The following is a 72,089-nucleotide window of genomic DNA, read 5'->3' on the forward strand; positions in this document are numbered from 1 at the left end:
CAGTAGCCTGCAACCTGGCATCACTGTGTGGATGCTAGATTAGAGTAAAAAGAGTGGTGTAAGAACAGCCTCATTTACTGTGCTCCACACTGTTGGATTTTTTTTTTTTTTTTATAAAAAGGAAGCATTGACAAAGCCATAAGATAAGAAGACCTTTCCTTTCATAGTATTTTCTAATTCCATTCCAGGAGGTTACTTCCTAACAAAGTCCCAAAACCTAGATATAGACCAAGTCCCATGAGATAGAGCATATGTTCACATGTATCCATAAATTAGGACACAATATATACCTGAAATCAAAAGTACACAATAGTCTATAGTGAGTCAGTATAAAGTTCATAATGAAAACAGTGTCTACTTAGACTTAGATACCCTCCTCACCTACTTCCTGTTACAGTTCTCTCACTCACTCCAAAGCTAACCTTATCAAACACAAGGACTGCAAAAACTGAATAAGGACAAGAGACTGGCATATCAGGCCACCCCATCAGCTGGGGCCCTATTCAGGGAGTCTTGAGATTCCCAAACAGACATGATGGGCATAGACCTTGAACAAATCCCTCTCTCCATTGTTACCAGTCATTTCTATCAGGAGCAACACAATAAACCCCTTTGTGGGCCCCCATAGGACCTTGCCCTCAACTTGGATCAACAATGGTAGAGTGTGTTCTATCCTGCAGAGGGAGGCTGGACAACATACTCTATGCTACACCTGAGGAAGATAGGTCAATATTGGGGCAGCTTGGAATGATCCTACTCATGACCACAGAATGTGAACTCAGATCTACAGGGATGCAGAGGTCACATAGGCTCCTAAGCTGAATATGGGCCCTAGATCACATCAAATCGAGGGTGTTTATAGTCAACAATATTTATACCACTTTCACACATTAAGGAGCTACTCTCGTCCCTAATCAAGGTTTCTGGTCCTTTTTCCAGCCATGACATCATCTGCCCAGACAATAACTTGCATATAAGATCTCAAGCTCAAGGGAAAAAAGAAAAAGAAAAAAAAAAAAAAACTAGTATAGCCACAGGCCCTTTGGAATATAACTAAAATATGCCTACTAACTACCTACAAAATAGAGGACCCCACCCCAACTCTTCATCTGCACTATTCCAGCCTTTAGGTCCATGATTGATCAACAATTTGTTTGGCTTTGTATGTTGACTCTCTTTTCAACCACCAGGTTCCAGATGCTAGCATGGTCCTGACCAGACTTCCCTAGACAGACAACCCCACTAATGTGTCCTGGAGCTCTGCTTCCCCAGAGCCCTTCCCCAGTATGGAAAGAAAGAGACAGGCTGGGAGTATGGATCAACCTGTCAACACCCATGTTCAGCAGGGAAGCAATTACAGAAGCCAGACCTTCAACCTTCTGCATCCCACAATGACCCTGGGTCCATACTCCCAGAGGGTTAAAGAATAGGAAAGCTATCAGGGGAGGGTATAGGAGACAGAGTTCTGGTGGTGGGAGTTGTGTGGAGTTGTACCCTTCTTATCCTATGGTTTAGTCAGTGTTTCCTTTTTATAAATAAAAAATTTAAAAAAAAAAATAGAATGTCTTGCAGAAAACTGAGAAAATTTACGTATGTGCTAACAACTGTATTTACTGTTTAAACCATTAATCTCCCCAATAAAAAATTTTAAAAGACAAAAAAAAAAAGAAGAAGAAGGGTACAACCCCAAGGGATGACCAACAGTTCACATCTCACTGGCCACAGTGATCGTCCAAGTTCATTAATATAGCATTCCTGTCTGTTAGAGATGTTGGGGTAAAGGTGGAAGAGATTCTGGTGAGCAAATCATTGACCTCAGATAAGACTTGACAGCAGGGATATTTGAGGGCCAACACCACAGCTTTAATACAGAATTTAGCTCAGAGGTCATCCCAGATATCCCTTTCTTATACTGAGTTCAGGGGCAAGGGTCAGGTTGCTGACAAGAATGGTCTTGGTATTGAAACAAACCAGTTAGACTTCATGCTTCAAGTTCCAGAAACCCCAACCACATTGAGTTACACAAGAAAGATGATGGATCTACTCAGGTCACAAATGTCACAAGGCAGTACAACTCTGTACCTGACATGATGGAGCTAAGAATCTTTTGGGATTCTCATGACCTATTTTCTCCTCCTCCTTGGCCTGGTTTCCCTAAGCAAGATGAGTTGCTGTAGCACTTTAAGGAATCATACTAAAGAGAAATGGACAATGTCTTTTTCCAGATGTCAAAAATGTGATTTGTGTGGTCTGTCTTAATGATGTGTATTCCCTGGTCCAGTGGAACTGGACTCGGTAAGTATAGGCCTGAGCCTTATAACTTTTATGTTTGTTGTGATGATAAAAATATTTTGTATTAAAGCACAATATTAGTTTCAGGTGTATAACAGAATAATTCAGTATTTTATACCTTATGAAATGATCACAATAGTAAGACTAGTTAACATCCATCACCATACAGAATAACAAATTTTTTTCTTATGAGGACTTTTAAATATGTGTTATAGTATTATTGTTAGCTGTATTCTCTGTGCTGTGTATAGCAGCCCTATGACATATAACTAGAGGCTTGTTCTCCTTTAAGCCAACTTGTCCCCCATCCTTTACCTCTAGTCAGTACCAGTAATTTCTCTGTATCTATGAGCTTGATTCCTTGCTCCAATTCTTTTGGATTCTGCAAGACAGTGAAATCATGTTGTTTTTTGCTATTCTCTGAGTTATTTCACTTAGCAAAATGTCTTAGTGTTCCATACATACTATCTCAAGTAGCAAAATTCCATTCCTTTTATGATTGAAAATTATTTCATTCTGCATATATCTCTACCTATCAATGAGTATTTTGTTTGCTGTTGGACTGTATAAGTTCTGTTTATAATTTGGATAGTATGTTCTAACAAATACATGCTTTGCAGATGTTTTCTTCTCTCCAGTAGGTTTCATTTTGTAGTGGTTTTCTTTGTTGTGAGAAGGTGTTTCAGTCTGACGTTGCTCCACTTGCTTAGTTTTTCTTTAGCTGCCTTTGCTTTTGGCATTAGATTCAGGAAATTATCACCAAGACTAGTGTTAAGGGACTTATTGTCCATGTTTTCTTCTAGGAAGTTTATGGTTTTATATTCAAATGTTTAGTTCATTACGAGTTAATTTTTGTGTTTGGTATAAGATAGAGGTCCAGTTTCACTTTTTTGTATATGACTTTCCAGTTTTTCTAAAACCATTTATGATAGAGACTGCCTTCCCCATTGTATATCCTTTACTCTTTTGTTGTAAATTAACTGACCACACAAGCCTGGGTTTATCCTGGGCTCCATTTTTATAAAAAAATTTTATTTATAAAAAGGGAATGTTGACAAAACCATAGGATAAGAGGAGTACAACTTCACACAATTCCCACCACCAGAACTCTGTATCCCATCCCCTCCCCTGATAGCTTTCCTATTCTTTAACTCTCTGGGAGTATGGACCCAAGGTCATTGTGGGATGCAGAAGGTGGAAGGTCTGGCTTCTGTAATTGCTTCCCCACTGAACATGGGTATTGACAGGTAGATCCATACTCCTATTCTGGGCTCCTTAATATTTTTCATTGAGCTAAATATGTCTGTTCTTATGGTGATGCCATACTGTTTTGATTCCTTTAGTTTTGTGATATCATTGATATCAGAGAGAATGGTGCCTCTTGCTTTATTCTTGTTGACTTGATTGGAAGACTGAGCAAACCACTTGGTGGGTATGTCTGGGAGAGTGCTTCTGTATGGTATTAACATTTAAATCAGTCTAGTGAGTAAATCAGGTTGACCTTTGTAATATGACTTTCCCAATAACAAACAGCTGAAAGCCTGGGTAGGGCAAGAAGACTGACCCCAATCTAAGAAAGAATTTTTCCTGACTGATTGCCTTTGGCCAGAAACATAAAATTTTTACTGCCTTCAGGTTTGAACTAAAAACCTGTATCTTTTTGGGCTTCAGACTTGCCAGCATTTGCACTGGAACTACATCACTGACTCTCCTGGTCCTCCAGCCCTCAGACTTGCAGTGGGAGTAATCCATCAGCTCCTCTTGGCTCTGGCTTACAGAGGATGGTACTTACCAGCATCCACAATTACATGTGCTAATTCCTCTACATACTTTCTTGACATAGGGCTAATATATTCTCTTTGAATGTTTCTACCTGTATATACCCTATCAGTTCTGTTTTTCTGAGAAATTGACTAATAAACTAATTCTTCAGGGAAGGATTTTTCATACTGTCAGAGGAACTAGATGCTCAGGAAAAGAATGCCTTAGTGTAGTTATATACTGCAGCTGACAGGATCATGCTTTTCTAGAAGGGAAATGTGCATCTCAGGAGACTCACAGGAACATTGTAAGAGAGATGCATTAAGACCAAAGGGCAAGAAGCCAGAGGTTGTCAGATGACTCAGTAGCTAGTTGGAGCTCAGCCTGCTGTGATGAACTTCAGCTTACAAAGCTAAATACTACTTTTTGTTACATAATATTGTATACTCCCCATAAATTCTATCTATTTTGGGTGACTATGCTTATTTGTCTTTATCTGATGTATTTTGCTTAGCAAAATGTCCTATTGTACACTGTTGGTGGGAATATGGGTGAGTAGATTGGCATACCCGCTGTGGAAAACAGGTTGAAGCCTCTTCAGAAATTAAAAATGAAACTATCAAAGTAGCCCATCTTTCTCTAAGACTTTGTAGTAACTATGGTGGTTATCCTATGTGGGGATGAAGGGTTTAAGAGGAGGCATAGGAACTTTGGTCATGGATGTGGTGTGGAACTATACCCCTATAATCCTATAGTCTTGTGAACCATTAAGTCACTAAAAAAAAAAGTTAACCAATAAATAAATAAATAAATAAGACATCATAAGTCTTTGTGTTATCATAGTCTTCTGAAGAAATTTGTGAAGCAGGTCAGTCATCTGTGATTTATAAATGAGGAGACTAAGGCTTGGAATTAAGTACCTTGCCCTATCTATATATTTAATCAGTGCTCTAAGGCTTACTTAGGCTAACAGACACAGAGAAATCTGAACTCTGTTCTAAATCAGTCATCTGTGACCTAAAGCTTGGGATTCCTGCACTGTGCATTCAAACAGGTCTTCCCAGCACTCTGTTCAGCCAGACTGAATTTTTACTGTTGCTGAAATTTCTCATTTAGTGAAGAGGAGGTTCTTGGCTTTCTCACCCACTTTGCTAACTTTCTGGAAGCCTATAAGCTCTGTTTTTATGTTGGCAAAGATTTTAGCATTGCAAAATTGTAAAGAATTTCCCAGTAAGGGAATTCTCTCCTTGTGTACTTTATAACAGCTGTCATGGCGTGCTCCAGGACCTAGAGGACATGAAAACATGAGGCTTTACAGCTGGTTTCCAGCATGTTATTGCTGGTTTGTTGGCATAATTATTATGTAACAAGGGCTTGCTGTATTAATAACTCATTCCATTGACCATATTCTTGTGTTTTCATGGAAAATAAAGGGGTTCATATATACAATAAAAGACATTAATTAAGAGTAATTTGAGAAGCTACAAAAGTGAACTTGCAAGTGTGTGGCAGGGGTGGGAGGTCATTCTATGTCACAGGGTAAATATTTTCTGAGAAGCCTAGGAAATGGCTTATAACTATCTCTAGAAAAACAAAACAAATTCTTCTAGAGCTCTTACCGCAAATTTATTTATTTATTTAACTTTTTCACTTTTTAATATTTATTCATTTATTCCCTTTTTGTGCCCTTGTTGTCGTCCTTGTTGGATAGGACAGAGAGAAATGGAGAGAGGAGGGGAAGACAGAGAAGGGGAGAGAAAGATAAACACCTGCAGACCTGCTTCACCACTTGTGAAGTGACTCCCCTGCAGGTGGGGAGCCAGGGGCTCGAACTGTGATCCTTACTCTAGTCCTTGGGCTTTGTGCCACCTGCACTTAGCCCGCTGCACTACCACCTGACTCCCTTGCAAATTTATTTTTAAAAATCCCCAAATCATTATCAAAGTAATTGTCTTTAATGAAATACCATTTGCAGAACTCTTCTGAACTGAAACTATCTTTAGAATCTTCATACCTGAACAGATGCAGTAAAGCCTTTGTGGAAAGAGAAATAGTAAACTAGGGATACACAAGGACCCCAGTACAGATGAGATATAGGTAAGCTGAGAGCTAGGCTTGTTGATCTCACATTTTGTGCTCATAGGAGTTGAGTATCAACCATTCTGCTATATAAAGGCTTCTATCTCACCCCTCCCCATCCCTTTAGATGAACTTCAAAACAGGGTTGTGTAGCTTTTCTGCCCCCTCTTCTGCACCTCCCACTCTTACCTAGATCAGAATGTCTTCCATTCTGCCTTCTATTTCCATGTTTTGATTAAAACTATGTCCCAACACCACTTGTAATATGTTGTCCATACTAAAAGCTATTCTTTCTCAATCTCTGCATCCTACCTGTGCCCAAATGTACAACACTCTGGAGAGCCTCTTCCACTGGCTTCAGTTTTCTGCTTGTTCTTCCAGTTGTGTACAGCTCCTCTTCAGAATCTGTTGTTGGATCCTTGTATCAGCTTTGTTAAGGGCTGCCTCCTTTTTAGTCCTTGGCAGTTTCATCTTATACTAACCCCAATGTATACATTACCCTTCAGTTCTTATGTCCAAAGCAGGTCATCTCCTGAATTTCAGATTTTAGAGTCCTTTAGTATTGCAGATTGAACCAGTGAACCCATTCATTTTTATCTCCTTAAGTTTAAAAATTGGAGATGTCAAGTTGTTCCATCCAAGACAGTGGTAGGAGCATTATTGTCATTTTTCTAGACAATGTTGTAACTAAATTTAAATGTGAAATAAGAGTATAATGATAGCAGGTTAAGGGGTGGACCATAATGGATACCTGCAAAGATTCTGGGGGCCCAAAATAATGCACCAAGTAGGGATAACCTGTCCTCCTGTACACATAGAAAATCTGTACCAAAATGTGGATGGTCTACACATAAACTATCCTTAAACTCCAGAGAACAGAGCTTTCATGGCAAGGGACAAATGTATGATGTTTAAATAAAGCAGAGACAGAGAGGTGCCCTTCCCAGGAAAGAAACAGAACATATTGCTAAAGTGCAAGGGCTTTACATTTTAGAAGACTGAAATAGGAGATGGGACATTGTGGGGTAAAAAACTTCTGGGAGTTGCTGGCAGGCACCATTGTTTTCTTAGTCTCACAACCTTGCCAGCAGATTAGATCCTATTCTCCATAGTAACAGGCTGTGGGGGCAAATCCCTGAGGAAAGCTCCAACCACCCCTAGTTAATAGTCACACTAGCTGGGGGTGGAAAGATATTATCAAAAATGCTTACTCCTGACACACAAAACAGTCCTGACCTCCTGTCAGTACACACCAATCTGCTAGCAAGCAAGTCACACTCTATATCTCCACACACCATCCAAAGCTGAAAGTAAGGAGGTTCCACTGCCTGCTATGCTCTCTTGCCATCCCATAACCTGCAGATGCAGAAGGTGGAGAGTCTGGCTTCTGTAATTGCTTCTCTCTGAACATGGGCATTGACAGATGGATCCATACTCCCAAGCCTGTTTCTGTCTTTCCCTAGGGGGGCAGTAAAGGTGGGGTTCCAGGACACAATGGTGAGGTTGTCTGCCCAGGGTCCCTGTCAACCATGAATTACACACTGGCTAAGGTCTTGGTCTCTTTTCATACCCATCCCTTCACAAGTTGCTTAGCTATAGTCTAGGTCTCCACAACCATAGTAATTTAAGGATTTTCAGTCACTTGTGAGCCTACCCCCTGACCTTGGCCAGGCCTGCTTGAATTAGACACACAAATGCCACCAGACATTGGTGATCTTAAAACTCAAATCACTACCCAGGCCTGATCAACACAGATGATATAGTTATTGCTGAGAACTCGAAGTTATAACCCCTGGCCCACCCAGACTTTCTCAATCTTGGCACATGGGTGCTGTCAGGAATTTGTAACACTGAAGCTTAAGTTGGCATCCTACCTCACCTGACCTCAGTGCCACAGCCTCTGCTGGGTATTTATGACTACAAACTCCTGGTCTCACCAAGTCTGCTCAAACTCAACACAGAGTCCTTCAACTCAGACCCTGCCTAGTGCTGTAGTCACAGGTGGGCATCCACAAGCAGGACCCATAAATCTTTCCCAGACCTACCTGAACATAGTATGCCAATGCCACCAGGTGCTAGCAAAGTGAATCTTCATCACCACACAAGTTCATTTGCACAAGGATCCCCAGTTCAGGCCACCATGGGGTAGTAGACACAATGAGAAGACAGACAAATCCAGATGCAGTAATGCTCAAGAAAAATACTTTAGACACAACTGACTATGTAAGTTACCTGAAGAGGATTTCCAAGTAAGAGTCTAATAATGTTCACTATAATAAGTAGATTAATGGATGAGAACTTTAACAAAGATAGAGGAAATTCCAAACAAAACTTATAAAACTAAAGAATATCGTAACTTAACTAAATATATATATATGATTCTTCTTCTTCTGGCCCCTCCATTAATATATATATTAATTATATATTATATATTAATTATATAATAATTAATATATAATAATATATATTAATGGAGGGGCCAGAAGAAGAAGAATGATAGAAGCAAAAGGTTGCCTCTAAAGGTGAGCTAAAGAAAAAATTAGAGGAAATTTGGGAAAAGAAAGAAAAAGAGAGAGTGAGGGAGGGTGGAAGGAAGGATGAAGGGAAGGAAGAGAAAGCCAACCAGGAGATAAATTAAGACAATATTAGAGATTTATAGGACAAAATCAAAAGAAAAACATTTGTATCATTGGAATTCCCAAAGGAGAAGAGGGAAGCAGTAGAGGTAATCACTGAGAATGTTGCTAAACTGAGAAAGGAGACAGACATCCAGATTCAAGTTCAATTGGTTCAAAAATATTAAAAAACAAACTCATACACAAGCAAAGACACATTTTTTTTTTGCTAAAATGACAAACTCAAAGGAGAATTTTGAAAGCCACAAAAGAAAAGCAGAGTAAGGGAGCCCCTATAATATTCCTAACCTGATGATGAATCCACCACTCCTGGCTGGATTTTTTAAATTAGGACAGAGAGAAGTTGAGAGGGGGGATATAAAGAGGGAGAGAGAAAGAGAAAGGGAAACACTTGCAGACTTCCTTCACTGCTCACTACCCCCTGCAAGGGCTCTAATCTGGTTCCTTGCACATGGTAACATGTGAACTCAAAAAGTCTATAATGTTCAGAAGAAATTGGCATGATATATTCAAGGTGTTAAAAGTAAGACTTCCAAGCAAGAATATTCTACCCAGCTAGTTTATTACTCAGGTGTGAGGAAGAGATACAGAAATGTTCAGACAAGCAACAGCTAATGAAATTCATTATCACCAAAACATCCTGTAAGTAATAGTAAAAGGATTTATATGAAAGAGAAAGACACCACCCCCTCAGAAAGCATCTAAGAAACTCAGAGAAGCAGCAATATAGTCTCTGATAACAGTAATTTCTAGACAGCAGTGAACTAAGAATAAGCCAAAAGATGCAGAGTTATGGGGTAGGTCAAATAACAAAATTCTGTCTACAGGTGATCAACTTGACTACAATAAGAAACATATTTGGTGTATTGCACCAATGTAAAGGACTCAGACTCTGGGTGGCAGGGTGGGGGCTTTCAGGTCCTATTGCATGATAGTGGAGGAGGACCTAGGTGTGAGGGGAGTGTGGTTACAGTGTTTTTCAGAAAACTAAGAAATTTTACACATGTACTAACAACTATATTTACTATTGACTATAAGTCATTAGCCCCCCAATAAATAAATAATGTTGGTAAATAATCATACAGGTTAACAATAAATAGCCTAAAAATGAAAGACAGCCATATTTATACCAGGTAGACATAAAGATTTGAAAAAGTCACAAGAGAGTAGTGTGAATATAATGATTAGGGGACATACTGATTAAGCAACTCATCAAGATTTTATTATACTCTATATATGGCGGGTATTAAAGCTGAACAAGGGCACACTGCCTGCTTTTGCAAGAAGGGAAAATATTCCTTTATTGCCATTCAGAGAAAATGGAGGCAGGAGCTGTACACCTTCCCATTTATTTATTCTAGATAATATTTATATAAGAAGAGAAACTAGAAATTGCTACCTTGTCTATTTCTTGAAAACCAGGAGGTAGGTTTTGATAAAAGCGACCTGGCCGTAACCTATCAAGTTCTCAGGTCTTCTGGAGTATGATGAGTTTTCCTTTCTTACGCTTTAAACTCTGTTAATTGCCTTGAAGGCAAAAGATAAACTGGTACAAGGGCAGGCAAGAGTCTTTAGGCCATCATTCATCTGGATCATGATGGGTTTTTCTTAATTTCTGCAAAACGGTTTCTCAAAGCAGAGTTAGTATATTGGGACTAACCCAAGCTACAAATTTCAGGTGTTAGGATTCCCTATCCCTTTGGGGCCATGTTTTAATCACTCCTTTTTTTTTTTTCTTTTAATCAGACTTTATCAATCTTGAGGATTTGAGTAGTTCTGGCTGCTTTCTGCTGACCAGAACTGATGTTCAGAATTTGAGAAACAAATAGCACTGGGGTAAGGTAGCACCATTTTTAGGATATGACACTTTGCTTTTAAGGATCCATTATTCCAAACAAACATTAGAGACATTTCTGTGGAGAAAAAAGAAAAAGATTAAAAATGGAAGAAAATTAAAAACAACAACAAAGGAAAGAAAAAAAGAAGAAGAAAAACTAGGAAAATTATTCAACTAGTAGAACAAGGCATGCCCTTCCATTCCAGTTCCTAGTTCAGGTCTCAGGACTGTGTGCACAGAGTGGTATAGTTCCACACTGTCACCACCACCAAATAGGTCTAATTCATATATACATATGTATTTCCTTTACATAAGAAGAGGAGTGATGGGTTATCTTAGGAGCTCTTCTAGGAGTGCCATATTTATTGTTTTCTTTTTTTTTTTTTCCCTCCAGGGTTATTGCTGGGCTCGCTGCCTGCACCATGAATCCACCGCTCCTGGAGGCCATTTTTCCCCCTTTTTGTTGCCCTTGTTGTTGTAGCTTCGCTGTGGTTATTATTATTGCCATTGTTGATGTTGTTCATTGGATAGGACAGAGAGAAATGGAGAGAGGAGGGGAAGACAGAGAGGGGGAGAGAAAGATAGACACCTGCAGGCCCGCTTCACCGCCTGTGAAGCGACTCCCCTGCAGGTGGGGAGCCAGGGGCTCTATTGTTTTAATCAGGTTTTATTATGTTCTTAGAATTTTGATTTGGGGGAAGTTTTGTCACACGTCTATAAAAACACAGAACATGTATTACTATGAAACAGTATTTAATTGCTCACTTAACCAGAACGCTGAAAGAATTAAAGAGAGATATGAAAACATTCATGGTTGCAAATAAAACTCTAGATTTTTTTCAAATCTAAACTACATTTGACTAGGACAATCAGAGATGTGACGGTAAAGAATTGACAAGTAACACATAAAGTTTTCCTAATAACAGTATCTTTGTGTTCTAGGCAGATCAAGATAAGTTACAATCTGTTATCAAAAAATTGACCATATTCGTAGGCATGACTTTATGGTGTCATAATAAAGAGTTAATATAAAGAATATCCTCTTAAGAAATTTCATTGATTCAGGCCTTCAAATAGTTCCTTATGATGTCAGTTGTTAAAGTGAATGAGAATGAGACAACAGACAAAACAAAATTTCAGAGCTCCTCTAAACCAATCAGGATCCTTCTGGTTGGAAGATAAATAGAAAACACCTAGATATACACCAGTATCTGTGAGAGAGAGCATATGTTCACACGTATCCGTAAACTACTGCAAAATATATGCCTGAAAGCAGTACACTAGAGTTTGCAGTGAGTACCACCCTAATACTTCCTCTCCACTATTCTAAGCTTTGGGTCCATGATTGTTCAACAATTTGTTTGGCTTTGTATGTTAACTCTCTTTTCAGCCACCAGGTACCAGATGTCATCAGGATGCCGGCCAGGCTTCCCTGGACTGAAGACCCCACCAATGTGTCCTGGAGCTCTGCTTTCCCAGAGACACACCCTACTAGGGAAAGAGAGAGGAAGACTGGAAGTATGGACCGACCAGTCAGCGCCCATGTTCAGAGGGGAAGCAATTGCAGAGGCCAGACCTACCTTCTGCAACCCTCAATGACCCTGGGTCCATGCTCCCAAAGAGATAGAGAATGGGAAAGCCATTAGGGGAGGGGGTGGGTTATGGAGATTGGGTGGTGGGAATTGTGTGGAGTTGTACCCCTCCTACCCTATGGTTTTGTTAATTAATCCTTTCTTAAATAACAAATAAATTTTAAAAATCACATTCAAAAATGCAAAACGTGTCTTCATGGTCAGTGATTTGTTTGTATACTGAACACAATGTTTGCTTCTTTTGTGTTAAAATGAAGTCGCATTAAATTGCAAAAAAAAAAAAAATGGGGGGAGGTGGCTTCAGAATGCAGCCTAAAATGTTTCCAGCTGTGACCATGGACTGTGAGTTCAGACTGACTAGGAATCAGAGGTGACACAGGCTTTTGTGCTAAATGCATAGGTCCTGGGCCAAATTGATGTAATATTTATATATTTTTTTTTCATGTTTGGAAGCCACTCTCTGCCCTAATCCAGCTCTCAAGTTCCTTTCTTTACTCTGAGGCCATCCTCCCAGATAATATTTCTGGTCCATTTTCATGTTAGCTATGAAGATCAAGTGAAGTCCTGGGAACCTAGGAACATACTTAAAATAGACATCCTAGCTTCTTTCCACCCAGGGTCCCTACTTGTTGGGTAGTTGCCATCTCCCCCTGGCTTCTGCTTAACCATATGCCTATATAGGGATTTTACTGATCCAAAGCTTTGGTCTATTTACATAAATCACTTTTACATAAAGCACTCCAGGGCATTGGTGGTTCTATGATAGGATTCTCTCCTGCTCCACCCCCTCCTTGTCACACACTGATCCCTTCCTTGTCACACTCTGATTTTCACCAGTCACTTTTCTCTCCACCCTCTCTGTATCACATCCTGTTTCCACCCTACTTGGAGAGTATAAAAACAGCTGCTCTTCTGATTAAAGACACTTGGAAATTGCTTTCCGGCTCCTAGAGTTCCAGAGTGTATCTCCTGCGGAAGTTGGTGCAGCACGAGTTCCTGATCCCTCTCCCACACAGCAGCCTAGATCAGCTCCAGTTGAGTTCTCTCCAACCCAGAGAGCACTAGCTCGGGAAGAAGTACCCTCAGGCTATCCCGGCATCTGGCGCCTGGAACAGGGACCTGTAAGCAGCAGATTTACAAGAAGACATCTTAGATAAGTACACACCTTTTGGGTATCTGCAATATTGTGTTAAGGCACTGTGATTTTTTTTCTTTCTTATTGTTTTCCGGAGATCTTTCCACCATGGAAAATCTTTTCCAAATCCTGCATTCTTTTTCCAGTATACAATTTTTATATATCTGGGACATTTTTCTCGGGGCTTCACCTTATATCCTGTTGATCATCATAGCAGCTTTTAAGGGATATATAGGTCAACCTCTCAAAAGGCTTAAGGACCTAGAGGCTGAGGTCAAAGAGATAAAGGGAGTAATCATAGAACTTAACCAGCACCTTAAAAACAAGAAGAAGCAAAGGCCTGTCGTGATCTTGACCCACCCTAATTCCTCTGCATCTTGCCCTGAGGTCCCTATTTTGGCATCTTGCCCTGAGGCCCCTATTTTGGCAGACACGTGTCCGAATTCTCCTTTGGACTCCACAGCCACTTCTTCGGCCACCCCCATTTTGACAGAAACGTGTCCGGAACCTCCTGCTGCCTCCACGGCTGCTTCTTCACCCCAACCTGTTTTGATAGACACATGTCCGAATTCTCCTGTAGCCTCCAAAACCACTTCTTCGGCCACTTGTCAAGAAGCTTCCACTTCGATGACTCCTCCTACCACTACACACTTATCAGAGCAAGTCCACACATTTCCGGTCAATGTTGCCCCCAATAGACAAAAACCTCAGGCCTGGTATCCATATTCCGCCACAGACCTGAAGGAACTACGCCAGGCTATCAAAGATGACGGTGTTCATGCCCCATGGACCAGGTCCATTTTACAAGGCCTGCTTCAGAACCTTAATACCCCTCAAGATTGGAGAGATGTGACTCGTGCTACGCTCCCAGGCCCCCTCTTCCTGCAATGGGAGGCATTCTTTCGTGATGAATGTTTACAACAATCGCGGAAAAATATTCAAAATCAGCCAGAGGGTAATTTTGATGCATTGTTTGGAACAGGCCAATTAGAAACAGGGATTCAACAGGCAGAAGCCAAGTTTCCAGCGGGGTATTTTGATCAAGTACGCCTGTGTGCATTAAAAGCATGGGAGCGATTAACACCACCCATGGGAGCAGCCTCAGCCCCCATTCTCTCCCTGCAACAAGAACCTGATGAATCCCTCGCTAAATTCATTGCCAGGGTCCAGTCGAGTTTGGAAAGGAAGATTTATAATCCTGACGCTCGTTTTCTCCTTCTGCGATCCATAGTCTGGGATGGAATGCTTCCGCATTTTCGACAGGCCTGTATCACTCTTAAAAACGAACACCCAGATACTTGGATTCTAGCTACACAGGATCTCAGATCAAGCTCTTTTCAAGGACCTATGTTACAGGCCTATGCAGCTACCTTACATAAGCAAAAAGGAGCTTGCTTTCAGTGCGGTCGCCAAGGGCATTGGCGTAACCAATGTCCAGAAAATAGACCGCGACCCCGCCTCCAGTCAGGGCGACCCCACCTCAAGTCAGGGCGACCCCACCTCCAATCAGGGCAACCCCGCCTCCAGACAGGGAATCAGAGACCACGAATGCCTTGTCCCAGTTGCCAGAAAGGATTTCACTGGAGGAGAGATTGTTGGTCAAGGTTCCATAGGAACGGCACGCCTCTGCCAAATGTAAACAGGGATTTAAACTAGGTATGGGGCTTCCCTTAGCCCCGCCCCCAAGAGGGAAGGAAGCAGGTCGCCCGCTTGGTGCTGTGCCCTTCTTCCACAAACAGAAGCCCAGCTTGGGACCCAATCCATCGCTACACCCACCACGCCAAGTAACAATAACAGAGGGTGAGCAGAAGGAGGAACCCGCGGTATGTGGGAACTTCCAGCATAGAAATAAACGGCTGGAGCAAGAGAACAGCTCGAATTCAGAGCCTGAGATTTTATGGACCACCCCTGTTTTAGAAAGGGGTCACCCAACTATGACAGTAAAGATTGGTAATATTCCTTTTAAATGTTTGATTGACATGGGAGCAGATAAGACAATATTAAGACAAGCAGAGGTTCCCCAGAGTTGGGAACTCCTCCTAGGACCACGCTTACATGGTGTTGGAGGATTGACTCAGGCATTCCGCACACGAGATTCCCTTGTGTGGGAAGATCCAGAAGGGACTACCGGACGCTTTCAGCCTTTAATAGCTGATATAAGCACCAATTTATTGGGAAGAGACTTGCTGGAATCTTTAGATGTAGTGATATCCTCAGACACCTCTGCAGGACACCACACTCACTCCTGTGAGACTGCTAGACCCAACCAGCACCCCCAATACTAACTGCCACTGTTCGTAACAGAACTCCCCGCTTAGATTGGCTTTCTAATGAGCCTGTCTGGGTGGAACAGTGGCCTTTGCCTAGGGAGAAGCTAGAAATTTTTTAAAAACTCGTCCAAGAGCAGTTATCTTTGGGACACATTCGTCATTCTCGGAGCCCATGGAATACTCCAGTCTTTGTAATTAAAAAGCGCTCAGGAAAATGGCGCCTCCTCCAAGATCTTCGTGCAGTTAATAAAACCATGCAAGTTTGGGGCTCCCCCCAAAGGGGTTTGCCTCTTGCTTCCGCAATTCCCACAGGAATTCCAATCATAGCTATTGATATACAGGATTGTTTTTTCTCTTTTCCCTTACACCCACAAGATTGTAAACGTTTTGCTTTCTCTGTTCCTTCTATTAATAATGCCAGCCCTGCCGATAGATTTGAATGGGTGGTACTGCCCCAGGGCATGGCTAATAGTCCTACTATTTGTCAAGAGGTTGTTAAATCTGCCCTTTTCCCATATATTCATAAGGGCCTTAAGGTTTTTCATTATATGGATGACGTGTTAATATGGGGAGAATTAGATACAGATCTCTCCGCCCTACGTGATTTTCTAATCCCTGCCTTAAAGAGAAGTGGACTTAATGTAGCTCCTGAGAAGATACAGCTAATCCCTCCAATATCTTTCTTAGGCTCAGAGATTTCCCTAACGCAGATTCGTCCTTTAAAACCTTGTGTTACTTTTCCTTCTAATCTCACTCTTGCTTCTTTACAAAGTTTTCTTGGAAATTTGAATTGGCTTAGGCAGTATCTTTATCTTCCTACGAGCTGCCTGCAACCACTGTTCGATCTGTTAAAAGGAAACAAACAGCCCTCCTCAAAGCGTATGTTAACCCCCGAAGCATCCTTGGCTCTGGAAAAAGTTAACCAGGCTCTCCAGGACATGCACCTCGTTCGATTCTCCCCCTCCTCTCCAGTAAATCTTCTAATCTTTAACTCCACCCCCACGGTAGTGGGGGCATTGTGGCAGAAACATGGCGTTCTCGAATGGCTTCATACGCCAGTAGGCGGAGCTCCAAGACTCCTTACCGAGATTGATGCCTTAGCATTTATGGTTCGCCAAGGAAGAAACAGATCGGTTCAGGTCTTAGGAAGGGAACCAGATTCAATCATTCTTCCCCTTTCTCTCACTGATACAGAATGGCTCATACGCCACCATTCTCGTTTTGCCATAAGTTTAATGGGTTTTCCAGGACAATTAGATAATCATTTTCCCTCTAATAATTTGATAGCTTCTTTACCTCTGTTGCCTCTACTAGTACCTAAACTTTTCTCTCGAGATCCCATCCCCTCTGCTCCTACAGTGTTCACTGATGGTGGAAAAAAGGGAGCTGCTGCCCTTATATATTATCCAGGCCAGCAATACCCCAAACCTCTCTTTACTGAACTTCCTGATAATTCCCCTCAGTACAAAGAACTTTATGCTGTTTTCCTTGCATTAAAAGCTGTACCAGAATCCTTCAACCTTTTTTCTGACAGTGTGTATACTGTTAACTTACTTCCATGGCTTGCTCGATCTTATGTAAGAATTGATGACAACCCACTTTCTCCTCTTTTAATTCAAATTGCCTCTATGCTCTGTTCTCGAACCCATCCACTGTATGTTCAGCACCTACGTTCCCACAGCCCTCTTCCTGGTCCCCTGTCCAAAGGGAATGCTGCAGCTGACCGCCTTGCCTCCACAGAAATTCTCCTAGCCTCTGTCTCTAATCCTGCTGACTTTCATTCCCTAACCCATGTTAATCTTAAAGGTCTTCGAGCTCGATTTCCTGATATTCCTCTGGCACAGTTAAAACGTATTCTTGCTACATGTTCCTCCTGTGCAGGTCTAATCAAAACACCTGCTATTCAGACTCTGGGGGTTAATCCTCAAGGTTTAAAAGCCAATGCTCTTTGGCAAATTGATGTTACCCACATACCTAACTTTGGCAAACAAAAATATGTGTTCGTCTCAATTGATACCTTCTCTAAGTTTGTGTGGGCTACAGCTCAGACTGGAGAAAACTCAAAAAAGCTTATAAGCCATATGCTCTCCTGTTTTGTTGTAATGGGCTTACCTCTTCAACTTAAAACGGATAATGGACCTACTTTTACCAGCAAACAATTTAAAGATTTTTGTTCCCTCTGGAACATTACTCATACTACAGGCATTCCGTATAATCCACAGGGACAAGGCATTGTTGAGAGGGCCCATCAAACTCTTAAGGCTAAATTAAATAAAGAAAAAGGGGAAATGTACCCCCCTAATATCCAGCTGGCAAAAGCCTTAACTACATTAAATCTCTTTAATATTTACAAAAACTCCGACCAACCTCCTATAATTCTTCATTGGCAAACACCACCCACCTTCCCAGCTATTAAAGTCAAATGGAAAGACCCACTTGATAAAATTTGGAAAGGACCTGACCCCCTGTTGACTATGGGGAGGGGTTTCGCATGTATTTTTCGACAAAATTACTCCAAGCCTGTTTGGGTTCCTGCCCGCCATGTCCGGCAATACCCACATGATGGCGCTGATATCCCTGAAGAACAAGAAACACTGCAAGAAGACTAGCTGCAAGAGGACTGGCTACAGGATGCACCCCAGGATCCATAATACAGCATGGCAGAATCAAAAAAAAAAATCTGATTCACAGAACTTCCCCCCCCCCCGAATGAATGTCTTATGCTATGACTGGCCAGTTGTGTTTTGTGAGTGAGTGAGTGAGTGAGTGAGTGAAAAAAAAAAAAAAATTGAGTGACCAAAATTTTTGTATGACCCATTGTGCTCAGAGTACTCTGAAAGTTAACTGACTTTATATCAAACGGCTGGACGCAGCCATGGTTTCTGGAGACGTCCAGAAACAGTCCAAAAATTGTTCATTCCCCCTTTTGATTTCTTTTTTAAGTCTTGATACCAATATGAAATGTTTAGTCTTAAACTGTGTGAGTAAAGATGGTTCAACTATGACAGTAGTTCTAAATTCACATTTGAAATGATATATCTTATTTACAAGTTTTTCTCCTCCTGTGTATTATAAACTATATGTTTAATATGCGTGTTTCAAGTTTGGTAAACATTAACTTGACAGTTAAATTGTAACTTCGAAGTTACATTTTTACGAGAAGAGGTAAAATCAATTCATTTAAGTAACTGAGTGTTTAAGGTAAAACTCTAAATATTCAATGTGACAATTCATCATCTCCTAAGTTAAAATACAGATTCTCTATACAGGACATTTTTGGAGGGCCCCCAAAAATGTCCTGTAAGCTATCTTGTGGAAATTAATCCACAACAAATTTGGCATCAATCTGATATTGTAAATGTACCAAAAAAAAAAATTGTCACTAAAATGTGTTAACTCTAGTAACCTGAGTTTGCTTAAAAACCCAAAGTAAAAATAGTCAAGAATCAATATATGTAACTTAAACTCGGTATGAAAACTTTGCTATATAAAGACTGCTACATGAGGTCACGTAAGATGACCTTTACACAAAATTATAAAGATACCTAAACCAGTTATAATCATTGAGTTATCAATTGTAGTAAACTTCTAATTTGTTACAAAGTTTTTTCATAAGTAATTGACTACAGCTATGACAAGCCTTCGCATAAAGAAGCATCTGCTCATATAGAATCCCCAGAAATCCATCTTGGACCCCTGACCTCTGACATCACCCACAATTACAGCCATCCCCAGAAACCCATGATGTGACCTGACACGATCTGGAGAACCTGATTCACAGACTCCAAAGGACAAGACTTTCCTACTGCCTTTCTCTCAACCATCGGTGTCTGCTCTTCCTGCTTCTGTTTCGCCCATCATGTTTTGGCGGTTCCAGGTCACTCTCTACAGAGAAGAAAAGTTCCGGTGGCCGTCCTCCTCCATCAAGATAGACGTGTGGCATTTATTTCCTGGCCGTTGACATTGGACTGATGCTTCTATAGAACTTGCTGGGCACTCCTTTTATACTGCTGGACTTCTAGAAGAATGACTGTAGCAGTTCATAGAACTTACCGCCAGCTGACTCGGGATTTTGCAATACCAGATCACCCCTCTAGCCCCTCGGCTTATCAGGCCCCCACTCCTCCACCCATCAGGCTCACTCTGTCTCTTGCTACTCTTACTTATCCCTCCCTGTCTTGTGCTAGTTCTTTTTGAAAACACACACTATCATTCTGCTTTCTTCCCAACAGGTTTCCATTTATCCCTACACTGCTATTCCCCTGACAGAGATGAAGCCTTTTACAGACATTGACCCAGTTATATATGGCCATTAAGTAAGAGGAAGATGTTGGGGAATTGTGAGGATATGGTTGAGCTTGGAAGGGCTTGAGCCTGAGGGGTGTGTCAATCCTGTTAGTCTCTCTCTCCATGGAGAGGTTGAGCAAGGAGGGACAGTAGAACCCCAAAAAAGGTGTGCCTCTTATCAGTCTCCCTGCCTCACAAAGTGCCCCGCACTCCTGATACTATGGCAAAAAGTTAAAAAGAAAGGGGGAGATGTTGGGTAGTTGCCATCTCCCCCTGGCTTCTGCTTAACCATATGCCTATATAGGGATTTTACTGATCCAAAGCTTTGGTCTATTTACATAAATCACTTTTACATAAAGCACTCCAGGGCATTGGTGGTTCTATGATAGGATTGTCTCCTGCTCCACCCCCTCCTTGTCACACACTGATCCCTTCCTTGTCACACTCTGATTTTCACCAGTCACTTTTCTCTCCACCCTCTCTATATCACATCCTGTTTCCACCCTACTTGGAGAGTATAAAAACAGCTGCTCTTCTGATTAAAGACACTTGGAAATTGCTTTCCGGCTCCTAGAGTTCCAGAGTGTATCTCCTGCGGAAGTTGGTGCAGCACGAGTTCCTGATCCCTCTCCCACACAGCAGCCTAGATCAGCTCCAGTTGAGTTCTCTCCAACCCAGAGAGCACTAGCTCGGGAAGAAGTACCCTCAGGCTATCCCGGCACCTACTCCTTTTTAGTCCCTGTTTATTAAAAATTTTGTCCTACTCTGTAACTTACTGCCTTTCAGTCACCAAGTTTCAAATGCTACTACAGTCCCATCCTGATTTCCACGGGCAGGTGACCTTGCCAGCATGTCCTGGACCCTCACCTCTCCAGAGCCTCTCCCTACCTCACTAGGGAAAGAGAAAAACAGACTAGGGGTACGGATCAACCTGCCAATGTCCATATCCAGTGGAGAAGCAATTACAGAGGCCAGAATTCCTCCCTTATGCACCCCAAAAATATTTGGTCCTCACTCATAGAAGAACAATGTTAAGGAAAGATAGCCTGAGGGCTCTGAGCCCCAGATCTACTGGGGCCTAAAATTTTTGTGACCAGGAATTTTTGCTTTTATCCTACCACTGAGAAAGAAGAGAATTTGAAAAATACCTGAGGAAGTCATGCCCTATTTCCCTTATCTTAGAGGGAAGACAACAAAGAAAGTGTGCCTGGAAGTTGTTATAGGTCTAGGTGTGACTTAGAAAGAAAATGAATGTGGGGCTTTATAGGTAAATAAAAATGAGCATCAGCCCACCTCCAAAAGAGAGGGAGAGAGAGAGAGAAGAAGAAGAAGGAGGAGGAGGAGGAGGAAGAGGAGGAGGAGGAGGAGAAAAGAAGAAGAAGAAGGAGGAGGAGGAGGAGAAGGAGAAGAAGAAGAAGAAGAAGAAGAAGAAGAAGAAGAAGAAGAAGAAGAAGAAGAAGAAGAAGAAGAAGAAGAAGAAGAAGAAGAAGAAGAAGAAGGGAGGAGGAGGAGGAGGAGGAAAACCTTGTGCATTGTTTAAATCAGCCCAGCCCTTGTGGAAAATACTGTGGAGTTACCTCATAAAAAAAAAATTTTGTTTTTTTTTTTTAAAAAGGATATTTTAAGAGACTATGTCTGTCCCATACTTTTTTGCCTTTGCTATTTTTGTAAACATTCCAGATCTACAAATTGAACTGTAATCCAGAAAATTCACTTTACCTGTCTTCTTTTTAGCAACAAGGGCACAGGTGACTAACATCCACAAATCAGGTTTGCTGGTGTGTTAGAAATCTGAGGCAGGAATTCTTTGTGGAGTTTACCATTTGTGGGGAGAGTGACAGTTAAGGGGATGATGCAAACAGACTGTCCTCACATATATGCCATTGGAGCCAATTATTGTCATATCTGTGCAAATGGTGTCATCTGGGGTTTGAGATGTCAGAAGCATGATTAGCTTATCATACCTCCTGGGCATCATGATTTGAGATCTCTTTCTTGGAGTTTGGCCTTGAACCTCACTCTGAACCCCACACAAAAGCCTCTCAATAAACTCCTTTGCTCATTTCTGTTGCTGGCAGCAAGAATCTTGGCAAACACATCAGGGCAGTATTGGAGGCAAAAAAATAAATAAATAAATAAAAATAATCTAACACAGAAGCTACATTATGGGTTCAACATACAGAGCCAGATGGTGAACTGAACACCTGGGTTGCAAATAGTGTGGACTCAAATACAACTAGAAACCTTGGAAGACATGCAGCTTCTCTGGCCCCAGTTCCCCTCAATCACTACACAGCTGATACCCTCCTCTTCTCTGCCTCATTGTCTACTGTACTTTATATTTGGTACTGGACAAAGTTGTGACAAAATACATGTAACTTTAAATCTAGTTTTTATCAAGAAAGAGAGAAAAAGAAAGAGAAAAGAAAGAGAAAGAAAGGAAGGAAGGAAGGAAGGAAGGAAGAAAGAAGTATTTATTTAGTGAGAGAATGATATAACCAGAACCTCACTTAGGCACATGTGGAGCAGAGTATTGAATGTTGGGACTTCATGCAAGTATCCAAGATACCAAAAATTACTTTCTTAATTTATACATGTATAGTTCAATAGTGTTCCGTACATTCATAGTGTTGTGCAGGCATCACTGTAATCCATCTCCAGAGCTGTTTAATCTCATAAAAATGAAACTCTGCCCCTATTCAAAAGCTCCCCATTGATCCTCCTCCTGGCTCCAGCCCTTGGCAGCCACCATCTTACTTACTGTTTCTACAAATTAGGCTGCACCTAATGTTAACTCCTTTAAAGTGAGACCAGGGACCAGGTGGTGGCACACTTGGTTGAGCACACATGTTACAGCACTCAGGACCCAGGTTCAAGCCCCTGGTCCCCATCTACAGAGGGAAAGCTTTGCAAGTGGTGAAGCAGTGCTGCAGGTGTCTCTCTTTCTCTCTCCCTCTCTATCTCCCCTACCCTTTGAATTTCTGGCTGTCTCTATCCAATAAATAAAGATAATAAAAAAATTAAAGTGAGACTACATAGCACTTGTCTTTCTGTGACTATTCTATTTCACCCAGCACAATGTCCTCCAAGCTCAGACCTGTTGTGGCAGTTCTTAGAATGTCCTTTTTTAAGGTCAATTAATATTCCTTTGTGTGCACTGTGTTTGTTTATCCATTGATCCAAAGGTGGACTTTTGAACTGCTTTGACCTTTCAGCTCTGGTAGCAAATGCTGCCATGAACACAAGTATATATACAATGTATACAATAAATACTTCCTTGTAACACTATATAAGTGGCACTATTTTAATATTTGTTAACGCCTTTAAACCTGCCTCCCTCCCCCCAATTTGGGAACTATATTATTCATGTTTTACCAAGGAGAAAACAAAAGGATTGCAAAGTCCTCGTAGGAATGAGAAAATTTGCTTTTTTTGACCACTCACTTATTACCATCCCTGTTTTAAATCCATACACATCTCTTATTACTCACTAAAATTTTAGTGGGTTTTTTGTTTGTTTGTTCACTATAAGTCTGTCCCTAAAGTGTAAGCTCCATGAAATAACAGGCCTTTGCTTAATATATATATGATAGAGACAGAGAAATTGAAAGTTGAGGAAGAAATAGCAAGAGTGAAAGATACCTGCAACACTGCTTCTCTGCTTATGAAGCTTCACCACTTCAGGTGGGGACTGGAGCCTTCAACCTGGCTCCTCAAACATTATAATGTGTATACTCAACCAGGTGCACCATAGCCCATCCCTATTTACTTTAAACTTTTAAGATATATTTTCTAACACTGCTGCCTAAAACATAGATTAGCAAAGTGTAGATGCTCAGCAAATAGTAACTGACTGAAACAATGAATGAAAGCATTCAAAAGATATGCCTGGACAACTTAGAATCTTGCAACGGTAAAATGGAAAATATACCCAGTGTTAATCAAGGGCAAATCTACTCATTCAACTAAGGGTTTAAATGAATTAAAGAGTTAAAAGGCATGGCTAAAATATTCTCTTATTTCTAACGACAACATGATATTCAGATACCTTCTAGATGTGTTTGTTGATTAGGAAAACTATAATACTGGCATTGTTTCTACTTTATGGAGTCGAAAAAGTTAGGAGAAGCATGCTTATCCAGCTTTGTGGAAGCTAGTCTTAGTTCACAGAAGCTTGAAGATTGTCTGTAATTTCAGCTGGAGTTCAAATGAGTGGAAATTTTTCATTTCACACCCCCCAAAAAAAAAAAAAACAGGAGCACCAAAGATAGCATGGATAGGAAGCTCTCTTCTCTCTGCCAGTTACAGGGTCTTTCCTTGTCTCTAAGTGTCACTGCATGAGAAGGCAATCTTCATTATTATTTTCCACCTTCATATCTCCCTCCATTGCTATTTCTTTCCCTGTAAAATAAAATTACATAGAGATAAAAGAATTTTCTAAGAAAAATTAAAGCAAACCAACAACAGTTTGTAACAAAGAAGAAATAAAGCCTAACACTAGAAAATAATGTGAAGACAACATAATTTTCTTCTTTCTTTTATTCTCTTTCTGTTTTCTCTTCCCCCCCCCCCCCATCTCTCTCCCACCAGGGTTATCATGGGGCTTAGTGCCTACAGGACTCCCAGTGGCCACTTTTTTTTGTAGAGAGACAGGGAAAAAGAGAGACAGACACCTGCATCACTGTTACATTGCTTGTGAAGCTCCCCACACCCCGCAGGTGGGGGCCAGGGGCTTAAACCCAGGTAGTTGTAATCATACACTTTTCTATATGACCATTTGTTCCTCTCAACATCCTTAAAAGGAGGGATGTTGAAAACTTCCTAATGGGCCTGGTATGATGACATGATTTGGAGGAAGGTAAAATGATTCACCTGAATGTGCACAGTCTAGTAAACCAACACTTCCTCAATGAAAATTAAAGATAAGATTTAAAACTGTCCAGGGGCCAGTTGGTGATGTACCTGGTTCAGAATACACATTACTATATACAAGAACCTGTGTTTGAGTCACTGCTCCCCACCAGCAGGAGGAAAGCATCATGAACAGTGAGTCAGGTTTGACGTGTCTCTTTTTCTCCCTCTCTGTCTCCCTTTTCCCTCCCAATTTCCCTCTGTCCTATCAAGTAAAATAGAAAGAAAAGAAATGACCACCAGGAGCAATGAATTCATAATGTCAGCACTGAGCCCCAGTGATAACCCTGGTGGCAATATAAATAAATAAATAAATACCATCCAAAACTAACCTAAACATTTTCTTTTTCTCTTCCATGTAAACATGATTTCCAACCTATAAAACGCAGACTGTGCACCCTTTAACTTTTGTTAACTTAACAGACAGAACCGATATAAAGTTTCTAGGTTCTTGTGGCTCCAGTTCCCCAAGGTGTGGGGTATGAATTGCAGAAGCTAAGGTCACAGATAATACATGTGGAATAGTGAGATGTAAGGGCATAGGAAGAGAAGAAAGTCCTTTGTTTATAAGAATACAAAAAAAAGAGTGTCCCACTTAGTAAAATGTTGCTGCTTCCTCCCCCAGAAAAGAAAGTATATGTGAACAGAGATATGCAGACAAGACTCCTCTAGCTAGCCCTCAGGGATTAGCTGGCCAGTGAGCTGAGGTGCATTTTGACACATGACCCCTGTTAACCTTGCTCTATGCTTGGAAGCCACCAGCCTTCCTTTAAGAAATATAGACTTCTGGAGTTGCACCAAAGTAAAAGACTCTGGGGTGGGTGGGTGGGGTCTTGAGCATGATGGCAGAGGACCTAGTGGGGGTTGTATTGTTATGTGGAAAACTGGGAAATGTTATGCATGTATAAACTATTGTATTTACGGTTGACTATAAAACAATAATCTCCCAGTAAAGAAATTAAAAAAAAAAAAAAAAAAGATACAGACTTCTCTTTCATGTGCAGTGAGGGGAACTTGAGGTCCTTGTCTAACCCCAGTTTAAACTATTCCTGTTTTGTTTAAGTACTGCTTTTGTTAGAATTTTCCCTCTTCCCAGCAGGGGCAGATAGCATAATGGTTATGCAAAGAAACTCTTGTGCCTGAGGCTCCAAAGTCCCAGATTCCATCCCCTGCCACCTGAAGCCAGAGCTGAGCAGTGCTCTGGTGAAAGAAAGAAAGAAAGAAAGAAAGAAAGAAAGAGAAAAAAGAAAAAAAAAACTAAAATAAGAATTTTCCCTCTTCAACAACTCTTGCTGCTGTTAAAATACTACCCCTGGGGAGTTGGGCAGTAGCGCAGCGGGTTAAGTACACATGGCGTAAAGTGCAAGGACTGGAATAAGGGGCCCTGGTGGACTCCCTGGCTCCCCACCTGCAGGGGAGTCGCTTCACAGGAAGTGAAGCAGGTCTGCAGGTGTCTGCCTTTCTCTCCCCCTCTTTGTCTTCCCCTCCTCTCTCCATTTTTCTCTGTCCTATCCAACAATGATCACATCAATAACAACAATAACTACAACAACGATAAAAAACAAGGGCAACAAAGGGAAAATAAATAAATAAATAAATAAATAAAATTTTTAAAAAGATACCAACCCTGGCTGATAAAGAGGAAGTGGAATAACATCTAGGATGAGCGTCACCTCATCACCATTGAGCTTAATACTAACAAGTGAATTTTTCCACATTATGGGAAGCATCCAGCCAATGAAGGGACAATGTCACAAATGTGCTTTAGAATACATAATGAGTTACATCAGACAAGAGACTAATTTCCAAAATATATAGTTTGCCAAACTCAACAACAAGAAAACAAATGACCTCATCCAAAAATGGGGATAAGATATGAAAAGAATATTTTCCAAAGAAGAGATTCGAAAGCATACCAAACAAAAACATACCAAAAAAAAGGCTCCGGGAGTCAGGCTGTAGTGCAGTGGGCTAAGCGCAGGTGGCGCAAAACACAAGGACCGGCATAAGGATCGCGGTTCGAACCCCGGCTCCCCACCTGCAGGGGAGTCGCTTCACAGGCGGTGAAGCAGGTCTGCAGGTGTCTATCTTTCTCTCCCCCTCTCTGTCTTCCCCTCCTCTCTCCGTTTCTCTCTGTCCTATCCAACAACGACGACAACAACAATAATAACCACAACAATAAAACAAGGGCAACAAAAGGGAATAAATAAATAAAATAAATATTTTATTTTATTAAATATAAATATTTTTTTATATTTTTTTATATTTTTTATATTTTTTATTTTTTATAAATAAAATAAAATAAATATTTTATTTTATTTATTTATTCCCTTTTGTTGCCCTTGTTGTTTTATTGTTGTGGTTATTATTGTTGTTGTCGTCGTTGTTGGATAGGACAGAGAGAAACGGAGAGAGGAGGGGAAGACAGAGAGGGGGAGAGAAAGATAGACACCTGCAGACCTGCTTCACCGCCTGTGAAGCGACTCCCCTGCAGGTGGGGAGCCAGGGCTTGAACCGTGATCCTTATACTGGTCCTTGTGCTTTGCGCCACCTGCGCTTAACCCGCTGCGCTACAGCCCGACTCCCTATAATAAATAAATAAATAAAGGCTCCAAGTCATCGGTTGTCAGAGAAATGCAAATAAAGACAACAGTGAGATACAACTTTACTCCTGTGAAAATGTCATACATCAGAAAAGGTAGCAGCAACAAATGCTGGAGAGGTTGTGGGAACAAAGGAACTCTCCTACACTGCTGTTGGGAATTTAAATTGTTCCAATCTCTGAGGAGTACAGTCTGAAGAACTCTCAGAAGGCTAGAAATGGACCTACCCTATGACCCTGCAATTCCTATGTTCATAGCACCACAATTTGTAATAGCCAAAACCTGGGAGACCAACAACAGATGAGTGGCTGAGCAAGCTGTGGTATATATACACAATGGAATACTACTCAGCTATTAAAAATAGTGATTTCACCATTTTCAGCTCATCTTGGATGCAGCTTGAAGAAATCATGTTAAGCAAAATAAGTCAGAAAGAAAAGGATGAATATGGGATGATCTCACTCATAGAAGTTGAAAAAACAAGATCAGAAAAGAAAACACTTAGCAGAACTTGGACTGGAGTTGATGTATTGCACCAAAATAAAAGACTCTGGGGTGGGGGTGGGGGTTCAGGTCCTGGAACATCATGGCAGAAGACCTAGCAGGGGTTGTATGTTATGCATGTACAAACTATTGTACTTACTCTTGACTAAAATTGGAAAGCAGGCCTATGGAATAAGTGGACTGTGGTGAAATTAATTAGGTATCAATGACTTATCAGAAATTGAAATGACAATGTGTGCTTGATCCTAATCACTTACCACCATCATGGGCCTCATTTTCAAAATGAATAAAATACTCTCAAGGCATGTTCTACCTCTATAAATCCAGAATGAGACAGGAGGGGTAAGCTAGGACCACCATGCACATTCCTAGTTGGGAATCTGATCCCAGTCAGACTGAGCTCTGGAATCCATTTGCTACGACAGGCCATGTGTCATTTCAGAAGGCAATTTCCTCCTCAGTCTGCAATTAGGCCTGGGATTTAGCCTGCAACCTTGATGTCACAGGGCATCCATTATCCTCACAGCACACTCTGCATCTTAACATCTTTTGGGTTCTGTAGAGTTCAGAGAGTCCAAAACTATTACTAACTATGCACTTTACTGTGTGTTTTTATGTGTTTTTTTTAACTGCTTCTTTAAATTAGTTGTGATTTCATTATTTAATTTACTTATGCATTCCCTCCAAGGATTAAAACAACTTTCATGAGGGCTCACAAACTAGATCCCAAAATGCCTCTTTTTTCCTTATATTTCAGAAACATACGCATAATTGCTCAAGAGTTCCTTTGGTCATTCCCAAGGTATTGCTAGTCCCCAGGAAACAAAGGAGAAAAGATTGTGTGTGGGAATCAATAGCTTTTGTTTTATTTACTCATTCAAGCATTAATGTTTTGCCTGTTTTATGCCAGATGCCTTGCCAAGTAATGTTGCTATAAACAATGGGTAAAAAACACAAGTTACTACTCTCACAAAACTTCATTTTTGTTTATGTCATTAGACTTACATCATGACTGTGCCCATTTGAAGTAGATACAAGTCACACAGGACACTATCATGTGTTTTGCTTTTGTTTGGGTACATAAAAGGATACATGAATCATACAAAGTTCAACAGTCCTCTCTCAACAACAAGGCCCTCTCTTGTTTTATTTTACTTTATTCCTTTTCTTCCATTGCATCCTCACTCCCATTAATTCTAACCACCACCACCTCCACCCGTAAGTAACTATTACCTTAATACATTTGGTATATAACTCTGGAATATGAGTGCATCTGAGGAAAATATATACTGTTGTTACACATATATATTTATCAGTATTCTTATGTATAAAGCTCATCCTTTTTTTTTAACTTTTGAACACTGACACATGTTGTCTGAGAGACCAGTTGGCACTGTTCACAGTCCCTCTAGTGTACTCCTCTGTGAGACTCAAAGCCTACTATAAGCTGAAGCTGCCATCTTTCTCACCCTTTCCACTGAGTCACATCCCAGGCAGCTCCCCCACTTTCCAATTCCACAAAGAAGGCTGCAGTAAATCAGTTTGGGCCTTGGTGCTAGTGTGTCCTGTAACCCTATTTCCAAGTCACAGGTCATACACACACACACACACACACACACACACACACACACATACACCCTGCCAATATCACTTATTGTTGCCATATTGCTTTCAGAGGATTCCACCATGTATACTCCCAGCAGCCAAAGGTTTTTGTAATTTTTCAAGTTAGTACCCAGAACAGAAGGGTTAATACTGGCCACTTACCTCTTACATGCTTGGCCATGTGCTAGTTGCTTTATGTGCAAGATCTAGAATGCTCACATATTTGTAAGGCATATGTCAGCATCTCTTTGATAAGTGAGAAGATGAGGATATCAGAAAGACCAGTACCTCACCCAGGGGTGCACAACAACCTACAGCCTGATGGGCACGAGTGCTGCATTTGGTGTGAGCTGAATATGCATCAACAAGCATTTGATCCATTATAGAAGCACAGCTCAATGTGAGGAACAGGGACATTCATCCAGAAAACAGTTGGCCATCCTTTGCAAAACTGATCTCCCACACTCAGGTACTAAGCCATTCTTACTCAGCTATATCTGAAATGAGCAAATAAGTCTCTGTGATTCTCACACTTCTACAACCACAAAAACAGAAACTCCTCTTACTGTGAAAGGGCTGTCTTTTCTGGACACCTATTTATAAGAATAAATATAAATATAAGAATAGGTAACCTACTTAAAATACTTATTCTTACATATAGAAGTGAAGGAGAAATAAAACTAAGTATTTCTATACAATTCTTTCTCAAGACATCAGAATTTAAATCTAGGTGTTTATAGTTGAAATTGCTCATGGTTTCTTAGATGAACCTAGAATCATAGCTCCCACTTAAGGGTGAAAACTCACTTTCTTAGGCTTCATGCCTATGCAATTCCACTGCTCCCAGTGAACTCTGTCTTTTTTCCTGTTAGAGGGTGAAAGAGAGGAAGAATGGTACCACAGCATTGCTCCTTCACTCATGAAGCTTCTTATTTGCATAGCACTCCCATGTGGTAGCTGGTGACTCAGGCCTGGATCCTCATTCAAGGTAAAGCCTTGTGCTCTTCTGGGTGAGCTGTCTCTGGTCTCTAAAAGTTCACTTCTTTAAACAATTTGGGGGATGCAAAGATGATAGAGTCTTTCTCTGAAGCCTCAGAGAGCTTATAATCTAACTGAGAGGAGGACATTAGTAAGTACATTGTAGGGTGGGAGTAGATAGCATATTGGTTATGAGTCTCATAAAGAGACTCTCATGCCTGAGGCTTCAAAGTCCCAGATTACATAAGCCAGAGCTGAGCAGTGCTCTGGTAAAAAAAAAAAAAAAAAAAAAGAAAGAAAGAAAGAAAGAAAAAGAAAAGTACATTGTACACAATAGCGAAACAGAATTCAATGCCCAACACATGTGACTTCATTTCCTGGCATGTAGCCCAGGTAGCAGCTCTGCCCCCACAGGTGGTATAAGAAAACTGGGTACCTAGAGTGGCCAGGAACATGACCTGAGAGTTGTACTTACATCAGAGAAAGAAAGAGAACCAGAGATAGAGAGAAAGAGAAAACAGTGAACTTATGGGTGGCTGGAGCACTGGTAGGTCTCCCTAAACACAGGAGCATCTCCCTCAAGTGTTGAGGAATAATGCTACAGTTGTCAGGAAGCTCGCTCTACAGCATTAGTCAGAGCAGGCTAAAACTCAGATATCCTCTCATTGATCTGGCTGGGGCTACTTGGGAAAGCATAGGGAGACACTTTCCAAACAGAAGACTGTAGTCACTGGCTTGAATTCAAGGCTCTGCTCAGTAGGGATTGTTAAACTGATTCTGCTGCTACTTAGAATGATCTGGTTTGAAATACCTCCTCACAGCTCTGAATAGACAGTCCTGCCCTAGAGGCACAAGTGCTCTCTGACTGGGGCCAGTGAGGCATTTTCAGGGGTTTCTGCAATTCACTCGTGCAGCCTCAGAGCATGGTACTGGTGTCAGAAAATAGAAGACTTGTCTGAATTTCAGTAAAGTGAGCTTTCTTGCAAAGAGACGGGAGTGGGGAGAGTGGGGAGTGAACTCCAGTCCTCTTCCTAATTGTCTCCAGTCTCTTAGCAACATCCAGGAGTGTGAGGAGAAAACAAGGAGTCAGTTCAGTTCCTAGGTGGGGTGTGGGCAGAAACACCCCCCAGCACCCGGGGACACTGAGAGGGGGCGTTCACTAGGTGGGAGGAGGAGCTGCTTTTGAGAGACAAAAAGGGAGGCACTGTCGCTTTTAATGATGGGGTGAGCATCCAGGGAAGGGAGCTGAATCCTTGCTACTTGCTTCTGAACCCGTGCCCCTCTTGTTCGCTACACTTTTTTTTTTTCCTCCAGGGTTATTGCTGGGCTAGTGCCTGCACCATGGGTTAGGGTTAGTGCCTGCACCATGAATCCACCGCTCCTGGAGGCCATTTTCCCCCCTTTTTGTTGCCCTTGCTGTTGTAGCCTCCTTGTGGTTATTTTTATTGCCATCGTTGATGTTGTTGGTTGTTGGATAGAACAGAGAGAAATGGAGAGAGGAGGGGAAGATAGAGAGGGGGAGAGAAAGATAGACACCTGCAGACGTGCTTCACCAAGCACCCAGGGCTTCAAACACAGCAAGGCACTCTCTACCAGGCAAGCTATCTCTGTATCCTGGTAGCTATTTTTCTGCTGACCACCCTGTGCCCATGCCCAGGCAGCACAACCAGTGCTTGCTCACCAGATTTCCAGAAAGCAAAGCTGGATGGGATCCTTGTCAGAGCCAGAGCTTGAATGTTAATTGAAAATCAAGCAGAATTGCAACAACCCTAATCCCAAAAGTTCAAGCCTGGGACAGTAGGCACCTAACTGGAAAACCTGTTAGAGAATGAGAAGGGTGTGTTTTGAAATCATGGAGCTGAGGGGAGAGTAGGCAGCACCAACCCCATCCCTATGTGCTTGCTTTTGGCTCAAGGGGAGGTGGTTCTATTGTGTGCATGGAGCCTGGTGGGTCTGAGACTGGCTTGGAGGGGGTGGGCAGGAAACAAAACCTGGAAGCCTTTTGGGTGAGGAAAGCTGAGAGAAGAAAAGGATGCCCAGGGACCCTGCATCTAAGGCCCTGGTTTGCACTAGCATGGCCCTTCAGGGTGCAGTGTACCTTGCCTGGCCTTGCAGCCCTGGCTAGAGGATCAGCTTCCTCATGGGGAGTTTCTCCTGGAGCTTTGCGGGGTGGGGGTGGGGGTGCTGGCCTCTAAGCCTTGAGATTCACCTAGTATCTTCACAAGGACAGCCAGTCTAGTGTGGGAGTAGCCATCTTCCTGTCCCCTTGCCCCTGCCACAGAAGTAGCATTGCATCTTGGCTAAGGTATTTTTGGTGGCCCTTTGCTGTCACCTAGCCCCAGAGTACTGTTCCAACTGCAGAGCTACTAAACCAGATTAGCTTCTTTGCCCCTCTGGTTTTCAGAGGGGCCTTGAAAGATTAAGAAAGAGAGGAACTTCAAGGAGAATTGCATTTTAAAAAGTGAAGAGAGACCAGAATAGACTCCGGGGTAGAGAAATATTAACTCCAAGGTGCAGAGCAGACACAGTTGGCAGTAAGAAGTGGTGAGAGAAGGTAACAAGCACAGGCCACATGCCAGAAAAACCATAATTGCCACCGTAAGTTGTTGTGGCTTTGTTACACAGACGAGGAGTAGGTGAATTGGACTTGGCCAATGCAGGATGCAAGTTATACCTGAATTTCAGATGAATAGCAAATAATGTTCAGTCTAAGTTTGTATGACCTGAATATTGCATAGATACATTTTCTTCTTTTAATGTGATGCCAAGAAATGAGGCCAAATCCCCTTGCTTGAAAATACCACTGAGTGATCTCCTCAACCCAATTTTTTAATTTCTTTTCATTTCTTTTCTCCTTTTTTAAATTTTATTTATTTTATTTTATTATTTTTTTATTTAAGAAAGGATTAATTAACAAAACCATAGGGTAGGAGGGGTACAATTCCACACAATTCCCACCACCCAATCTCCATATCCCACCCCCTCCCCTGATAGCTGTCCCATTCTCTATCCCTCTGGGAGCATGGACCCAGGGTCATTGTGGGTTGCAGAAGGTAGAAGGTCTGGCTTCTGTAATTGCTTCCCCGCTGAACATGGGCGTTGACTGGTCGGTCCATACTCCCAATTTGCCTCTCTCTTTCCCTAGTAGGGTAGGTCTCTGGGGAAGCGGAGCTCCAGGACACATTGGTGGGGTCTTCAGTCCAGGGAAGTCTGGCCGGCATCCTGATGGCATCTGGAACCTGGTGGCTGAAAAGAGAGTTAACATACAAAGCCAAACAAATTGTTGAGCAATCATGGACCCAAAGGTTGGAATAGTGGAGAGGAAGTGTTGGGGGGTCCCAATTTTCTATTCTCCATTTTTATAGAAAGAGGAGATGTATTGTAATTAAAAACTAAAAGATTTTGGAGGCACAGCTGCTTGGTGCAGATTTAAAACAATCAAGGTTTATTACATGGAGGTTATTAGGTATTGTAAAGAGGCAAACATCAGCTGATATTAGGTATCAGATATCAGCTACATGTGTACAAGTCCAGGGAGGAGTGGCCATGGCGGGCACTGTGAGCACACAGAAATGCAGGGAACCAGAAAAGAGAGAGAGAGAGAGAGAGAGAGAGAGAGAACTTCCACTAAGAACAGCTTAAATCATTCACGATGCACACACAATCTCTTGTGAGTTTGCATAAGTTCCTACTAACATCAGCCATATGCTAATTACTTCCCAAAATCTTATTCATGTGCTGTGTCACAACAGATATGCACCATAGAACTGCTTCACCATCCTTGGTGCACCCATGTGGTTTGAACCCAGGACCTCTAGCAGGGTAAAGTATATGCTTCACTGGGTGTGATATTTTCCAGTCCCAGAGTCATATTTAAAATTTTATTTGAATTTCAAATTGAATGAGCATCCAGTACTTCATTCCAGTGACTCTGACAAAGGGGTGACACACTCCATACAGTAGAGTCCTTTGTGTTATGTTTTGGAAAGAGTTATCCAAACTGCTGTGTCACAGCTGAATTAGAGGAGGAAGTCACCAGAGCCAGAGCTGTGAGGAAAGAAACTCTATCACCTTCCTCTTTGCACAACTCTCCTCTCAGGCCTTCACTTCTGTGCCAGATGTTGAGGAGAGGCAGGGATTCCCAGGTCAAGTAGTTCTCCAGAACCCACAGGGCAATAAACACTCTAACCAATTCTGTGGTCTGCTGGAAGGGAACATCACATCCCATGGGTGAAGGGCTCAACTCCACAAGACTCCTCCAGCTCACTGCAGGTGCCTGTCACAAGTCCAGCTTGCTCCTCACTAGTACCTCTGCTCTGTTCTGCCAGCTATCAACCATAGATTGCCACAACTTCCTCCTCAGAGTCAGTTTCCATGACTGGCTCACCAAATTCAGTATACAGTTTAACTTACTAGATCTCCTGTTAAATATAGAAGGATACAAGTCAAAACCATTCAGATGGAAGAGATGCAAAGGGCAGGATAATGGAGAGCACAGAGCTTCCATGTTCTCTTGGGATATGCCATCCTCCTGCCACCTCCACACGGTCACCAACTCCTTGAACCCTATGGTTGGAACTTTTCATGGAAGCTTTAGGGTGTAGGCTTGATTAAGTCTGTGAACACTGGATCAGCTTCCAGCCCCTCTCTGTTCTTCAGAGGTCAGGATCAGGGCTAATCACAGGGTTGGTTTCCCTACTAACAAGTTCCCATCAAAAATCCCACTTTCTGCCTTTTGACTAAGGTGCTTTTGTATTTAATGCAGTCTCATCAACTAAGTGGGATTTACATCTGCTGTTTTTTTTCTTCTAGTTGCTTTCTATTTCTCTAGTTCTTCATCACTGCCTTCTTTTATATTAAATACTCTCTAGCATGCCATTATAATTCTCTTCTTTTTCACTTTACTCCTAAAACATGTTTTATTTATTTGATAACGACAGATAAAATTGATAAGGAAGGGGGAGACTGAGAGGGAAAGAAAAAGAAAAACACCTGCAGCACTGTTTCTCTGCGGGTGGGCACCAGGGGCTCAAATGTTAGTCTTTATGCCTGGTAAAGTGTGACACTGCTAAGACTCCTTCACTTTACTTTCTAAAGACTCTTTCTTAGCATTTTCCATGGCAGTAACAATTGCCACTGTAAAACAATCTAATATGAATTAATAACAACTTAATATCTATAGTGCACAAAAATGTTTCTCCTTTTTAACTCTGTTCACCTCTCCTGCTTTTGTCATAATTATATCCCATCAATGTAATTTTCTAATTCTTGCCTTACGTAGTATAGTAGTTTTCTTTTAACTTGCATAGCAGAAGAAAATAGATATAAATGTGTATATTCTTTGTACCTACTGTCATCTTTACCAGTGCTCTATCTTTTTCTGGATGGAGGCAGGTCACTATCTAGAATACTCTTGTTTCAACCTGAATGACTTTTTTTTTTTTCCACATTTATGGTAGGGCAGGCCTGCTCAATGATGTGTTCTCTCAATTTTTTTTTTAGTTTGTCTGGGATTCTTCTATTTTTTTTTTAAAGATATTTTGGGTGACTGTAAAATTCTTGGCTAGTCTTTTTCTTCCAGCATTTTGGATAGGTTATTCCACTGTCTTCTGGTTTCTATGTTAAGAAGTGAGGTGTTGATTTATTTTACTTATTTATTTTGTTTTAAGGTTTCCTTCCTGTCTTTTGACAGTTTGAGTATGACATGCTATAAATATTTTTGAGTTTTATTTTTATACAAAATAAATGTATAAAATTTTTTTTTTAAAGTGGGTGGGAAAAGTACAGGTTGAAATGTCACAAAATTAACTGCTCTCATTGAGAATTAGTCAGATTCTCTCCATAAATATTCCCTTGGTTATTTCTTTTTTTTTTTTCTTTTTCTTTACCAGAGCACTGCTCAGCTCTGGCTTATGGTGGTGCTGGGGATTGAACCTAGGACCTCAGAACCTGAGGCATGAAAGTCTTTTGCATAACCACTATGCTGTCTCCCCAGCCCTATTTCAGTTTTTTGTCTAGTTTACAGTTCTAAAAAAAAAATTCTTTGACAATTTTGACAGTTTCTCTGATTTTATGGAGAAGTGGGGAGATTGCCTCTTGCCAAGGATTTTTTAAAAATAATTTTCTTTTATTTTTATTGGAGAGCTAATAATTTACAGTGCAGTTGTGACATGAGAACTATTTCTCATTCCTCTGTGAGAGTTCTCTGAAGAACAGTCACCCAACCCTACCCCCTCAACTTAGGTCCTTTTCCATCATCATGCACCAGGACCCCAAGGTCATCTTCACCCCCACCCTCCCTAGAAATAGGCTTTTAGAGACCCTTACTCCACTATTCTGGAAGGACTTTGCAATCATCACTTTCAAAAAAGGATTATTGAGGACTATTCCTCACTCATATGGGAGAAAGTGGTTGTGTGACATGTGTAGGTATCCAGGAAGTCCTCAGAGAATTCACTTTAGGAAAGGGGGGTACTTAGTACTCCAGGGATCAATAAAATTATCAGATGTTTTTTCCTCTGTTTTTACACTTTAAATAGACCTTTTATTGCTTTCTTGTTGTTGCATATAATTATGGAATAACTAAGTGATAAAAAAGGGGGGGAGAATGCTTTACATTTTGCAGGTAGATACATGAATGATAGACAGTCATGAAATGACATGGGATGCAATTAAGAGCAAGAGAACTTATAAATATATAAATACCAAAAAAAAACATGATTCAAAGGTAATTAGGAAGCCCAAATGAAGGATTTTTTTTAATGGACCATATATAGCATTCAATTAAAAAAAAAAAAAGGCTCAGGGGCTACAGAGTAGCAGCAACTGTGTTTCTCTCCTCTCCCAGGTCAACTAGGAATACCAAAGGAGACCACCTGAGACCTCAACAAGACAGGATTAGAACGACTTCAGGAGCCCACCAAATCACCTGTGAGTAAAAACACATGTGGATGGTAGACAGAGAAGAGCCTGAGGAGAGATTGAGCAGCTGGGAATAGCCTGTCAGTTTAGGTGGTACTGAGGTACCACCTCCAGTCTGCCTTACCAACAAAAAGACTGCTGAAAGGAGGAGATGACATCCCTAAGACTTGCCAAATGCAACTATGACTCTCCATTACTGCTGCCCTTGGAGGCTGGAGCAGCAGGGGGTAGGTCCTGTGCTGACATCAGGGGACAGAGCTGACCAGGAAACTCCGGAGAAGATCTACGCCTCAGTGGTCTATATAGTGGGAGCCTTTTCACATTGTTCTCCTGATTAGAGCCTACAGACTATAAACAGGACTTGTTTAGAAACTCACAGGGCCCAGCAGTGCTGCCTGGCTTGGCAGAGAAGTTGAATTGAACCTGAAGCTTTGGATCCTTGGAGTGTGAGAGTCTCTTTGCATAACCACTGTATTATCTCTCCCCCACCCTGCTTTATCTCTTGGTCAGAAGTGAGTGATCAAGCTAAGAAGCCAACTTATACTTTAAAAGCCCTCAGTCTTCCATAGCCTACAGGGAAAAAAAAAAAAAAAGAACAAAAGAAGATTTAACAGCCACTGTGCTCCAACTCAGGGATTGAAATAATATTGAAACAGTTAATTTCCACAACTGTGAACACTTTAAGTACCTTACTTAGACAAAATTCAATCCAGACAAGAGTCATCAGTAATTTGAAAAGTACTCAGAGAGGAGCCTGATAACATACTATATAGAATGGTTAAACCAACAAGAATAAATATTGGAGAAATGAACCACGACAGGAGTCCAGCTAAAAGCGCCCAAAAAATTGAAACACAGAATAATAATAAATAAATCTAAACACTAGTTAAGGAAATAGTCACAGGAGTAAGAATTGTCATCAGAACTGTAGAAACAACAAATGAGACTCTGGAAGAAAACTCTAATTATGTCAAGGTGACTAGAGAGTTCAAAGCTGGAATAGCTGAGCTAAGAATACAACTAGCTAAACAAGCTCAAACAGTATCAGAACAGGGTAACAAAATAGCTGAACTACAAAAAACAGTAGAGGGGGAGAGAATAGAATAAATGAGGCTAAAAAAGAATTAGCAAGATTGAGGATGAATTAGAGACAACTAAAAAAGAATTCAAAGATCTCAAAAAGAGATTAGGAGATACTGAAAATGACAACAGAGACCTATAGGATGACTTCAGAAGAAATAATATACATATTTTTGGCTTACCAGAGGAAGAAAGAGAGGGAGGGGAAGAAAGCATTTTTCAGGACATAGTAGCTAAGAACTACTCTAGTCTAGACAATATCAAAGACATAAAAGTTCAGGAAACCCAGAGGGTCCCAAACAGAATTAACCCAAACTTAAAAACACCAAGACACATCATATTTATGGAAAGGAATAAGGATAAAGAAAGGATACTGAAGGCTGCAAGAGAAAAACAAAGAGTCACCTACAGAGGAAAACCCATAAGATTAGCAACAGACATCTCCCCACAAATACTACAGGTCAGAAGAGAATGGCAAGATATCTATCAAGTGCTCAATTAAAAGGCTTTCAACCAAGACTACTGTATCCTGCTAGAATGTCATTCAGATTAGATGGAGGCATAAAAACCTTCTCAGACAAGCAACACTTGAAATAATCACCTATCACCAAACCTTCCCTGAAAGAAGTTCTGAAAGGTCTCCTACAAGCAGTCAGATCACCATAAATATGCCATATATTAGAACACTCTAAAAATCTACAAGAATGGCATTAAAATATCTTCAGTCTATGATATCAATAAATGTCAATGACCTGAATTCACCTATTAAAAGACACAGAGTAGGAAGATGGATCAGAAAACACAACCCAACAATATGCTGTCTATAGGAAACCCACCTAACTCAAGAAGACAAAAACAGACTCAAAGTGAAAGGATGGAAAACTATCATACAAGCCAATGGCCCACAAAAAAAGTCAGGAACAGCTGTTCTGATACAATAGAGTTTAAAATCAATAAAATTAAAAAAGATAAAGATGGACACTACTTAATGCTCAAAGGGTCAATCAAGAGGACTTAACAATTATTAACATCTATGCACCCGCTGAGAAACCATTTAAATACATCAAACATCTACTGAAAGAGCTATAGCAATATATTAACAGCAACACAGTTATAGTAGGGAACTTCAACACCCTACAGTCTCAACTTGACAGATCATCCAGGCAGAAGATCAATAAAGAAATGAGGGAGCTAAATGAGGAGCTCGATAAATGAACTATTGGACATTTTCAGAATCATCCACCTAAGAAACTGGAATACACATTCTACTCAAGTCCACATGGGTCATTCTCAAGGATAGACCATATGTTAGGCCACAAAGACAGCATCAACAAATTCAAGAGCATTGAAATCATCCCAAGCATCTTTTCAGACCACAGTGGAATTAACTAACACTTAACAATCAACAAAAGATTAGTAAGAGTCCAAAAATGTGGAAGCTCAACAGTACACTACTTAACAACTACTGGGTCAAAGAAGAAATCAAGGAAGAAATCAAAATGTTTTGAGAGTTCAATGAAAATGAAGACACAAGCTATCAAAATATTTGGGACACAGCTAAGGCAGTTCTGACAGGGAAGTTCATAGCCATACAAGCACACATTAGGAAACAAGAAAAAGCACAAATAAGCACATCTTTAAGATTGCACATCTTAAAGACCTAGAAGAAGAAGAACAAAGGAACCCTAAAGCAACCAGAAGGACAGAACTAACTAAAGTTAGGGCATAAATAAATAACATTGAAAATAAGAAAACCATACAAAAGGTCAACAAAAGTAACTGTTAGTTCTTCGAAAGAGTGAACAAAATGAACAAACCTTTAGCCAGACTCACAAAACAAAAAAGAGAGAAGACCCAAATAAATTGGATTATAAATGAAAGAGGAGATATCACAACAGACAACACAGAAATTCAACATATCATGCGAGGCCTCTATGAACAACTATATGCCACCAAGCTAGAGAACTTGGAAGAAATGGACAATTTCCTAGATACCTATGAACTTCCAAAATTAAATAAAGAGACACTAGATAATATGAGCAGGCCTATCACAGTCAATAAAATTGAAACAGTTATCAAAAACCTTCCCAAGAATAAAAGTCCTGGACCAGATGGTTTTACAAATGAATTTTACAAAACCTTCAAAAAAGAACTAATACCTCTACTTTTAAAAGTCTTCCAGAAGATGGAAGACACAGGAATACTCCTTTCCAGGTTCTATGAAGCCAACATCACTCTGATTACAAAAACAGACAGGGACATAACCAAAGAAGAAAACTATAGACCAATATCTCTGGTGAACATAAATGCTAAAATATTGAACAAAATTCTAGCCATCTGGATACAGCAGTATGTTAAAAAAGTTCATCATGACCAAGTGGGTTTTATCCCAGGGATGCAAGGGAGGTTTAATATACATAAATAAACCACATGAATAAAAGCAAGACCAAATTCCACATGGTTATATCAATAGATACAGAGAAAGCCTTTGACAAAATACAACATCCCTTTATGACCAAAATGATACAAAAATGGGAAAAGATAGAAAATTCCTCAAGATACTGGAGTCTATATGTATAGCAAACTTACAGCCAACATCATACTCAATGGTTAAAAACTGAAAGCATTTCCTCTTAGATCAGGTACTAAACAGGCCTGCCCACTATCACCATTACTATTCAACATAGTGTTGGAAGTTCTTGCCATAGCAATCAGGCAGGAGCAAGGAATTAAAGGCATACATATTGGAAGAGAAGAAGCCAAACTCTCCCTACTTTCAGACAACATGATAGCATACATAGAAAAACCTAAAGAATCCAGCAAGGTTTTGGAAATCATCAGGCAATACAGTAAGGTGTCAGGATACAAAATTAACATTCAAAACTCAGTGGCATTCCTTTATGTGAACACTGTTAGAAGAAGATGAAATCCAGAAATCAACTCCTTTTACTATAGCAACAAAAACAATAAAATATCTAGGAATAAACCTAACCAAAGAAGTGAAAGACTTGTGTACTGAAAATTATGAGTCACTACTCAAGGAAATTGAAAAAGACAAAAAGAAATGGAAAGATATTCCATGTTCATGGGTTGGAAGAATTAACATCATTAAAATCATTATACTACCCAGAGCCATCTACAAATTTAATGCTATCTCCATCAAGATCCCAAATACATTTTTAGGAGAATAGAACAAGTGCTACAAATGTTTATTTGGAACCAGAAAAGACCTAGAATTGTCAAAACAACCTTGAGAGGGAAGAACAGAACTGGATGCATCACACTCCCAGGTCTCAAACTGTATTATAGGGCCATTGTCATCAAAACTGCTTGGTACTGGAACATGAATAGATATATTGACCAGTGGAATAGAACTGACAGCCCAGAAGTTAGCCCCCTCATCTATGGACATTTAATCTTTGACAAAAGTGCCCAGACTATTAAATGGGGAAAGGTGAGTTTCTTCAAAAAATGGTGTTGGAAAAAAATGGGTTGAAACATGCATAAGAATGAAACTGAACCACTTTATTTCACCAAACACAAAAGTAAATTTCAAGTGTATCAAGGACCTGGATGTTAGACCAGAAACTATCAGATACTTAGAGGAAAAGGCAGAACTCATTTCCGCATAAAATTTAAAGACATCTTCAATGAACTGAATCCAGTTACAAAGAAGACTAAGGCAAGTATAAACCTATTGGACTACATCAAATTAAAAAGCTTTTGCATAGCGAAAGAAACCACTACCCAAACCAAGAGACCCCTCACAGAATGGGAAAAGATCTTTACATGCCATACATCAGACCAGAGTTTAATAACCAAAAAATATAAAGAGCTTGCCAAACTTAACAACAAGAAAGCAAATGACTCCATCCAAAAATGGGGGAAGGACATGGACAGAAATTCACCACAGAAGAGACCCAAAAGGCAGATAAACACATGAAAAAAATGCTCCGAGTCTTTGATTGTAAGAGAAATGCAAATAAAGACAACAGTGAGATACCACTTCACTCCTGTGAAAATGTCATACATCAGAAAAGGTAACAGCAGCAAATTCTGGAGAGGTTGTGGGGTCAAAGGAACCCTCCTCCACTGCTGGTGGGAATATAAATTGATCCAACCTCTGTGGAGAGCAGTCTGGAGAACTCTCAGAAGGCTAGAAATGGACCTACCCTATGACCCTGCAATTCCTCTCCTAGGGATATATCCTAAGGAACCCAACACACCTATACAAAAAGGTTTGTATATACCTATGTTCATAGCAGCACAATTTGTAATAGCCAAAACCTGCAAGTCCAGCAACCGATGAGTGGCTGAGCAAGCTGTGGTATATATACACAATGGAATACTACTCAGCTATTAAAAATAATGATTTCGTCATTTTCAGCCCATCCTGGATGGAGCTTGAAGAAATCATGTTAAGCAAAATAAGTCAAAAAAAAAAAAAAAAAAAAAGAAGGATGAATGTAGGATGATCTCACTCTCAGGCAGATGTTGAAAAACAAGATCAGAAGAGAAAACACAAGTAGAACCTGAACTGGAGTTGGTGTTTCGCAACAAAGTAAAAGACTCTGGTGTGGATAGGGGGTGAGAGTACAGGTCCTGGAAAAGGATGACAGAGGACCTAGTGGGGGTTGGATTGTTATGTGGGAAACTGAAAAATGTTATGCATGTATAAACTATTGTATTTACTGTCAACTCTAAAACATTAATCCCCCAATAAAGAAATTAAACAAAAAAGGCTCTACGTCAAATATTGATATAATGGTTATTCCCTCCCCCTTGAGACTGTCTGCTGGTTTGTTTTTTTGTTTGTTTGTTTTAATTGCCATCAGGGTTAGGGTTATTTGTGGGGCTCGGTGCCAGCAGTATTGATCCGCCACTCCTGGTGGCCTTTTTTCCTTTTTCTTTCTTTTTTCTTTCTTTTTTTCTTCTTTCCTTCCTTCTTTCCTTCCTTCCTTCCTTCCTTCCTTCCTTCCTTCCTTCCTTCTTACCCTCTCTTCCTTCCATTCCTACTTTCTGTTTTTATTGGATAGGACAGAGAGAAATTGAGGGGCGAGCAAGAGAGAGAAAGAGAGACACCTGAAGACCTGTTCCACCACTCTTGAAGAGTTCCTCCTTGCAGAAGGTGTGGGGGGAACTGGGGCTGGAGCCCAGGTCCCTTGCATGTGGTAATGTATGCACTCAATCAGGTGTGCCACTTCTGGGACCCCTCAGACATTCACAGATAGTATTTCTACTTGTTTTAATTTGTAGCTTAGAAAAGACGCAATGTCATTTAACAATGGTACTGGGGGATTTTTAGGCAGTTTTTATATTCCATGAGTCTATCATGTGGACTAACTGAAGAAACTAGTAAGAGTTTAAAGACTCTCTAAGGGAACTTGAAGCACTAACACTAAGTTAAAATTGTAAATGTTGGTTAGCTCTTCATTAACAATAAAGATAACCATTTCATCTCAAATAGAATCTGCAATGATAATAGCATGTTGCAGGTATAAATTGTATTTTTCCAGAGCATCCTGGTAAAACAGTGAAAGTGATCACAGTTTGCTAGCAAGGTCACATTATTTCCCAAAGCAATAAACAATCCCTACATTTTCCTACTTAGCCCTCATAAAGAAACCCTACATTTTTGGGGGTTAAAAGGTCAGCCTCACCCACTGAGAAATCTCAACGGGAATTTGCTGTTTTCCTCTGTGAATGAGCCTGGCTCTAAATATAAATTTTAAAAAATAGTGAAAATATGTATCCTTGAGTGCACTCAAGCTGTTCATCTTTCCTGAATGGAATAAAAGCCAAGAAACATTGAAACTCATTTTCCATTCACCAGTGCCCCCCTCATCTGTGCCACTAGGGATTCTAACACTCCACAGCAATGTGCTAACTGTTAAAGAGGCCTTACAATTAACCATATAGGTTTGCATAATGTCAGATGACCTCCTGGGAATTGGAATGGTCCTCAGATACAAGCAAACTGCCAAACTTGACATAAATGCAAATTCATGGACATTGCAGATGGAGCCTCCAATCCAGCCAGAAGGGTCTGGCCCAGATGTTCCTTGGAAATCTTAACCTCTGCCTCATTTCTGCAAATGGAGCAATTTGGATAAAAGTACTATCACACAGATAGGAGTGAGTTTCGCTTGGCAATTATGAAGAAATTTCTAGATATGTTTGCTTCAAGTATTTTGAATTTTTTAAGTGTTACCATTAGATTTTAAGAAACATCTGGCTGCTTTAAGAGCCAAGAGTTAAAGCCCTAACATGAAAATACAGGACAGGGAGTTGGGCGGTAGCACAATGGTTAAGTACACATGGAGCAAAGCACAAGGACTGGTGGAAGGATCCCGGTTCGAGCCCCCGGCTCCCCACCTGCAGGGGAGTCACTTCACAAGTGGTGAAGCAGGTCTGCAGTTGTCTGTCTTTCTCTCCCCCTCTCTGGCTCCCCCTCTTCTCTCCATTTCTCTCTGTTCTATCCAACAACGACAACGTCAATAACAACAATAATAACTACAACAATGAAAACAAGGGCAACAAAAATGGAAATTGAATAAATAAATATAAATATATATTTAAAAAAAGAAAGAAAATACAGGACAAGAGTTAAAGAGACAGCCCCTCATGTAGGGTGTCTGTATTGCCATGTGCATGATCCAGAGTTGAACTCCAACACCATATGCTATAGGAATGGCAGAAGCTTCAAGGCTGTGGCATCTCTCTTCTGTTTCTGTTTGTCTATATGAATGAAAAAGTAATACTATGGCCTGAGCAGTGACATTCACATAGTCACAAGACCCTAGTTCCAAAAAGTAATCAATTAAAACACAAGACTAGTAACTTGGAAAGAACCAGACTGTGGTTATAATATGAACAAAGTTATAGGTCCTTAGTTTATTGTTTGTTTGGCTTCACTGCTCTGACATGACTTTATCAGACAGAGAAAGACAGAGAGAGAGAGTTAAAGACAGCACCAAAGCATCCTCTAATGCAGTTGATTGAAAGATCAAATAGTTTGCATTCATGAGTTCACAATATTTTTTTAAAAAATGCTTCAACTCTCCTTTAGAGAGTGGAGCCATTTCATTATCTTGGACATATATAAATTGTGGAGAAAAACAAACATGTGCCTTGCTTTGCTTCTATACACTGTTCCAATTGTTACAGTAAGTTGAGGCTACACTGCTCTTTATAACACTATTTCAATTAATAACTTACAAATATTATGGAATTCAAATTCCACCATTTTGTAGCACCTATGAAATGTTAGCTCTCCTGTGCTGTGTGATAGGACAATCCACTGACCATATGTGACAACTTAAAGCTAAGTGTTAAATGAAGTTGGTGTAACCTCTATAGCTATCAGTGTGGGAATTTCTCAGAGTCAAAAATATGAATACAATATGATCCATTAATCCAGGTATGTATCTAAAAAATATGGAAGACACTGATTTAAAAATTATACTTTCACCCCTATATTTACAGCAGCATTATTCACAGTACCAAAGATAAAGAAACAACCGAAATGCTCCTTGATGGATAAAGAAGATGTACTGGGAGTGGCAGACAGTTGACTCAGTAGAGTGAATACTTTACCATGAGTGGGAACCTGAGTTTGAGCACCCAGCCAACACAGAAGAAACTTTATGAGCAGTGGATTAAACCTGGGACCTTAGAGCTTCAGGAATTAGAGTCTATTTACATAACCACTGTGCTAGCCCCCATCCTCTCTCTTTTTCTGTGCTAGTCCCCATCCTCTCTCTTTTTCTATCTCTCTTCCCTCTTTATATTTCTCTCCTCTCCCCATTTCTGTTTCTTACCCTCTAATTTAAAGGGGAAAAAAAAAAAAGCGAACCCACCAAAAGCAGTGGAATTGTGTAGACACGAAGTCCCAAAGATAACCCTTGTTTTAAATATATACTCAATGGAATACTGTTTAGAAGTAAAGAGGAGTGGGAGGAACCTGGAGCTATGACATACTTTTTCAAAACTGTCAGGATGAAGCTCTCACAAGGGTGAGTGGACATGCAGATCAAAAGTCACAAAGAGATGCAAAGGTGTGATGAGTATGAAAGCCAAGAGCTGTCTGTGGTGGGAGGACTGTTGTTGGCACAAGCCCAGGGAGGACTTCTGGTGTGGCAGGCACATGTCTGTGTATTGTGCAGATTACTGGCATTCACAACTCATAATAATTCATCAAGCCATATTCTGAGTGGGGTGGTTTTTTTTGTTTGTTTGTTTTTTAAGATTTTATTTATGTATTATTGAGAAAGATAGGAGGAGAGAAAGAACCAGACATCTCTCTGGGTGGTTTTTTTGTTTTTTAAGATTTTATTTATGTATTAATAAGAAAGAAAGGAAAAGAGAGAGAAAGAACCAGACATCACTCTGGTACATGTGCTGCCAGGGATTGAACTCAGGACCTCATGCTTGAGAGTACAATGCTTTATCCACTGCACCACCTCCCGGGCCATGTGGGTTTTTTTTTTTTTAAACACGTTTCTCTACTGATGTCTTATTTTACCATTTTAGAAAAGTTTTTAATAGAAGCTAAGAGTATTCACCTGAACACTCTGCCTCTGAGAAGATAATGACTTGCAATTTACGATCTTTAACATTCCTTACCAAACCTCTTTGCTAATGGCATATGTATTCCCCACTGCTTTATCATTTAAGATGATACTCTTAGCACCAACTCACAGGCTTCAGCTAGCTCTCTAAAGGAGAGGTGGAGAAACTTCCCAGTTGTTTCTACCACCCGCGTATACATTTTGTTTTCAGGTGATTTTACTTGTCTCTGGCTCATACATCTTGGAATGTGCCTTGTTCCTCAGCCCTCACTCCCTCTCTCTCAACCATTTCCAGCAGTACATTTCACTTTTCCCATTCCCCTATCTTATAATGATAGAATGTTCTGGGAGACAGATGGAGATGATTGATCCTCAGCAGCTCTCTTTTATATGCACAGAATTCTTAAGAACTGTGGTTCCTGGAAGGAGGGAATGATTTGCCCAAAGTCACTGCACTGATTGGAAGCAAAGATGGGGCTCACATTTTGAGTTTCTAGTCCCCTAATCACCTGTCCTAACTCCACAGCCCCTGTATGGACTGGGGCAGATTTTGTTTGCACTTGAGCTCCCTCATGTGTGCCCGTCCACCACTATCACCTCTGTTGACAAGTCACCCTGTTGCACAGCATTGCCCCAGCCTCCCATCTTCCTTCTCAGCAGCTCTGATCTTGCAGCAGGTTTTTCAATAGTCCTTTCAATCATGTGTTCTTGATATAAAATTTCCTTCGATTTTCCAGCACTGAGAAAGGGGGAACACTCTTTCATGTAATGGGCAGCATCGGAACACTTATCCCTAAGGAACAGAACTCTATGAAGCATGCACAAAACATGTATAATAACACCTTGTAGGATGTTTTCAAAGGAAGCCACACAGCTTTCTAGAGTCCAGGGGAGAGTGCACAGAAGGTAGTGTGATAGGTGCCTGCTTGCTTCTCATTGCCTTGGCCTCTTGGTTTCTCCCCTCAAAGTAATTCTGGGCACCACATCTACCCTTAGTGATGTTCCTCCAGGTCCCACCATGACAATGCCTCCCCCCATACCCTCCCATGTTTCCTTTCTTTTCCGAAAGAGTTCATCAGATGCTATTTTTAATCTTCAGAGCCTTCTTTTTGACTGCCAAATTATATGTCCATTGTGGAAAATACAAAGCAGCAAGAGAAGGAGAAGACAGAGGAGAAACACCCACCATAAATACTCCACACTGTGCTGATGAGTGATACCTGTATTGCTTCCCTTCCACTCTCTCTCCTTTCCTTTTTCATCTATTCCTTTTTGAACCTTTCTCTTCACAGGCCCACAACTTAAAACATGTAGTGATTACTGTTACATAATAACAAATATGTGTATCTGGGCTCCCTACCCCTTCTTCTAGCACCCACGAAATCTCCAAAGTGCTTGAGTACTTTCTGTAGCTAACAAGGTAACTGATGACTAGGAGTTCCTAAATAGATTTAGTTTGGGTCTCCTATGATGAGAGGTCTGGAAATTTCATCCCTAAACCCCGACACCCCCTCCATGATGGACAGAGGGACTGAAAGTTGAATTCATCAACTGTAGTCATTAATGTAATCAGTCATGTTATGTAATGACATCTCCACAAAAATCTATGGAACTGAGGTTCAGAGAGCTCCAGATTGGTGGGTAGAACCCCCAGACAGACATGTACCTAGATAGCCCTGTGCTTTTCTACATGGCTCTTTCTGAATATTACTATTACTAGTATTATTAACATTACTATTACTGAACAACAATAATAATGACATCTAGTGGTTAAGGTGTTTTCCTGAGTTCTGCAAGCTCTTCTAGTGAATTCTCAGACTTGAAGAGGAAGTAGTGGGAAACTTTAATTTGCAGGTAGTTGATCAGTAGCACAAAGGATGCCCCAGCCTTGACCTTGACACCTAGGATCAGGGAGGAGTGTACAAGGAGGAATCCTTGGGGGCTGAAACCTGAATCTCTGGGCCCTGCAGTCACACCTCAGCAGTGGTGTCAGAACAGAGTCGTCAGACTCACATCCAGTGATGAGGTGGCTTCATCCTATATTCTCCACAAAGCTGGGGAAAGAGAGGCTCTCGGATTTTTTTTAATCGTCTTCTCCTCTTAGTGCTCTGAACAAACCCAATGGCTATTCTGGGAGAAAAGCAACTCAGCTAGGCATCTGAGACCTGCCCATCACTCATTCACTTAGGATCCATGTGTCTCGGGGAGAGGGGGCTGTGATGCTACTGGAGCTAAAGCTCCACAGCAGAGAGGCCCACACTCCAGCAGAGTCCTTCCTTTATGCAGCATTTTGATAGCTGCAGCGCAGGGTCCAGAGATATCATTTCATTAGTCCTCTGGGGAAAAGACACAGGGCCATTTATTCCACTACCCATCCAGGAAGTCGCCCCTGCTGGTTTAATAATGCTGAAGAGGAGTTGCTTTGAGGATGGTTGGTCAGCACTTTCCAGTGATGATTCAGCTTGTTTTCTATAGCCTTTCTAATCTCAGCAGCCTTAAATAATCCTGCTATATTAAAAGCTACCACAACACCAGAAAAGGAAATTCCTCAGCTAAACTTTGCATCAGCATGTCCACTCACCTAACCACTGATGGTTATATTCTGCAAGCTTTATTCACCCTCCCTATCCAACATCAAACACCCTCTTTACCCAACATCGAACAACTGCTCTAACACCACCTCTTCATTCTAGAGTCTCAACAGGAGTGATAGGTAGGATCTGACTAAGTAATTGGGTATAATCTAAAAGTCCAGTTTTGGAAGGAGTAGGGGTATTCATACACTTCTAAGCAATAGTCATTCTGCATACCACCTAAAGAACATTTAGAGATATTTACACAGCACAGCACAGGAAGGTAGTTCTTGGTTGAGCATACTATACTATACTATATATACTATATATGTGTATACTATTTTTACAACACAACAACAATGGGAATAGTAGCAACCATGTGATAGTCACCAGTTCTGCATCTCTCTCAGGGTTTAGTTAATGGAGGACTTTGTCATATTGACAATAATTTATCCTCTTAAATGTAGAAAGGATAAAAACCTAGCTTCATCCACCAATTTTTTTTTACCTCCAGGGTTATTTTGGGGGCTAAGTGCCAGCACTATGAATCCACCACCCCTGGTGGCCATTTTTTTTTCTAGACAGACAGGAGTTGAGAGAGGAGAGGAAGATAGAGAGGGGAAGAGAAAGACACCTGCAGACCTGCTTCACTGCTTGTGAAATGACTGTAGGTAGGGAACCAGGTGCTCAGCCACAATTTCCAATCTCTAGTCTCTTGGAGCCATCTTAACAAAAAACTTTGGTGATGTAGCCTAACATGCACAGTGAAAAGGTATCGCCTCACCTGTCACCTCCTGCAGCACAGTAGGTCTGTGGGCCTTGAGCAGGGGCAGCAGGGCCCAGGGGTCAGGCACAGTGACTTGCCAAGCACTGCTCAGGGCTTCACTTCCCATTTCACAGTGAGCACTGTTGAGCAAAGAGTCCAGTTCTATCACAAATCACTAATGGGTTCATACAATGATACATTATAAGCTTCTTTTTAAATTTTTTGTAAATTAATTATGGGGCTGAAGAGATAACATAATGATTCTGCAAAAAAAATTCCTGAGGTCCCAAGTTCAATCTCCAGCACCACCATAAGTCAGAGGTGAACAGTGCTCTGGTCTCTCTCTGTCTCTCTCTCATTAAAAATTAGTAAAATAAAACAAAATAAAATAAGTACACATTTTGAGAATGGAACCAGGGCTTTGCAAATGCACAATACCACTGCTGAAAAACTTCCTTCAACCTCATTTCTTCAATTTTTTTTCCTGTCTACACAGGAGCTTCACCAATGCGGACCAACTTCTCAGATGGAAAGACAGAGATGATATATGTATATGTGTAAATATATATATACATATATATATATATATATATATATATATATAGAGAGAGAGAGAGAGAGAGAGAGAGAGAGAGAGAGAGAGAGACCACAGAACCAAAGCTTCCTCTGTGAGGTGGGAACTGAGTATCTCATGTGGCAAAGCAGGCATCCTCCCAGGTGAGCCATATAGATGGCCCATCATTATTTGTTCAAGTGAGAGAGAATAAAGGGAGTTAAATAATTTAATGCTTCTTTAAAGGGACCCTCACTGCTTTAGTCTATAAAATAAAGAAGTGATTTAAGTTGCCCAGCATTTAAACAAGTTGTGATTTGAACTTTTACACCAATGTACTCTTTGCATTGGCTGTACTGGAGATATTACCTGGGACTTCATGCATGCCAATGCTATCCCCTAACTTTCAGCCACTTACTGTGTCCTGAGACTTATTTCTTTCATCCAGTGATGTTGTATCCATTTACTTTTTAAAAAAATCTTTATTTTATTTTATTTTATTTTATTTCTACCGGGATTATCAATGGTGCTTGCAACGAATCCACCACTCCTGGTGGCCATTTTTTCCCTTGATTTGATTTGATAGAAACTGAAATAAGGGGAGTCAGGCTGTAGCACAGCGGGTTAAGCGCATGTGGCGCAAAGCACAAGGACTGGCGTAAGGATACCGGTTCGAGCCCCTGGCTCCCCACCTGCAGGGGAGTCACTTCACAAGGGGTGAAGCAGGTCTGCAGGTGTCTGTCTTTCTCTCCCCCTCTCTGTCTTCCCCTCCTCTCTCTATTTCTCTCTGTCCTATTCAACAACAACTACAATAATAACTACAACAGTAAAACAACAAGGGCAACAAAAGGGAATAAATAAATAAAATAAATATTAAAAAAATAAAAGAAACTGAAATAAGGAGGAACAGACAGAGGGAGAGGCTGAGAGACACCTGCAATACCTGCTTTTCTCCTTGCCTGTGAAGCATCCCCCTAAAGGTAGGGAGTGGAGGCTCCAACCTGGATCCTAGAGCATGGTAATGTTTGTTCTTAACCAAGTCCACCACCTTCCAACCCCCTCCATTTACTCTCCCTGGTGAGCCCAGATCCATTATTTTAAATGTTTTTTTACTGCTTACTCCCAGGCAGAAGTCAGTTGGTCCTTGTAACACTCACAAAATGTCATTGCTACTGCCATGGCAGTACTTAAGGGCTTATTACAACTTACTTATTTTATCTTTATTTTTATTCATTTAATTTTTCATTGCCATCAGGTTTATCAGTGGGGATCGATGCCTGCACTACAAATCCACTACTCCCAGTGACCTTTTTTTTTTCTATTTTATTTGACAGAACAGAGAAAAATTGAGAGGGGAAGAAGAGGGACAGAGAAAGAGAGAAAGATATCTGCAGATCTGCTTCACCATTTGTGAAGCTTCCCCCACTTCAGGTGGGAAGCAGTGGCTTGAACCCAGGTCCTTGTGCATGGTAACGTGCACACAACTGGGTGCACCACCTCCTGGCCCTCGTTGCTATTTTTAACATAACAGTTTTCGCTTGGTGGCAGGTGTCATCCTGGGGTTCCCAAAACTGAGCCCTGAGTGAGGGGATATTAGAGAAATTCAGCAATTAAATGCAGATTGAAGAAATAGGAATAGAAAAACCACTGTGCTTCTACAGAGAATATGTGTTACAAGAATAGACATGGAAAGGACATGAAAGGTGTCTTATATGGATAGAATTGTGTGCCCCACCCATTGGCCCCAATCCCTACTAGGAAATTTCAATCCTTGGTATCTCAGGCTGTCCCTGTATTCAGAAACAGGGCCTTCAGAGGAGAAAATTAGATAAAATGAGGTTGGGCTGGAAAGACAGTGACTCTGAGGCCCCAGGTTCAATCCCTAGCATCACCGTAAGCCAAGGTTGATCAGTACTCAGGTCTCTATTTTAATAAAATATATTTTTAAATATTTATTTATTATTTATTCCCTTTTGTTGTTCTTGTTTTTTATTGTTGTAGTTATTGTTGTTGTTATTGGATAGGACAGAGAGAAATGGAGAGAGGAGGGGAAGACAGAGAGGGGGAAAGAAAGACACCTGCAGACCTGCTTCACTGCTTGTGAAATGACTCCCCTGCAGGTGGGGAGCCAGGGGCTCAAACCGGGATCCTTACATCAGTCCTTGGGCTTTGTGCCACGTGCACTTAACCCGTTGCACTAATGCCTGACTATGCCTGTCATATTGGATGGTGAGCCGCCATCCAATATGACAGGCGTCCTTATAACCCAAGGGGCTTAGGAAGTGACCACACACTAGGGACCATGTGGAAGCACAATGAGATGGTGGCCATCTCTATCTCCAGGAGAGAGGCTCCAGGGAAATCAATACTGTAAAACCATGATCTTGGCCTTCCAGTTCTCTAGAAAGGTAAGAAAGTCTCTTTCTGTAGTTCTATCTCCCCAGCGTGTGGTCCATGTGAATACACAGGATTCTTCTGGTAGAAACCAAGCATCACTTCTCCTCTCCTCTCTACTCCTCCATATAAGTGGAAGTATAAATGATTACACTAGGGGAATTTAGTGGGAACAAGGACAGATTGTTTTGGTTTCTTTCCTCCACCTCTTTTCAGAGGAGCAGTGGTAAGCCCTGGTGGGTAACCTAGCAATAATGGTTCAGCTAGTGGCACTGGCAGAACAATACCCTCATTGTGCATCACTGGCCCTCAGCACCAACAATCCAATTATTGTTGCCAAGGTGGAATCCCCTGTGCTGCCCAAGTCCATGGAATTGGCTCTTGTTCCAGAACAAACTTCACAAACAAGGTCAAGGTGAGGGCCCTGTCCACTTTACAGAGATCCCAGGCTGCAGGAACAAAGCTAATGGCCTGCTTACAGAAATGGGCCTAACAGATAATCTTGTAGAAAAAGGCAACAGGGAAAAAAAATCTTGTCCCCAAATCCATTACCAGTCCCAAACAAAGCAGGGTGAGTGCATTTAAACAAAGGTGGGAACATGAATTCAGAAGACAACCTTGTGCTGATGTCTGTGGGCCTTTCTGAACATTTGAGTGCTTACTAATAAGATTCTGGTTACATTTCCTCTTTGAAAACTATATTTCTGGGAACCCTCAGATTAGATACAGACGTGAAGGGAAGATAACAACTGAAGGAAAAGGAGGGGGAAGGACTTTATATTTGCCAGAACAGTGGAGGGAATAAATAGAGCTCTTACAAGTATATCATCGAGGAAATACTAGAAATTAAAGTAGATATACTAACTAGAGAAGAATGAAGTGAAAGATGATCCCAAAATGCCCGTTTGAATCTTGTTGTCACAACCAGAAGTTTCAAGGCCCTGCCTCTGTGCTCAGAGTTCCATTAGCAGCAGTGTGGAAATCATCTTCCATGCAGAGGGACAGTGGAAGCCGTGCCAATGAGAAGGAGCAGTTATATTCAGATCTCTACTGTGGACTCCTCAGAAGTCATAAAAATAGTTTGCTAAACTTAAAAAAAAATTGAGGGAGACCCTGGTAAAGAATAAAGTAAAAGCAAAACATGTAGGCTTTTGATTTAAGTTGATTGGTTCTTAGAAAATATTGAAAATAAGTGGCATCATTTCTGTGTTTATGGAAATAGAAAACAACTTCTTGCAGAACAACTGCCAGGCTGATTCCAAACTACTTCTATTTATTCATGTATCTTTGAAATACACTTAGGGAATAGAAAAGCTCAATTATCTCTGTATGTACTTTTTTTCCTTTATTTTTTCATTTTTCCAGAAAATGCATTGTACATGGCTTGCCCTGTACTATACATGCCTTGCCCTGCTTGAAGCCCTGAGTTTGAGCCCTAGTACCAAGGGAGCTCCATGGAGGGAACTTCTCATCTCTCTCCCTCTACCCTTCCCTCCCTCCTTCTCTCAGTTCTACCTTTCAAAGAAATAAAGAATGAAAAATTAGGGCAAAGAGACAGCTCAGAAATGGTATCATATTTGTGCAAGACCCTAGATTCATTCCCCAGCCCCACCTTAGACACACACACACACACAATGGAATGGCAAATAGATCTCCTGGATGGTACACCTGCTGTGCCATGTGCAAGACTCAGATCTGAGCCTGGCCCCATCATATTAGAGGTAGATTGAATGCTATGATCTCTTTCCCACCCTCTGTTCTGTCTTTCTATCAGAAAAAAATCAGTTCAGAGTAGTAACATCACCGTGACAACCAAATAAAAATCATGAAGGAGCAAGCTTCCGTATCACTGGCTTTAAACTTTTTGGAAACCTTGAAGGAAATTCTCATGTTGCTGAGAATTGGTGTATGAATTTTTTAAATTAATTTTTAATATTTATTTATTCCCTTTTGTTGCCCTTGTTTTATTGTTGTAGTTATTGTTGCTATTGATGTCATCATTGTTGGATAGGACAGAGAGAAATGGAGAGAGGAGGGGAAGACAGAGAGGGGGAAGAGAAAGACAGACATCTGCAGACCTGCTTCACTGCTTGTGAAATGACTCCCCTGCAGGTGGGGAGCCGGGGGCTCTAACCAGGATCCTCACGCCGATCCTTGTGCTTTGCGCCACCTGCACTTAACCCATTGCGCTACTGCCTGACTCCCTGGTATATGAATCTTAAGTGATGTCCTTTGCATGGAAGATGCTTGTTTACACAGTCCACATTAGGCATATAAACCCTGTTTAGTTCTGTTGGTTACCTTTGCACCTAAACTCCAGTTTCTCTTTCTTATTCCTTCAACTCTGGATCTGGCTCCCCAAGAAGAGGCAGCCTGCCAGTATGTTGGGGCAAACATCTTAGTTAATCATTCTGGGTGCCCAGTCATGGAAGCTCAGTCTGCCCATCTACCCCCACCCCTACTCCTTACCCCACTCCCACCCCTGCCCATGGGCCTCTCTTCCTGGCTTGGGAAAGACTAAATGTAGAAACTTTCCTGATGGTGATTTTGTGCAGCCAAATTCATCCAGGGCATTTGAGTTCATTTATCTTGAGTAGAACCTTCCAGTTTGGGGCCTGAGTTTGAAGGCTGCCTGCATTGCACACAGACTGGCTGGTACTGTGGTTCCTCAGATTGACTCCTAATTTGTTCCTGATTTTCAGCACCTTTTTTCCCCTTATACTTAAAACCTACTGGCTCCAAGCCCAGAACTTTCCTGGAGTTTTGCCAGAAAGACTGGCTCTTACCTCTTACCCTCCCATGCTCCCTCCTGTGAAATGCTGAACTGCAGGAAGCCCCACTGCCTTTCAATCATCATCAACACACTTACATTTGCTTTTTGCTTTTTCTTTTAGAAGATTGCTCTCAGGGCTGGTGAAATAACTACCTAGGAGGATGCCTGCTTTACCATGGTGACCCAAGCTCCCTGTACACAACACAGGACTACCCTAACACTGGGGGAAGCTTGGGTGCTGTGGTATTTCAGACTCTTTCTCTGAAAAACTCATCCTGGAACAGTAAAGCCCAGGCAACAAGAAGAGAAAAAAAAAAATCTCTTCTACCACTCCAGTTCTTGCCATTATAGATTGACCCTTTTCTGTCCTCCTGCCATACCACTGGAGACTCAGAAAGGAGATTAGGGGTGTGTGTGTGTGTGTGTGTGTACATATACATACTTGTCCTGAGTCAGTCATATTGAATCAAATCCAGAACCTGTTGAAACTTTAAAAAAAAAAAAGGGAGAAAGATCCCATGTTTTAATACTATTTATTTTAAATATTATTTTTATTTACTTATGAGAGAAAGAGAGAGAACTAGAATATCACTTTGGCATATGTGATGCCAGGAATCAAACTTGAGACCTCATGCTCGAGAGTCCATTGCTATATCTTCTGTTCTATCTCCCAGACCACAGCTCTATATATGCTCTTTTGAAAACATGCACACACAGACTCATATGATTATAAGTATTTCCTCCATCATTATTTCTCTGCATGTGTGCATAGCTTTCCATTGTGTGTATACATAGACTGTGATTTGCTTACCCAGCACCCCAACACTGGGTGTTTGAGTGATTTGTAAATTTACCCTAGTAAGTGAGTCTGTGGCAGCAATATTGTTTGTATCTTCTGTGCACCTTGCAGTCTGTTTCTTTGGGCCTACGTTTTTATATGAATTGCTGTCAATGATTTTCCTATTTTAAGACTTTATATACATACTACCTTTCACAATGCTCATATCAATTTTTCACATGCATCTTACTTACACTAGTTGAAATTTTCTCCCAGCCTTGGGTGTTATACCTTTAAACTTTCATATTTAACAGGAAGGAAACACTCAGTTGTGTGTGGACTTCCCCATCAGCAGTGGGATTGCAGCTGGGAGGGGAGAAACTGCATTAGTTTCTTTAACATTTGCTGGCTGCCCATAGAGAACCAAGGGAAGAGAAGACCCCGAGCATGTGGGACCCATGCAGCTATGTCCTCTTGCTGGTCAAGCCTGGCCCTCCTGATGCTCTCTTACCAAGCCCCTCTACTCACCACCTGCAGAGCTCTGGTCAAGGTGTAGGGAAGGGAGGAGACTAGAAGGCTCCAGAGCAGACTTTGTCCATTTTATCCAGTGGGTTGTATAGGGAATAAGAAGAAACATAGGTCAAACCTGAGGGGTGGAAAGTCCCATTCATAGGACTAGGATACATTGAGCTAGATTCAATTTTATTGATTACTGAAATAGGACCAATGGTCAGCCTCAAGCCCCTTGACCTCCCAGGAGCAATTGCTCCCCTTGAACATACCTCAGCCCTAAAGACCTGTTGACTGCTGATTTAGGCCTTTGCTGCAATCATATGCTGTGATTTTTGTAAACTGATTTTTGTAACAAGGAATAGTACAGAATCTCTTATTAGGTTTAATAGTTTGTGTACACTGGCTTTTGGTATTTTACTTTAGATTATTGTATTCTGTGACAAAACAGCTTTTCATTTCTTTACTTCTTTTTCTTTCTTATTTTCACTCCTTCTGTCTTTTTTGTCTCATCCATGCCTTATAGTGCTGGCTAGATCACTATATAGTTTTTAATAGAAAACAATAGTAAGTTTGCTTTCTCTTTTCTTTAAAGGGAGCACTGATAATATTCTATCTTTAAATACAATACTTGCACTAGTTTTTTGATAGGTACACTATATAAAATCATAAATATTTATCGTGTTCCCCATTTCCTCACAGTTGTGAAGTAGTTGTTGAGCTAAGTCAAATTCTTTTAATGTAGCTAATGAATCAAATATTTTTTTCTTTTAATTATTTACCATGGAAATTGCTTGCAAACATTCTAGAGTAAATTTGTTTTTATAATTTCTACTTGGTCATGATAGCTATTTTTATAATACATTTGTGAAATTTGATTATCTTATTTTGACTACTTTACCTCCATGTTGATAGATAAATTCATAATTTTATCATCTGTACAGTCCTTGTTTAAAATCAATATTATGGTTGTGTGCTACATGTATCTCATTAGTTTTCCTTTCTTTTTTAATTTAATTAATTTATTTATTTATATTACCACCAGAGTTACTGCTGGGGCTCAGTGCCTACAGTATGAATCTACTGCTCCCTGCAGCCAGTTTTTCCTTTCCTTTCTTTTTTTATTAGGACAGAGAAAAACTGAGGGGGGAGGGGGAAATAGAGGGGAAGAAAGAAAAAGAGACACCTGCAGACCTGTTTTACCACTTGTGAAGCTTCCCCTCCTGCAAGTGGGGAGCAGGGACTCAGACATGATAATGTGTGTGCTCAATTGGTGTGCCACTGCCTGGACCCTTGTTTTAATTTGTAACCAGAACACAACTCTGATAGTGCTGAAGATTGAATTTGGGACATTGGAGTTTCAGACATGAAACTTTTTTGAATTCATTACGCTCTCTCCTTGCCCCAAATATTCTTTTTTTAAAAAATATTTATTTTATTTATTTATTCCCTTTTGTTGCCCTTGTTGTTTTATTGTTGTAGTTATTATTGTTGTTGTCATTGTTGGATAGGACAGAGAGAAATGGAGAGAGGAGGGGAAGACAGAGAGGAGGAGAGAAAGATAGACACCTGCAGACCTGCTTCACCGCCTGTGAAGCAACTCCCCTGCAGGTGGGGAGCCGGGATTCGAACCGGGATCCTTATGCTGGTCCTTGTGCTTTGCGCCACCTGCGCTTAACCCGCTGAGCTACAGCCTGACTCCCGCCCCAAATATTGTTTCTTTTTTCTTTCTCTCTTGTTGTTGATGTGGTCTGGTGTCGGGCTGCACCGCGGAGAAGAGATCGGACGTCCAGAGCAAAGGGGTACACAAATCTTTATTATAGGATGGGGAGGGTTTTGGTTCAGACCACGTGGAGTCAGCCAGCAATGGCCGACCACGGGGGGAGAGCAGGGAGCGAGACCTCAGAGAGGGAGAGCTGAGAGCCCAGAGAGAGGGGGGGGGTGAGGGGGCTTTTTATTGGGCGACAACCAGAGGTGACGTGTAGGGCCAGGATTGGTTGAAGGGGGCAATGCTAGGGTTTCGCGGGGCATAGTAAAACCTGGGGGCTGAGACTGCATCAGAATAACTCCTCAGCAACATCTCCTCCTATCCCTTTATATCTAAATGGACACAGTAAAGAAAAATGGAATGGAGCAGGCTTAAATGTTTTAGAGGAATGCCATGCTCAAGTGGGAAGATGTAGGACTCTCTGTGGAGGATGAAAGGCTTAAATGGCTGCGAACCTTGTGAGATTTATGCGTCCTCCTGTGCTCAGCCCCTCTTTGGAGAGAGAGACTTACCTGGAGAGACTCATCTCATAGGTTTAATCGCAGCCTGCTCAACCATCTCTTCACAATATCTCTACATCTTTTCTATCTTTCTATCTAGTAATTGCATAAGATGTACAAAGTCTGTAAAAGACTATCATGGGGCAGAAACCTTTTGGGCATAAGCCTAAATGATATAACAAAGCAGGAAGGGACAAGTAGGGGAGTAGTAAAAGCCAGTGTGGTGTGTAGGGAGGGATTGGTGTGTAAAGGAACATTCCCTGCTTGGGTGGGGAAAGGGGCAAGGGTACATAATGAGGGGGAGGCGGGAGGCATGACCCACCAAACAGAGGGGCTATTTGGCATTGTATAGTCCTCAAGGCAACAGTCTGTAAAGTCTATGAATTACTCAGGATCAGTCTATGAAAAACCATCAGCGTGAAGGGAAATAAGCTGCTTCAAAATTGTGTAAAATGTATATAGGGTATGTCAGAAAGTCCAATACAAGTCTCAGTCCGAAGTAGATGGCTAGGGGAAGAAATTGGCAGGGGATGCAACGCTGCATGAGGGAGGTCAGCCGCTGGAATGTTGCTTTTCTGTAGATAGCAAGCTGGAACTGCCAACACGTGACAAGCAGGTCAGAAGCAGGAACAGTAACCAGGCATGAAGAAAGTTCTGTCCTTGGAGTCTGTGTATCAGGTTCTTCAGATCGCGTTGAGTGACATCTAGGGATTCGGGGGGTGTGCCACGGTAGTCGTGCCATGTAGTGGGTGACATCAGGGTGTGCAGGGGTTCAGATGGTTTTTCCGGGATTCCTGTGAAAGAAACACAAACAATCTGCTTCTTGTGGTTAATTTGAACTTGTAACAAGTTATAGGTTTGTTATAGTTGATACCTCAATGATTATAACTGGTTTAGAATCTCTTTATGATTTTATTTAAAGGTCATCTAATGTGACCTCCTGTAGCTGCCTCTACCGCAGGATCTTGAGACCAATTTTAGCTAAAATATGTATTTTAAACAGACTCAAATTGCTTAGAGAGTTAACGCATATTCATGACAATGATTTTAACGTTTACAGTGCCAGATTGATGCCAGATCTGTTGTGGATTAATTTCCACAAGATAGTTTACAGGGCACCTTTGGGGGCCCTTCAAAGGTGTCCTGTATATAAAATTTATATAGTTTAGTTTTGGGAATGAATAGTCACGTTGAACATTTAGACTTTTGCCTAAATAGTAAGTTACCTTAACAAATTAATTTTTACCTTGTCTGGTAAAAGTGTAGCTGTAGGGTTACACTTTTGACCGTTAAGTTAGTGTTACCAAACTTGAGACATACCCATAAACATTTAGTTATAACAAACTGGAGGAAAAAGAACTTTTGTTATAAAAACACATTATTTAAAAACAAATTTAAATCCGTCATTAGTCACACAGTTTAAGACTGAACACTTACATATATACCAAAACTATATATAAAATTCAAAAGAGGGAGAAAGAAAAAAAAATTTTGGAATGTTTCTGGACGTCTCCAGAAACTTTGGCTGCGTCCAGCATTTTTATATGAAGCCAATTACCTTTTAGAGTACTCCAAGCAGATGGGTCATGCAAAAAAAAAATTTTGTCATTCAACACACTCACTCACAAAAACAACTGGCCAGTTATAACATAAGACATACAGGGAAAGGGTAGGAGAGAGGTCTCTGTGAGCCAGATTTTGCAGGTTCTGCCATGTCGTATTACGGATCTTGGGATGTATCCTGCATCTGGTCCTCTTGTAGTATTTCTTGTTCTTCAGGAATAACAGCGCCATCCTGCGGGTATTGTCGGACATGGCGGGCAGGAACCCAGACAGGTTTAGAGAAATTTTGAGGGAAAATGCATGCAAAACCCCTTCCCATGGTCAACAATGGGTCAGGCCCTTTCCAAATTTTATTGAGTGGGTCTCTCCATTTGACCTTAATAGATGGGAGGGTAGATGGTGTTTGCCAGTGAAGAATAATAGGGGGTAAGGCTGAGTTATTGTAAATATTAAAGAGATTTAACGTAGTTAAGGCTTTGCTAGCTGGATATTGGGGGGATATGTTCCTCCTTTATCTTTATTTAGTTGAGCCTTCAGAGTTTGATGGGCCCTCTCGACAATGCCTTGTCCCTGTGGATTGTGGGGAATGCCCGTGGTATGAGTAATATTCCAGAGGGAACAAAAATCTTTAAATTGTTTGCTTGTAAACATAGGTGCATTGTCTGTTTTCAAAAATAATGGGACCCCCATAACGGCAAAACAAGAGAGCATATGGCTTACAAGCTTTTTAGCACTTTCTCCTGTCTGAGCTGTAGCCCACATAAATTTAGAAAAGGTGTCAATTGAGACAAACACATATTTTTGTTTGCCAAAGTTTGGTATGTGGGTGACATCAATTTGCCAAATAGCATTAGCTTTTAAACCTCGGGGGTTAACCCCAAGGGTCTGGATAGCAGGTGTCTTTATGAGACTTGCACAAGAAGAGCATGTAGCGAGGATATGTTTTAACTGTGGTACAGGAACATCAGGGAATTGAGCTTGAAGGCCTTTAAGATTAACATGGGTTAGAGAATGAAAATTAGCAGGATCAGAGACAGAGACTGGGAAAGTTCCTGTGGAGGCAAGACGGTCAACTGTGGCATTCCCTTCGGACAGGGAACCAGGAAGAGGGCTGTGAGAATGAAGGTGTTGAATATACAGTGGTTGGGTTCGAGAACAGAGCATAGAGGTGATTTGAATCAAGAGAGGGGAAAGTGGGTTGTCATCAATTTTCACATAAGAATGAGCAAGCCATGGAAGTAAGTTAACAGTATACACACTGTCAGAAAAAAGGTTGAAGGATTCTGGTACAGCTTTTAGTGCAAGAAAAACAGCATAAAGTTCTTTGTACTGAGGGGAATTATCAGGAAGCTCAGTAAAGAGAGGTTTAGGAGATTGTTTGTCTGGGTAATATATAAGGGCAGCAGCTCCCCTTTTTCCGCCATCAGTAAAGATTGTAGGAGCAGAGGGAATGGGATCCCGAGAGAAAAGTTTAGGTGCTAGTAGAGGCAGAAGAGGTAAAGAAGCTATCAATTTATTAGAAGGAAAATGGTTATCTATTTGTCCTGGAAACCCCACGAAGCTTATGGCAAAGCAGGAATGATGACGTATAAGCCACTCTGTATCTGTGAGAGAAAAGGGCAGAATGATTAAATCCGGTTCCTTCCCTAAGACCTGCACAGACCTATTTCTCCCTTGGCGAACCATGAATGCTAACGCATCTATCTCAGTGAGGAGTCTTGGAGCTCCTCCTACTGGCGTGTGAAGCCACTCGAGAACCCCATGGTCTTGCCACAGTGCCCCTACTACTGTGGGGGTGGAGTTGAAGATTAGAAGGTTTACTGGAGAGGAGGGGAAAATCGAACAAGGTGCATGTCCTGGAGGGCCTGGTTAACCCTTTCCAGTGCCAAGGAAGCCTCAGAAGTTAACTTACGTTTTGAAGAGGGCTGTTTGTTTCCTTTCAACAGGTCAAACAGTGGTTGGAGGCAGCTTGTGGGCAGATAGAGATACTGCCTAAGCCAATTTAAATTTCCTAGAAAACTTTGTAAAGAAGCAAGAGTAACATTAGGTTTTAAGGGACGAATTTGCGTTAGAGAAATCTCTGAGCCTAGGAAGGATATTGGAGGGATTAGCTGTATCTTCTCAGGGGCTACATTAAGGCCGCTTTTCTTTAATGCAGGAATGAGAAAATCGCGTAAGGCATAGAGATCTGTATCTGATTTTCCCCATATTAAAATATCATCTGTATAATGAAAAATATTAAGGCCCTTATGAATATATGGGACAAGGGCAGATTTAACAGCCCCCTGACAAATTGTAGGACTATTGGCCATACCCTGGGGCAGCACCACCCATTCAAATCTATCAGCAGGGCTGGCGTTATTAATAGACGGAACAGAGAAGGCAAAATGTTTACACTCTCGCGGATGCAAGGGGATAGAGAAAAAACAATCTTGTATATCAATAGCTATGATTGGAATTCCCGTGGGAATTGCAGAAGCAAGAGGCAAATCCCTTTGGGGGGAGCCCCAGACCTGTATGGTTTTATTTACTGCACAGAGATCTTGAAGGAGGCGCCATTTTCCTGAGCACTTTTTAATCACAAAGACAGGAGTATTCCATGGGCTTCGAGAATGACGAATGTGTCCCAAGGACAACTGCTCTCGGACGAGCTCTTTTAAAATTTTTAGCTTATCCCTAGGTAAAGGCCACTGTTCCACCCAGACAGGCTCATTAGAAAGCCAGCTTAAGCGGGGTGTTTGGCTACGAACAGTGGCATTTAGTATTGGGGGTGCTGAATAGACCTGGTATCGCGGGAATGAGTTTTATGCTTTGCAGAGGCGTCTGTGGATATCCTAACATCAAGACATTCCAGAAGATCCCTGCCCAATAAGTTGGTGCTAATATTAGCTACCAAAGGGCGGAAGTGTCCGGTAGAACCTTCTGGGTCTTCTCACATGAGCGAGTCTCGTGTGCAAAATGCTCTGGTCATCCCTCCTATTCCATGTAAACTGGGTCCAGGGATAAGTTCCCAATCTTGGGGAACCTCTTCTTGCCTTAAAATCGTCTTTTCTGCCCCCGTGTCAATCAAAAATTTAAAAGGAATATTGCCAATCTTTACTGTCATAGAAGGGTGGCCCCGTTCTAAAACAGGAGTGGTCCACAATATCTCATGCCCCGAATTTGTACCATTCAGGAGCGAACCATCTTTATGAAATTGGGACCAACAATCTCTCTTCCAATGAAACTCCTTACGACATTTTGGACAAACAGTACGTGGTCTCTGGCTCCCTGACTGAAAGCGGGGTTGCTCTGGCTGGAGGTGTGGTTTCCCTGACTGGAGGCATGGTCGCAACTTATCAGGACATTGGTTACGCCAATGTCCTTGGTGACCGCACTGAAAGCAGGCCCTGTTTTGCTTACATGGGGCAACTGCATAGACCTGTGTCATAGCGGGTGCACCATAATTGCCTGATGTAAGTTCATGTGTCGCTAGAATCCAATTATCTGGGTGTAGGTGTTTAAGATTAAGGCATACCTGATGGAATTGTGGTGTCATGCCTTCCCAGACAATAGAGCGCAGGAGTAGTTTGCGGACATCAGGATTATAAACCTTTCTCTCTAAGCTTCTCTTCACCCTTGAAATGAAGCTCGCCAATGATTCATCAGAGCCTTGGTGAAAAGAGTTAATGGGAGCTGACGGATCTACATCAGGTGTGGTCACCCTTTCCCATGCTTGTGTTGCACAGATGCGTACCTGTTCAAAATAACCGGTTGGAAACCTGGCTTCTGCCTGCTGAGCTCCAGATTCATAAGCTCCTGCTCCAAACAAGGCATCAGAATTCCATTCTACCTGTTTGTTACTATTTTCCTGCGATTGTCTAGAGCATTCATCGCGGAAGCATGCCTGCCACTGAAGATAGAGTGGGTCTGGGAGTGCAGCACGAGCCAGATCTTTCCAGTCTTGTGGTGTATTTAAATGCTGGTAAAAGCTCCTCAAGACGGACTTGGTCCATGGAGAATGCATTCCATCCTCCCTGACTGCTTGTCTGAGTGTTCCAATATCTTTAGAGGAATATGGCTGCCACAGCTGAGGGTTTTGTTTAGAAGGGGCCAAGTTTACCAGGAATGTGTGGATTTGGTCCGATGGCACAGGAGAGGGAGCTACAGAAGTGGAAAGTGCTGTAGAAACTGCTGTAGTGGCTGCAGGGGAGACTAAACGCATATCTACGGGGACGGAGCTCCCGGGGTGGACTGCACATGGTTTAAAATCCTTAAATGCTGAAAAAATATCCTTTAGCTCTCGTATCTCAGCCACTAGGTCCCTTAATGGTGACATATCAGCAGGGGGCGGGGTCAGGGACGAGGAAGCCTCAGGCAGAGCTGAAACCGCAAGGCAGGGGCCGGGGGCGGAGCTGAAACCAGGGCGGCAGGGGCCTGGGGTGGGGTCAGGAACAAGGAAGCTGCAGGTGGAGCTGAAACTGGGGCGGCAGGGGCCGGGGGCGGGGTCAGGAACAAGGAAGCTGCAGGCGGAGCTGAAACCGGGGAGGCAGGGGGCAGGGTCAGGGACGCAGAAACCTCAGGCGGAGCTGAAACCGGGGCGGAAGGGGGCGGGGTCAGAGGAGGAGCGTACAAACACATGTGCGTGTCTGTGGGAACGGAATTCTTGGGTTTAGCCGCTGATCGCTTAGGACGTCTAAGTCTTAAGCACATGTGATTTAACTCTCGTACCTCAGCCTCAAGGTCACTTATTCTTATGGCATACCATATTTTACATATCTTGAAAGTGGCGACCACAGTTAAAAAAAATCCAAGGGGCAGTGAAAATTAAACCATTTATGACAGCGCGAATCTGTCCCAGGTCAAGAGATAATGACTGGGACACCTCCTCATAAACGAGAAATTTCCCATGGTGGAGGGAAACGCAGGGCCACAGAAGTGGGCGGATGCCACTTACCTGTGTCTGGGCGGTTTCGGAGACCTCAGGCCGGGCGTGGTGTGGGTACGGGACACGATGGGCGCCAGATGTTGTTGATGTGGTCTGGTGTCGGGCTGCACCGCGGAGAAGAGATCGGACGTCCAGAGCAAAGGGGTACACAAATCTTTATTATAGGATGGGGGGGGTTTGGTTCAGACCACGTGGAGCCAGCCAGCAATGGCCGACCACGGGGGGAGAGCAGGGAGCGAGACCTCAGAGAGGGAGAGCTGAGAGCCCAGAGAGAGGGGGGGAGTGACGGGGCTTTTTATTGGGCGACAACCAGAGGTGACGTGTAGGGCCAGGATTGGTTGAAGGGGGCAATGCTAGGGTTTCGTGCGGTGTAGTAAAACCTGGGGGCGGAGACTGCATCAGAATAACTCCTCAGCAACACTCTCTCTTTTTAGATAATTGTGAATTATTGTGATAATTTTCCTTGAAAATGTGGTAAGTGGTAGTTCTTGGTCCTCGTCTTCTTTTACCAAGTGGCAGCATTTCATACAATTGGCTGCACTTCTCTCCTGGGGCCTTGGTATATTCTCCTGTCAGGTACATGTCTACCTTTCTGCTTTTCTGCCCACAATGCCTTAGGGCATTCAAGGCCAGACACCATGTGCATGGGGTGGTCTCCTCTCACACAGGCATACTTATCTGGCATCAGTGTTTTCTACTTCTGGTAACCTCCCCTAAATTCTGTATGTCAGTTTACTACTCTGCAGCACCTGCCATACTGGATGATAATTAATGCTGCTCATATTCCGCTTTCCTCTTTCTTTCTTTAGCTTATTTTGAGGTACTAGGACTTCACATGTGTGTATCTAAAACTCCCAGGTTGACTTTTTTATTCCTTTTCTTTCAGGTGGGTGGGGGGAGGCATGGTGGTACACCAGGTTAACATGGTGCACATGTTACCTTTTATTTCAGATAGTGAGAGACAGAAAAGATTGAGAGAAGGGAGAAGGGAAAAGAAAGAATGAGAGCCATCAGTTGTGTAGCTTACCCCAGTACTGTGGGGCTCCTGTGTGGTTCCAGGGCTTGAAACCAAAACCTTGAGAATGGTGAGATGCACATGTTACCAGGTAAACTTTCGACCAGCCTCATGTTTGTGTTTTTCAACTTCATCCAGTAAATGAGCTCCAGGACATTGTGCTTTATTTGACTTTGCAAATTCTATGCCTGATGAGGCACCAGACACAAAAAATATATATGGTTGGTGTTTGTTGAATAACTGAACTAATGTTCTGACAAATTCAACACTAACAGCTCATTGTAGACATAACATGCTTGTTGGTATTCTATTAGTTTCTTTTTTTACTATTTATTTATTTCTGGGGTCGGGTGGTAGTGCAGCGGGTTAAGTGCATGTGGTGTAAAGCGCAAGGACCTGCATAAGGAGCCAGGTTCGAGCCCCCGGCTCCCCACCTGCAGGGGAGTCACTTCACAGGTGGTGAAGCAGGTCTGCAGGTGTCTATCTGTCTCTCCCCTCTCTGTCTTCCCCTCCTCTCTCCATTTCTCTCTGTCCTATCCAGCAATGACATCATCAATAATAACAACAATCATAACTGCAACAATAAAACAACAAGGACAACAAAAGGAAATAAATAAATATTTTCTAAAAAAATAAAAATAAACAAAAAATATTTATTTCCTTTTGTTGCCCTTATTGTTTTACTGTTATAGTTATTATTGTTGCTATTGATGTCATCGTTGTTGGATAGGACAGAGAGAAATAGAGAGAGGAGGGGAAGATAGAGAGGGGAAGAGAAAGATAGACACCTGAAGACCTACTTCACTGCTTGTGAAGTGACTCCCCTGCAGGTAGGCAGCCGGGGGCTCAAACCGGGATCCCTACACTGGTCCTTGTGCTTTGTGCCACCTGCGCTTAACCCACTACCTTACCGCCCGACTCCCATTCTACCAGTTTCTAACAACCATCTTAGCCAAACTCTCTATTTACGGTCTCTCTGCTCCCTGCTGCAATGGACTGGGGACTTGGTTTCCCTTTGTAAATTCACAGTGTCTAATGGCATACATACATTTTCTGTCCTTAGAACTGGAGGCATCACATTCCTAGATCTCAAACCATATTATAGGGGCATTGTAATCAAAACTGTCTACTACTGGAGCAAAAATAGACATATTGACCAGTGTAATTGAATTCAGAGACCATAAATAAGCCCCCACACCTATAAAATTCTAAATTTTGATAATGGGGCCCAAACCATCAAGTGGAAAAATGAGAAATATCATTTTCTGTTCTTGCTGCAAGTTCTTGCCTATCCACTTACTCTTTTTCCTGGCTCCTCCTATCCACTAAGATAACCCCAAGCACTTCCTGGAATGATACTGCTTTATAGTTCCTCCTGACAGACTCCACTGAACAGCGGGGGTTCCTAACTGTGGTGACATACAAGCAAAGAAGCCTGACTTCCTGGAAGCCAGAACCCTCTTGGGACAACATTGCTCAGGAAGTGAGAAAGATCTAGTGGCAGAGGTACATCCTGGTTCTTTTTCTCCCTGTTGAGTTCCTGGAATGTTACTGAGGGAGCTATCAAGACAATGTTCACTTCAAGTTTTAGTTTTATCAACCAAAAGTTTTAGTTTTGGCACACCTCTGCATGTGCCAAAGTAAAATAATGACTTCAATTACTTAATACTCCAAGCAAAACTTATTTCGGCCCAAACCATTCCAAGTCATTCACATCAGTTCTGTTTCAGAGCTAGGTATATTATAGTAAGTTGCTTCTCTAAAGTCTTAAAATAAAATAAATAAAATAAAATAAAATAAATTTGTATAAGCAAAAGCTTAAGTGAAGAGGATGTGTGATAAATTTACCAAGCATTCTCTGTGGTGAGGGGACTGATTTTTTTCATATAGATGACTTGAATGTTTCCTACACATCTGGATGTAGAATCATTTAACTGCTCACTGGTGAACACTTGAGAGGTACAAAGTTCATGTGCAGCTTTGATTGACTAGCATAGACTGGTTAGTTTTCTCCCTCAGAGGTGCTGTAAGGCAAAACAGTGGTGCCCCAGAGATAGTGCTTAGAGAGACTGTAGACAAAGAGACTGAAAGTCTACAAAGGAGTGATTGTTACTCCTCTCCCTGGTGGTCTATTAGATTTGATTGTGAATTTCCCTCATCTTTCCTGAGTGTTAGAAGTGACTAGGAACCAGTCCACAAGGAGTTGGAAGCTAACTGTGTGTGTGTGTGTGTGTGTGTGTGTGTGTGTGTGTGTGTGTTGGGGGGGGTGTTCTGTGTAGACAGTGTGTTAGCATGGCATTCCATTTAGTGCACAGAAAAGAGTTAGAACAGCACACACTTGGGCCTAGTACTTCTTTCCTCTGCTCTTCTGATCTATCAGTCTGTGGGCCAGCTGCTGCTGCACTGCTTCAACAGCACTGTTCCACCAACCAATTTTTCATTCTTAAATTTGGATTCATTTCTTACTTTCTCTCTCTCTCTCTCTCTCTCTCTCTCTCTCTCTCTCTCTCTCTCTCATTTTGTTTTCACTTTTGCTTTTGGAAACAATCCAATCTTGGTTTGGTTTTGAAGCCACCATCACTCCTTGCTGGGTCCTAGAGACTAGGAAGTTCCCAGAAGCATTTCCTCAGAAGAAGAGACAAGGAGTTTTGCCACTTAGGATCATGGAAAAGGAAAAGATTGTAGATAGCAATTAGATCTACACTTTTGATAGTATAAAAATGCATATGGGGGAGTAGGGCGGTAGTGCATTGGGTTAAGTGCAGGTGACGCAAAGAGCAAGGACGGCAATAGGGATCCTGGTTCTAGTCCCTGGCTCCCCACCTGCAAGGGAGTCACTTTACAAGCAGTGAAGCAGGTCTGCAGGTGTCTATCTTTCTTTCCTCCTCTCTGTCTTCCCCTCCTCTCTCCATTTCTCTCTGTCCTATCCAACAACAATGAAATCAATAATAATTACAACAATAAAACAATAAGGGCAACAAAAGGGAATAAATAAATAATTTTTAAATGCATATGTACATTATTAAAAGACAGAGTATTTTCCTCATCGGGGATCTGAGAAAAATTTTGATTTCAGTTATTTAGTTGAATCTATCAAGTTTCTTTTTTTTTTTTTTTTTTTTTTTTTTAAAGGCCCACTGTCTGGGAAGTCTAAGCTATTTTATCCATGAGTGTCTAAGAGCGTTGATTCTCTGAGGGGTGGTAGGCTGGTCCGATTGACCTCATGAACTTATGATAGACCAGCTTATCCAGACAAGGGCACCTTCCTGTACATGCTATGTTTTTTTTGTTTTTGTTTTTTTTTTTTTTTTTTTTATTAAAGAAAGGATTAATTAACAAAACCATAGGGTAGGAGGGGTACAACTCCACACAATTCCCACCACCCTGAATCTATCAAGTTTCACTTATAGTAGTAATTAAAGCAGCAGCAACTGTAGTTGTATTAATTACTAATTATTGCATAACAAATACACCCAAAACTCAGCTTATCACAACAATAGACACTTTTTGCAGTGCATAATTTCTGTATGTCAAGCATTCAGATGCAGCCTTTTAGTTTAGGGTCTCTTGTGAGGCTGCAAACAAGATAATTAGCTCAGGTTGCACTCAGCTGAGGACGGACTGAAGCTGGAAGACTTACTTTAATGATGGCTAACTCAGATGCCTGGTAGCTTAGTGCTCGCTCTGAATAAGATGTTCAATTTCTTGCCTTCCTGCACTCCCACTAAGGACTGCTTCAGTGTCTCTACAGCATGAAGACTGGCTCCCCGCAGAATGAGAGATTCAAAAGGAGACAAGGTAAAAGCTATGCTTCCTTCTTTGCTCTAGTCTCATACATTTTTTAAAATATTTATTTATTTATTCCCTTTTGTTGCCTTTGTTGTTTTATTGTTGTAGTTATTACTGATGTCATTGTTGTTGGATAGGGCAGAGAAATGGAGAGAAGAGGGGAGGAGAGAAGAGGGTAAGACAGATGGGGAGAGAAAGATAGGTACCTGCAGACCTGCTTCACTGCCTGTAAAGCGACTCCCCTGCAGGTGGGGAGCCAGAGGCTCGAATTGGGATCCTTATACCCACCCGTACTTTGCACCACCTGCGTTTAACCCGCTGAGCTACCGCCCGACTCCCTCTAGTCTCATTCTTATTTCTTCCATGTCTTGGTGGTATCACAAGTAAGCTGTATTTCTTGGACAGAGGGAGTACATCAGGTCTGAGCACCAACAGGTGGGATTATAACCATTTTAGGGACTGGCAGCTATTTGAAGGGTCTGACAGCCATCTTAGGGGCCAATGACCACAGAGCCATTCATTTAATCTTGTTTAGCCTCCACAATGACTCTACTTGGCGATTCATTTTTTTCAATTTTTTTATTTGTGATTAAATAAAATTATAAGATTGTAAGATTACAGTATGTAGTTTCACACTACACCCACCACCAAAGTTCTAGTAGTTAATTTCGTCTGTATTTTACACATGAAATGATACAGTATGCAGTCAAGAGTGAACAACTTGCCACCCAATATTTGATAAATATGGACTTGTAGTGTTAGGATTCCAGCCTAGATTTAAATGCCTATGGTGCATGATGTGGTCACCAATATGTTCTACTAATAATTCTTATGAGAACAACACAGACATTGCTTGTTTGCTTGTTGTTATTGTTTTGTTTTTACTTTGTCTATGTTTTCTTTTTTTAACATTTATTTATTTATTCCATTTTGTTGCCATTGTTGTTTTATTGTTGTCATTGTTGGGTGGGACAGAGAGAAATGGAGAGAGGAGGGGAAGACAGACAGGGGGAGAGAAAGATAGACACCTGCAGACCTGTTTCACCGCTTGAGAAACGACTCCCCTGCAGGTGGGGAGCCGGGGTCACCAACCGGGAAACTTACGCTGATCCTTGTGCT

At 41.4% G+C, this 72,089-nt stretch overlaps 1 long non-coding RNA gene across 1 annotated transcript; it reads left to right on the top strand.

Moving 5' to 3' along the window:
* Positions 1–2,158: 2,158 nt before the first annotated feature.
* On the top strand, positions 2,159–26,712 carry LOC132539444 (uncharacterized). Its single transcript, XR_009550733.1, has 2 exons — positions 2,159–2,299; positions 26,528–26,712. It is a non-coding gene; the product is annotated as an uncharacterized LOC132539444 (long non-coding RNA).
* The last annotated feature ends 45,377 nt before the right edge of the window (positions 26,713–72,089 follow it).

This window comes from Erinaceus europaeus, chromosome 7 (genome assembly GCF_950295315.1).
Source record: "Erinaceus europaeus chromosome 7, mEriEur2.1, whole genome shotgun sequence".
NCBI classification, from domain to species: domain Eukaryota; kingdom Metazoa; phylum Chordata; class Mammalia; order Eulipotyphla; family Erinaceidae; genus Erinaceus; species Erinaceus europaeus.